This window comes from Gossypium hirsutum, chromosome A12 (genome assembly GCF_007990345.1).
Source record: "Gossypium hirsutum isolate 1008001.06 chromosome A12, Gossypium_hirsutum_v2.1, whole genome shotgun sequence".
Taxonomy (NCBI): Eukaryota; Viridiplantae; Streptophyta; class Magnoliopsida; order Malvales; family Malvaceae; genus Gossypium; species Gossypium hirsutum.
In genome coordinates, this window is record NC_053435.1 from 96,982,425 (window position 1) to 97,054,513 (window position 72,089).

At 32.3% G+C, this 72,089-nt stretch overlaps 4 protein-coding genes, 1 long non-coding RNA gene and 1 other non-coding gene across 7 annotated transcripts; 2 read left to right on the top strand and 4 right to left on the bottom strand.

Annotated features, from left to right (window-relative positions):
- Positions 1-6,644: 6,644 nt before the first annotated feature.
- LOC107939848 (protein NRT1/ PTR FAMILY 4.6) lies at positions 6,645-14,957 on the top strand. The gene is made up of 5 exons (XM_041083194.1): positions 6,645-6,677; positions 11,738-11,843; positions 12,020-12,237; positions 13,351-13,791; positions 13,893-14,957. Exons 1-5 carry the CDS (start codon positions 6,675-6,677, stop codon positions 14,862-14,864), a joined length of 1,740 nt encoding a protein of 579 aa, XP_040939128.1. The 5' UTR covers positions 6,645-6,674; the 3' UTR covers positions 14,865-14,957.
- LOC121211021 (uncharacterized) lies at positions 13,359-15,403 on the bottom strand. Of its 2 annotated transcripts, none has more exons than XR_005906393.1 (3): positions 15,254-15,403; positions 14,204-15,094; positions 13,359-14,057 (listed from the first exon to the last, which is right to left on the bottom strand). It is a non-coding gene; the product is annotated as an uncharacterized lncRNA (long non-coding RNA). The 2 variants fall into 2 exon arrangements; XR_005906392.1 differs by having other exon boundaries at positions 13,368-14,057; positions 15,031-15,094.
- A 388-nt stretch (positions 15,404-15,791) lies between these two features.
- On the top strand, positions 15,792-15,864 carry TRNAA-AGC (transfer RNA alanine (anticodon AGC)). Its single transcript has one exon. It is a non-coding gene; the product is annotated as a tRNA-Ala (tRNA).
- A 627-nt stretch (positions 15,865-16,491) lies between these two features.
- Positions 16,492-18,340, bottom strand: LOC107939849 (mitochondrial outer membrane protein porin 1). Its single transcript, XM_016873231.2, has 5 exons — positions 18,051-18,340; positions 17,870-17,956; positions 17,606-17,667; positions 17,246-17,472; positions 16,492-17,153 (listed from the first exon to the last, which is right to left on the bottom strand). Exons 1-5 carry the CDS (start codon positions 18,091-18,093, stop codon positions 17,072-17,074), a joined length of 501 nt encoding a protein of 166 aa, XP_016728720.1. The 5' UTR covers positions 18,094-18,340; the 3' UTR covers positions 16,492-17,071.
- A 14,170-nt stretch (positions 18,341-32,510) lies between these two features.
- On the bottom strand, positions 32,511-33,400 carry LOC107939851 (inactive protein RESTRICTED TEV MOVEMENT 2). The gene is made up of 2 exons (XM_016873233.2): positions 33,205-33,400; positions 32,511-33,116 (listed from the first exon to the last, which is right to left on the bottom strand). The coding sequence occupies exons 1-2, from the start codon at positions 33,290-33,292 to the stop codon at positions 32,587-32,589; spliced, it is 618 nt and encodes a 205-aa protein (XP_016728722.1). The 5' UTR covers positions 33,293-33,400; the 3' UTR covers positions 32,511-32,586.
- Positions 33,401-41,298: 7,898 nt separating this feature from the next.
- LOC107939846 (isochorismate synthase 2, chloroplastic) lies at positions 41,299-49,543 on the bottom strand. Its single transcript, XM_016873228.2, has 16 exons — positions 49,333-49,543; positions 49,040-49,234; positions 46,639-46,889; positions 46,414-46,531; positions 46,187-46,303; positions 45,942-46,088; positions 45,747-45,821; positions 45,600-45,668; positions 44,428-44,546; positions 44,257-44,314; positions 43,540-43,650; positions 43,192-43,276; positions 42,689-42,786; positions 42,369-42,461; positions 42,015-42,087; positions 41,299-41,565 (listed from the first exon to the last, which is right to left on the bottom strand). Exons 1-15 carry the CDS (start codon positions 49,459-49,461, stop codon positions 42,019-42,021), a joined length of 1,734 nt encoding a protein of 577 aa, XP_016728717.1. The 5' UTR covers positions 49,462-49,543; the 3' UTR covers positions 41,299-41,565; positions 42,015-42,018.
- Between the last annotated feature and the right edge of the window lie 22,546 nt (positions 49,544-72,089).

Genomic DNA, 72,089 nt, shown 5'->3' on the forward strand with positions numbered 1-72,089 from the left:
ATTTGATATTATTGCGAAAAAAATTTGTGGTGACTTCGTAACATATTTGGATAGAAATTTTTAAATAATCTATTTTATTTTTTTCTAAAAAAATATCTACTTATGTATTTTAAAATAAAAATATTTTGATGTAATTGTCCATTGGGTATTAGATCAATTAGTATTGTTGTTTATTGTAAGAATAATGATGACATAAGTTTAAGTTCGCTCAAGTACCTATTATTCTCTAATTTAAAAATTTAAGAAGATTTATTGATAATAATAACAATTGTATAAAATAATAAGGGTTTGAGATGGTTTATCGATAGTAATAATAATTGTATAAAAAACTATGAAAAATTTTATTACTATTTACCAAAGTTTCAAAGACTGAATTGACATTACAACTTAACTTGACAGTAACTTAAAATTGACGATGGTTTTTTTGTAAGTTACCACTCTACTTGCCATTCAATTGTTAAATGAATATTTTATAACTATATTTTTAATGTTAAATAATGCATATAAATTTTAATATTTTATAACTATATCTCACTTGACATTTTGATAACATGTTAAATAATGCCACCTAACATTGATAACATTTTAGTGTGCTATAGAAAAATGACAATACGAGCTAGAAATCAATTAGAGTACATTTAATATTCTTAATCGCATTTATTTACATATTTAAATTTATTTTTACTCACAATTTAAACTAATTTATTCTATTTTAATTGTGTACATATTGTATATATCACCCATCAACCGGGTCTCAATTTAGGCTCCATTTTTCACTGAAAATGACTTCAAGAAAATGATTTGTTTTACTGGAAAAGTTAATATTTTCTATTGTTTGGTACATTTCCTGAAAAATATTTCATAAAAGCTATTTTCAGTGAAACAAACATACATTTGAGATTTTTTCATATTTCTATTATTTAATTGAGTTTATTTTATATTTGACATTGTTCTTTGTAAAACAAACACGACATAAATATATTTGCTATAAATATTTATTATTAAAAATATGAATATTTTAATTATATATATGAATATTGTTTAAATAATGCTTAGCTTCATTTAACGTGTTAATATGTATTCTCATATATGTAATAAATATTTATTATTAAAATATTAATATTAAATATTTTTCAATAATATATGAAGAATATTATTTAAAATTATTATTTTTAAAATTTATTATTAAAATAAAATTGAAATATTAAATAATTTATTAAAATAATAAATTATTAATATAATTTATTATATGATTAGATATAGATAATTAAATATGTATGTGTAATAATATTAGAAATTACAATATTTTATTAATTTTATTTTTTAAAATAAAAATAAAAATTTAGTAATAATATAATAATATTAAACTTGATTTAAGTTGATTTTTATATAAAAATAAATTCACCCAAAAAGGAGCTTTTCTGAAAAATAACTTATATTTTTAAAAATGGTAAGTCATTTGGTAGGATAAATGAAACAAACACAAGAAAACACAGAAAGTATTTTTCGAAATCTATTTTCAATTAAACCAACGGAGTTTTAATCGTAAGATTTTAATCGTACAATTACTAAAAGCTCTTTATTTTACAAAATAATAAATATTATTTTGAGGATGATTTTATTTTTTAATATAAATCTAAAACATAATAACTTAATATCAATTTTAGTATTTCAATCAAAATTATATTTGATGATTAATTCTAACTATTTAAAAATTTATTACATTCATTTTTCAGTAAAATCTAATATTATTATTATTAGATTCAACTCAATTTTTTAAGGTTTGAGAAAACTCCAGAACTACTTGAAGAGCCCCACAATATAGCAACCCTTAACAATCAAACATCTTCCGAAAGATGGATGACTAGTAACGGAAAAATATGATTATACAACCTAAGTAGTAAAAAGATAATTAAAATATAAGCAGAATGAAAAATAATACATATAATTAAATTCAATATAAAAATATATTATTGTCAGATTTTGTATAACAATACTCATATCATACATGCACGCATTAGAATTGTACAAATAAAATTCTTTTACTACTCCCCGAATAACCCTTAGTTACCAGTCCAGAGTTCATAGATGTACATAAAATAAATAAGTGGCGCGCGCATGGCAAAAACGTTGAAACATGCATCCCACCATATGTGGCCACAACGCTGTAGCAAATTCCAATCCACAACGCAACTATTGCCATATCTCCTTCCCTCTTTTTATCATGTTGGGCAAACATGTACCAGACTTATGGCTTAGTTGTCACTGCTATATCATTTCATATTTTATGTAATTTTTTTTGTTAATAATTTGTGTTATATAGATTTTGATATATTTGCATATTTATGTCATGTTTTTTTATTTATTGTGTTTTTAGTTATTTTTTTATTTTTATTTTTATTTTTATATATTACATAATTGTGTGTCATGCTTAATATTGTCAACTCTTCAATAAGCTGCGAAATTGGTTTTAATAAAATTAAAAATAATTAACAACAATACCACTAAGTTAAAATTAGTGAATATTTGGTTTCAAATGTCATAATGATAATGTAAAAAAAATATGTTTAAAATAGGTTTAAGTATAAAAGCATGCCAACACTTTTAAAAAATATAATTTTATCGTTATTTTATGAAAATTGAGAAGTTAAAACCTTTTACTTTAAATTTTGTTAGAAGTTGATCTTCATACTTTACGAAAACTAGTAAGTTAGTCCAATTGTGTAACATTAGTAAACATTTCGCAAACTTCAAATTAGAAGCTTTAACAATTTATATGCAATGAATTAGTAAAATTCATCAGTTAATAAATTAACAAAAATCCACGATTTTAGTTCACATGATTACCAATAATTGGATTAACTTCTTACTTTTCAGTAAAATATGATGATTAAATTCTCGTAAGTTAAAGTGGTGATATTAACTTGTTAATTTTCATAAAGTGTAATAATAAAATTCATAATTAGACTATTAAAGTAAGAAAAAGAAAAAAAATGATTAAAATAATAAATTGTTATGATACATGCATCTTGAATGTTGTGGATGACTCTATACATATAATGACTTTTATGAGATTTATGTATTTATATGACATATTTGTATTATGGAATGAATCACCTCTCCTCCTATAAAATTGCATTGATGTATATGCTATGACACATTTTTTTTATGTATTTATTATTTGGAGTTGTGTATAAAATGAAAATTTTAAAATCGGAATAGTAATTGGAATTAATCAAATTTATCTATTCTTCAACTCAGTCAATTAAACTACAATTAGAGTAAAATCCAAAATTCAAGATCAACCTGATGGAATTCAAATAAAAGCTTAAACCTTTGACTTTCGCTTTGCCTTGGCCTTTGTGGTCTTTTTAAGTTTCATCCTTTGTTGGATCTTACAATTGTTGAAGGCATTTTCAATTATGTTAGCCTCAATGAATGTCCTTTGTTTGAGCAGTTTTTCAATTCCCACATTATGTTTTTTGTTATTATTTTAACATAGGAAACCAAAGTATACTTTATGTGTAGCTGACTTGCCTTTGCAAAGGATGTTGACTGTGAATTTAATATGTAATTGTTGCGTTTTCGAATGGGATTGATTTTTAGATTATATTTTAATTGGTTTTCAATTTGATTAAAGTCTGATTTACATAATATTAAAATTTTGAAAATTTTGTTTATATTTTAAAATTAAGCTTATTTTTATTTTTTGAATTTTAAAGAAATTTTAATATATATATTTTTAAAAATTATAATTTTTATTTTAAACAATTATATATATTTTATGTTTTTATTAAATTATGACAAAAATAAATTTTAAAAAAAATTATACACTCTTAAAAGGTAATGATCAAATTGATAAAAAATTATAATTGCTGAGGGCTGAAAATTATTTTACCTTTAATACCATTAATTTTAACAGCAAAATTAGATGAAGAAATCAAGATTTTCAAATTAAAAAATATAATGATTCAATGTCTCAAAATTAAAATACATAAATTAGAATTTAATTTTGAAAAGAGTAAAAAAAACTCTAATATGTTTTAATCTTTTTTATTTGAATGAAATTATAAAAAGATATTTACAAAAAAATACTTTAAAATTTTATCGAATAATGTTGAAACTCATAATAGAAAACCGAAAATCAAATCAAATTATTACAAACAAAAAAAAACACTACTAAATGGAATCAAAGTCAACTACAACATTAAAACATATTTGAGAGGAAATTAAGTATAGTGGTATTGGTTATCCAAAACCTCAGTTTAAGTGTACTGAGATTGAGGAGATGAAACATTTAATAGAATCAGAATCTAAATAATTTAAAAGGAAAAGAAAAAGTGAAGTGAAGTGAAAGGCAGAATCAAGATCAGCTTTTAAAATAATTGTTTATTGGCTTAATGTTAGGATTATATCCCATCCAAATATATTATTAATCAATGCTTACAAAATATTAATTTTCATATTTTTTTCTTTTTTAAATTTGTATTTTTTTTATCAAATCACTCTAAAATGAATAAAATTATTAATATTTGTTAACTTCACTAACGTAACATATACGTAGATTGCCACATGAATGATATATTCACATTTAATTAATTTTTTTAAAATAATAAAAAAAATATTTTTAATTTTTAAAAATGATTTTTATATTTTGTAAGTTTTAAAATTTTAAAAAATTTATTAAATGCTTACGTGCCTTTCACGTGACAATTCATATGTATGCCATGTCGTAAAGTTGAAAAATGTTAATTTGATAAAAAGATATAAATTAAAGACTTAAAAGAGACGAAAAATTAAATAGATGACTAAAATGATTTTAAAAAAATTATTATACTCAAAAAAATAATAAAATCTTTAAAGAGGTGCGGAAGGGGGGCATGGATCAGTGGGCGGTGGTATGTGACGGAACATCGGCCTACGTCCGGTACGACTCTTCCTTCATCAATAGGCAAAGGAGCTGGGCGTATAGTGACACTGTCCACCCTCTACAGTATGCCCATTCCTGCTCTGGTCAACAAGATATGCTGCTCGATATACTAGTTTAATGCACATGCAATCGCCCTTTAATTTCATTGGCTTTTATTTATTGTTTCCTAAAATGCTCATTCACCTTACATTGTTTCATTATAATGGTTACCATATCAAGGCCAAGGGCAAAAACTTGTGGGAACTCACACCTAACTTCCAAGTTATTTGTTATGGCCGGAAAGCTTCAGCGATGTGTCCCATGAAAAGCATCTATGCATGGGTGGCAATATATGCATGCAAGCAAATGGAAGGAAGTCTGGTCCCAATCCTAAAAGGCTATAAGCCACCCAATTTGGAGATTTGGAAAAGGTACATCGTTATCACGTCCACATAATCGGCTGAGCAAAGGGACTTTCAGGTGGCCTACAAAGGAAACCGGTGATGAAGGTAATGCCATTGGAATCAAATAGTACACCACACTCCTTAGATGGCCTTCTTTGTAGTGACTTGACTTGTGAGAATTGAAGCTGAAAACACTAGTAGCAACATGAAAAACGGACAGCAAATTCACATGTATTAGACGGTGACACGACATGACAAAGAGATTAGCTCTTTTTGTTAGATTAGAAATTCAATCAGCCTAATCCAAGTGATCTGGAACAACTTTTTTATACAAGAAAAAATTTCAACTGTTCATCACTTTATCTGTGTTAGGAAAGTCAAAATATAGGATTTATGAGGATAAAACACATATAGTGGAAGTAGAAAAGGCACTTATCTCTCTTTTATTAGCTTTAAGTCCCAATGGCATTACCACCAGAAAGAGTGAGTGTGGGTGTGGGGCATGTACAGAAAGCAAGGATCTTAACTTTACCCTCATCAACATCATATCACTATAGCTTCATTTAATCTACTCCACTTGTTTCTTTTATTTTTATATCTCATTCTCAGATACTCATCCTTGTTTGGGCATCTATGTATTGCACAGTCTGGACAGGCAATCATCTGACACCACATTCATTTCCAATTTGCAGCTAATATCAACTAGAAAATAATCTCCTTACACATGTTCGCTATCATAATTTCCTTAGACATGAATAGACAAGTTTAAGTAGAACCTGAGAATTAATCCAGTTGGTTCCATGAAAACGTTGGCCTTAATATTTGCAATTCTTTCCTCTTTATGAGCTCCTTTGCGTAAATAATAAATATGACCATCATCATGAAGTTCAAATAATCTTCTTATTCGTGTTGTTTTGATGATAATGGTTAGGCATATCATCTGGGGTAATCGAAGCCCATCTAAAACAGAAAACATAACAGCATTTTTCAATCATCATAACAAGTGTGCAAACAGGTCTTGATTCCTAACGTAATATGCTTCTCATTTTTATCATCATTTCCTGTATGATTCACTATAACCAAGTGATCTTAGATACGAATACACCTCCACTAGTATCTCTCTCTCTCTCTCCCTCCCCTTCAATCTACAACCTACACTGACAATATAGAAGGAAATGAGTAGTCATTATCATTGGGTCTAGACCTTTCTCTAAGGCTTGGACCACATATTTTCTGTCTATATAAATGACTCAAATCTCTACTACCTTTTATTCAAGAAATTCTGTATCAAATTCTTCTCTACCAGAGATATCCCACTTGAGTTTAAAACACTAAATATAATAATAACAATAAACGTTGCTATGGTGATCTTAACATCTTGTTCCTTTTTCTTATTTTATCTTCACGCTTTGTGTTGAAGCAATGGTCAGCATGCAGCAACCAAGACTGTCGAGGGCACTACATGCAGAAGCTGCAAGTTCATCAAGCCAGCAAGCTGTGTTTTCACTTATTTTGTATTTTTAAGTTAATGCAATGTAACTTAGTTGTATTTCAACTATGTTAGGTTTATATTTGATGTAAAACTGATGGTGGTTGAGCTGATTAATCAGCTTTGTTGATTTGTACAAGTTAATTAGCTCAAGTTACTAAGTTTGTTAGTGGTAGTAGGTGAAGTTTAGGTTAACCTACTATTTTGTCAAGTTGTAAGCTTGTTTATGTATTGGCTTTGAGCCATATTCAGTTTTTTGAATGAATTCAACAAGTTTTCATCCATATGCTCTCCATTTTTAGTTTTGCTTCAAAATCTATTTGAGTTTTCTGCTTTGTTTCTGCTACAAGTCACGAGACTTGCTCGACAAGCATTCAGTTGAAGCTTACTGCTGTAGCACTTAGATCCAACAATTGGTATCTAGAGCCATATTCTTAGAGGACCTGTTGTAGTTCAGTATCAAAACCATGGCATCATCAGGTTTTTCACCAGCTTCACCACCTGTCTTCAATGGAGAGGGCTTCAACATTTGGGCAGTTAAGATGAGGACTTACCTGCAGGCATTCGACCTATGAGAAGTTGTTAACTCAGCTGAGCCAGCACCTCTTCGAGCTAATCCAACAGTTGCTCAAATAAGGCAACACACTGATGAAAGAACAAAAAGGCACAAGGCCATGTCATGCATACAAAATTGTGTGACAGATGTGATCTTTATGAGGATCATGGCCTGTGAAACACCAAAGGAGGCTTGGGATAAGCTGAAAGAAGAATTTCAGGGGACTGAGAGAACAAGGCAACAACAGCTGCTCAACTTGAGAAGAGATTTCGAAAATCTCAAAATGAAAGAGGAAGAAACAGTTAAGCAGTACTCAGATCGGATTATGGCTGTTGTAAACAGCATAAGGCTCCTAGAAGAGCAATTCAGTGAAGCTAGAATAGTTGAGAAAGTCATGTCCACTCTACCAGAGAGGTATGAAGCTAAAATTTCATCCCTCGAAGACTCAAGGGACTTGACAACTATCTCCTTAACTGAGCTAATCAATGCCTTGTATGCACAAGAGCAAAGAAGAGCCAGCAGACAAGAGGAGCACCAGGAAGGGGCTTTTCAAGCCAAAGAAGCCTCGAGCATCAAAACTCACAAAGGCAAAAAGTTCTGGAAAAACAGGCCTAAGCCTGATGCTGCTAGGAGCAGTGACCAACTCTGCAGACATTGTAAAAGAGCTGGTCATCCAGAAGATAGATGCTGGTTTAGACCAGATGCAGTATGCCAACACTGCAAGAAAAAAGACCATGTTGAAAAAGTTTGCAAGAATAGAAGCAAACCAAGACAGAATCAATTTCAGCAACAAAAGGTAGAAGCTCGAGTAGCTGAAGAAGCAGTGATCAAGAAGAACATGTTTTTGCTGTGTCATGTGCAGCAAATCAGAAGAAGGGTTCAAAGGGCTGGCTTCTAGACAGTGGGTGCACAAACCACATGTCACCAGATGCAACTATCTTCAAAACCCTGGACAGAACCTGTAAAACCAAGGTAAAAATTGGAAATGGTCAGTTGATTAATGCTGAAAGAAGAAGAGATGTGCTGATTCATACCTCTACAGGTGGCAAAATCATTTCAAATGTACTTTTGGTACCTGAAATCGATAGGAACCTTCTCAGTATAACTCAACTACTTGAGAAAGGTTACTCAGTTGTGTTCAAGGAGAAAGAATGTCAAATTTTTGATCCAAGTGGATCAAACCTCATAACAGTCATCATGACTGATAAATGTTTTGAAGTAGACTGGCCAAATGACTTACATTCAGCCTGCATAGCCTCCACTGATGACTCTAGACTCTGGCATCAGAGGCTTGGACATACAAACTACAAATCTATAGCCCGCATGGTCAATGAAGGTCTGGCAGAAAATTTCATCGATTCAGTGAAGAATGATGAGCTTTGTGAGATATGTCAGCAAGGAAAATTGGCAAGATTGCCATTTCCAACAAGCACAACATGGAGAGCATCAGAGAAGCTCCAGCTTGTGCATACAGATGTGTGTGGACCAATGAAGACTGAGTCTCTCAAAGAAAGCAGGTACTTTATTCTATTTATTGATGACTTTACAAGATACTGCTGGATTTATTTTCTAAAACAGAAATCAGAAGTTCCATCCGTGTTCCTGAAGTATAAAGCTGCTGTTGAAACTGAGTCTGGTTGCAAACTTAGAGCAATGAGGTCAGATAATGGAACTGAGTACACCTCAGCTCAGTTCCAAGCCTACTGTGAAGAAGCAGGTATCAAACACCAGTTGACTAATGTGTATACACCCTAACAGAATGGGGTCAGTGAAAGGAAAAACAGAAGCTTGATGAACATGGCAAGATGTCTTCTGTTTGAGAAGAATTTGCCCAAAACTCTGTGGGCTAAAGCTGTTAACACAGCAGTTTATCTCCAAAACAGGCTCCCAACCAAGGCTCTGGCTAAGAAGACTCCATTTGAAGCCTGGTTTGGGTTTAAGCCATCACTGGCTCATCTCAGAACCTTTGGTTGTCTGTGCTACACTCAAATTCCAGCTGAGAAGAGAAGCAAGCTAGATAAAAGAGCTCAAGCAGGGATCCTGATCGGCTATAGCTTGGTTAAAAAGGGCTACAGAATCCTAGAACCTGCTACAAACAAGATATTGGTTAGCAGGGATGTTGTTTTCAATGAAAAAGGAAACTGGAATTGGGAGAAGGCTGAACCAGAGGCAGTGGCTGAAGATCTAGCATTGGACCAAGTTGAAAATGATGAAAACACACCTGAAATGGATGTAGATGATGTTCCAATCAGAGGCACTCGATCACTGGCTGATGTTTATGAAAGAGCACAAGTGGCTACTGTTGAACCAAGTTGCTTTGAAGAAGCAGAAAGCCAGGAGGACTGGAAGCAAGCAATGATTGAAGAAATCAGGATGATTGAAAAGAATCAGACCTGGAGTCTGGTTGATAGACCAACAAACAGGAAGATTATTGGTGTCAAATGGGTTTATCGAGTCAAGAACAATGCTGATGGTAGCCTAAACAAGTTAAAGGCTAGATTGGTTGTGAAAGGCTTCAGTCAAAGGTATGGATCAGACTACCTGGAAACCTTTGCACCAGTGGCCAGGCTAGACACCATCAGACTGCTAGTTGCCTTAGCAGCATAAAAACAGTGGTTGATACACCAACTTGATGTAAAATCAGCATTTCTGAATGGATTCCTTGAAGAGGAGATTTATGTGGAGCAACCTCAAGGTTTCAAGGTGTCTGGCAAGGAAGAAATGGTGTACAAACTCAACAAAGCCTTGTATGGCTTGAAACAGGCTCCAAGGGCCTGGTATAGCAGAATTGATGGATATCTGACCAGTTTGGGATTCGAGAGAAGTCTAAGTGAGCCAACTCTCTATGTTAAATTGACTAGTACTGAAATTCAGCTCATTGTATCAATATATGTCGATGACTTACTGGTGACAGGAGGAGATCGAGAGATGCTAAGCAGCTTTAAAGCTAAAATGCAACAGCACTTTGAGATGTCAGACTTGGGATTGATGTCTTACTTCTTAGGCATGGAAGTAACTCAAGCTGAAAATGGAATTTGGCTTAGTCAAAAGACCTTTGCTATGAAGGTTCTCAACAAATTCTCAATGGAGAATTGCAAAGCAACCAGCACACCAATTGCTGTTGGAGAAAAACTCTCGAGCCAAGATAAGCATGAAAAGGTCTGTGAAACAACCTATCGAAGTCTAGTTGGATGTTTGTTGTATTTGACTGCTACCAGGCCTGATATAATGTATGCTGTGAGTCTACTCTCAAGGTTCATGCATTGCTCAAATGAAAGTCACTTTAGAGCTGCAAAAAGAGTTCTAAGATACATCAACGGAACTTTGTCTTATGGAATGCAATTTACCAAGGCTGAGAACTTAAAGTTAGTTGGCTATTGTGATAGTGATTGGGCAGGTTCTTTGGATGATATGAAGAGCACAACAGGTTATGCATTCAACCTAGGCTCTGGTATGATTTGCTGGAGTTCAAAGAAACAGGCAGTAGTAGCACAATCTACTGCAGAGGCTGAATATATAGCTGCTGCTGCAGCAGTTAATCAAGCCATATGGCTTAGAAAAATCTTAGCTGATCTTAACCATGAGCAAAAGGAAGCAACAGAGATAATGTGTGACAACCTATCTGCTGTTGCAATTGCAAAGAACCCTGTCTTTCATGGAAGGACCAAGCATTTCAACATCAAACTTCATGCAGTTCGAGAAATGGAGCAAGCTCATGTTATCAAATTAGTTCATTGTAGTTCTGAAGAGCAAACTGCTGACATTTTGACAAAGGCACTCAGTGTTTCCAAGTTTCAACACCTAAGAACTAAGATGGGAGTTTGCAACATACTAACCAAGGAGGAGTGTTGAAGCAATGGTCAGCATGCAGCAACCAAGACTGTCGAGGGCACTACATGCAGAAGCTGCAAGTTCATCAAGCCAGCAAGCTGTGTTTTCACTTATTTTGTATTTTTAAGTTAATGCAATGTAACTTAGTTGTATTTCAACTATGTTAGGTTTATATTTGATGTAAAACTGATGGTGATTGAGCTGATTAATCAGCTTTGTTGATTTGTACAAGTTAATTAGCTCAAGTTACTAAGTTTGTTAGTGGTAGTAGGTGAAGTTTAGGTTAACCTACTGTTTTGTCAAGTTGTAAGCTTGTTTATGTATTGGCTTTGAGCCATATTCAGTTTTTTGAATGAATTCAACAAGTTTTCATCCATATGCTCTCCATTTTTAGTTTTGCTTCAAAATCTATTTGAGTTTTCTGCTTTGTTTCTGCTGCAAGTCACGAGACTTGCTCGACAAGCATTCTGTTGAAGCTTGCTGCTGTAGCACTTAGATCCAACACTTTGCCACTTGTTTCTAATGTAGTTGCTGGTTCATTGTTGCAGGAAGAAGGACAAGAGTTAAACAAATGGGAAGGGTATGTAAATTGGAGGAATAAACCTGCTAAGAGAGACCAACACGGTGGCATGCTAGCAGCCTCCTTTGTCCTAGGTCAGTAGCACCATCATCTGTATTGTTTTTATCCGATTCCAAGGTCTTACAAAAGTACGCAACTTGGTTGTTGCAGCAAAGAACAGTTTAGATATAGTAAATTCAACAATATGAAATAAATTTTTACGATATGTTATATTATCTTATATTGATATTGCAATTAAATTATACCCTAGTGGTGGAGATACTGGAGAATCTAGCTTTCCTGGCTAATGCAAGCAACCTTGTGCTATACCTTTCAAAGTTCATGCACTACTCTCCATCAAGTTCTGCAAACATTGTTACCAATTTCATGGGAACAGCCTTCCTCCTTGCTGTCCTTGGTGGCTTTTTATCAGATGCTTTCTTCACCACCTATCGCCTCTATTTGACAAGTGCTGCAATAGAATTCATGGTAAGAATCTTTAGTAAACTTAAACTCTTCCAACTTTATGTTAATTTTTTCCCCATTTTCTTTGGAAGCTTAGAACAATAAACTAGCCGAATATTGAAATATGAAAATCGACCAGCACAAAAGCTGCCATCAACTGGGGTACAAGTTGGTCAAGAGAGCACTTAATCGGCTTTTTCAAGCTATGTTGCTCCGATTTTTCATTTTTGTTGAGTTACTCAGCATCAAACGCTTGTGTTTGATATATGGGTATGGAGATATGACTTTCAAAGATCCTCACAATACATGTAAAAACTTAAAAAAACCTGACCATATCTGTTTTGGGCAATTAGCCATATCCAAAACTTACACCCAAATTTGGGTAACATAAATTTCAAGTCTCTTTGGTAGGAAGGGTGTAGAACAGAAATCACCACAAAGTATCTGTTTGTTATTTCAAGCACGACGAAACATTTAATGCTTCATTCATCTAGAAGCATGTGTGAACAATGCTGCATGTCCCAATTAGCATTTCAAAGGGATATGTTACTACCCTAGGCCCACCTGATGATGTCCCTACCTACAATTGACACATTATCAATGGGTTCAGAACAATGACTCCATCGCAAGTAAGAGAGGGCAAGCCTAGCCAATAATGATCAATGAAAACAAGGGGTGGGGCAGGGGGAAAAACAAAGATTGAAAGTGTTAATTTGGCCTGTCCTAGCATTGTAAATTTACATTTCATGGAAACTGGGCTTGGTCCCACAAATGAATCTGCTTTTCCTTTAGAGAAATTTTATTGGTGGAAGAAAAAAATTCCACGTCTAATTCCCCATCTGAGTCCACTTCAATTAAATGCAGTCCATGTCCAACCATGTAAAAACTTGATTAAAAGCGGGTGTTATTAATGCAATTAAGGGGGCAAAAGTGTATGTGCCATACAAGCTCCCCCAATCTTCATAAAGTAAATGTAGTGTGACCAAAAGAATATGGTGCCCATTAAAACTCCATTTGCCATTGTTTTTAGATGTGTAATAAGTAATAGGGACTTTTGTTTGTTTGTTTGTTTTCCCGCAGATATTTTTTACTTGGCTTCTACCTGATTTTTTTTAACAAATTCTAATAATCCAACAGGGCTTACTGATACTCACAGTGCAAGCTCACACACCTTCATTGAAACCACCAATTTGTGCTTCAGCAAGCACTGAAATTCAATGCGAGAAAGTCAATCTGCAGAAAGCAGCCATGTTGTTTACTGGACTTTATCTGGTGGCACTAGGTGTTGGTGGAATAAAAGGTTCACTTCCCCCTCATGGAGCTGAGCAATTTGATGATACCACCCCACAAGGGAGGAAGCAGAGATCATCCTTCTTCAATTACTATGTTTTCTCCCTCTCTTGTGGAGCTTTAATTGCAGTAACATTTGTGGTATGGATTGAAGACAACAAAGGGTGGCAATGGGGTTTTGGTGTTGCTACTGCTGCAATACTGGCTTCTATCCCCGTTTTTCTCCTTGGCTCTCCTATTTACAGGACAAAGATTCCAGCAGGAAGTCCCATTACCACAATGTTTAAGGTAGAAACTCAAACGAATATTTAAATTTAAGAGTACAAAAGCACTGCAAGTTGCAAAGCTAGAGCTTGACTAAGTAACCCTTTCTCATTCATGCCCAACAGGTTTTAATTGCAGCAGTTTACAACAATTGCAAGTCTAAGAATCCAAGCAATGCAGTCATGGGCATGGAGACAAGTCCCTCATCCTACACTACTGAAACCGGTGAAGAAGGGAATGCTACCAAGGTGAAGGTCCCAAGTCAGACTCTTACAGAAGACCTGGAGTTCCTAAATAAAGCAGTCACAGAACAAACAGTTAGCCCAATGTTACAGTGTACGGTAAAGCAAGTAGAAGAGGTGAAGGTAGTGCTTAAAATAATCCCAGTTTTTATGTGCACTATAATGCTGAACTGCTGCCTTGCTCAGCTCTCTACCTTTTCTATTCAACAAGCAGCCACCATGAACACCAAGATTGGTTCCTTAAAAGTTCCACCAGCTTCTCTACCTGTCTTCCCTGTCATCTTCATGATGCTCATTGCACCAACCTATAACCATGTCGTGATTCCATTTGCCAGGAAAGTAACCAAGACTGAAATGGGAATCACTCATCTACAGAGAATAGGAACAGGGCTGATTCTATCCATCATTGCAATGGCAGTGGCAGCTATAGTGGAAATGAAGAGGAAAAAGGTAGCAATCGAGTCGGGGCTACTTAATTCTGCGGATCCTCTACCGATCACATTCCTATGGATAGCTCTCCAGTACTTGTTTCTGGGATCTGCTGATCTTTTCACCTTAGCCGGCATGATGGACTTCTTCTTCACCGAGGCCCCGAAAAGCATGAGATCTTTGGCCACTTCCCTCTCTTGGGCTTCACTTTCCATGGGATACTATTTCAGTTCAGTGCTTATATCAATGGTCAACAATATTACCAGCATCTTTCGACACACGCCATGGCTTTTTGGTAGCAATTTGAATCACTACCACCTAGAGAGGTTTTATTGGTTAATGTGCATACTTAGTAGTCTAAATTTCTTCCATTATCTCTTCTGGGCAAACCGTTACAAGTACAGAACAGAAAGCACAGCTGATTAAAATATCTAGAGATCGACTAGTTGTGGTCAACCAAATTCATCAGTTGTACACCCCATTTATATGAATGATTAATGTCTAATACCTTTTCACTTACATTTGAATCAGCTAATAAACGAGTCAAGAAATGGCCGCAAAGTTGGCAGAGTGCACAAATCATCACACTTACCTTGCTTACTGAATGTTCAAGAGCAACACCATCCAAGAAAACAGCTTAATCTTGAAATATTTGCCTGCCTCCAAATAAAAAGAAGGATGTCTAAGTGGCACGAAATTAGCAATATTAACAACTAACGAGAGTATGGGTGTTTAAAGTATAGCATGCAACTTTTACTTGTAAACAGATTGAGATCAAAGTAAATGAAAAGTGTAATATGTAATGGAACAGTGACCTGGAATATGCATGTTAGCTGGACTCTTCAAGGGAGGAAAAGGGCAATGTCAGCCCATCCCCACTTTGATTGATCTGCCGACAATATGTTGAGTACCTGAAACCGGGAAATGTTGGAACGAAATAAATATTCCATTGAAATAAGAGCAATAAATTTGGTAGTGGTCCTGCATTCTCATGTGCTTAATCACAAGTCATCTTTCCTTGGTTCTAGGCAACTCAACAGTTCATCATCATTAATTGAAACATTAAGGCTAGCATGTGCCTACCCTTATACGGACACAAAAAAAACAAATAACAAATGAAGAAATACAACAACATACCTGCAAATTGCAAGGTGAATAACTAACATTGATCAAAATAAGTAACATTTTTCACCAAAAAAAAAAAAAAGAGTAACATTCAGAATTCCAATCATCACTCTCTTTTCAAAAGGTTTGCCTTAAATGACTAGATAACAATCAAACAGACTAGACCTCCTGCTTTTGGATGCAAAGAATTTTATTCTATTTTAATTTTGATTGAAGCCTTGCAACAAAGGGGATGTAGCTCAGATGGTAGAGCGCTCGCTTAGCATGCGAGAGGTACGGGGATCGATACCCCGCATCTCCAAATCATTTTAATTATTTTTTGGATTTCTTGCTTCCATGTTCCGATTCCCAAACCCTCTTTCCTTGCTCAGAATGGGACTTCATTCCTTAAAATATAACTTTGTTATGGTGCCTTACTAGGAGCCAGCTCCAAGCACATTTTAATTTTATTTTATGATTCTTGTAACAGTTGCCTCAAAATATATAATTTTGTTATTGTGTGTTTACTTGCAGGCAGCTGCAAGGGTAATGAGAAAATTTTGAAAATCAAACCAACTGACATGATGATCACTGAATATGTAAATATATGCGAGAGTGGCTGGTATTGCTGATCAGCAACTGTCTATTGTTCATAGTTTTTGCGAGATAGCTTCTCTGTTAATGTCCCTGGGGAGGGGATTACTGCAAATGAAATGATGTGATTGACATGAAAGGAATTGCAGCTGCTCCCCATGTCACTTCTCAGATTGTAATGGAGATGGACTCCTCCAGGCCACCTTTCTGTAACTATATGACTGGGTTCTGCTTAAGACAGGGAATAATGGGTTTTGATGTGTGCCTGTTTAGTTCTTGCTGCCTTTGCTTTTGTAGTTGTGGTTGTCATCCATGACCAAGAACATGATTTGTAAAAAAATAACAAAAAATATGATACCGCGGAACAAAATGTGATCATATGAAGTTATCAAAATTTATACAATATGATTATGACACAAAAATAATACCAAGAATTGCCTGGTCTAGTTCATGAGTTCCTCTTGCTGCAATCTTGTCTTTTCTCATATGCAAATGCAACACTTGTTTTCACTGCAATTGTTTCCACAACATTAGCAGCTGCTTCATGGCTTAACTTCCGATGAACCCTTCATTAACTTAACTTTTTCTGCATTATTTGATATCTTTCACATCATTATTTATCACTAATACAAGGAACCTGTATACATAACAGTAAATACTACGATTTTGTGGCGACCAAATCAACTGAGTATGATGAATTGGGTATTCTTTCTAGTGCTTGATTGCCATTGAAAGTCCAATTCTAGGAATACTATTGTTGTCCCTTACATCGAGCTCCCCTGCAATGGAAACATAGAACCTTTGCCAAATTTCCTGCCGAAGAACAGCACTGACTTTGCCATCAGTATTCATACGAGCCTTCACCAATGTATATGGCAACAGTGCATGCTGGGCTCCAAATGTAAGGGTGGTTGCATCCCTGGAAATCCTATGCTTCAACTCAGCTGCAATTGAGTCATTGTTGGGGGGTTCAGTGGATGATAAACTGAAGCTTTTACACTGTCACAACTATCACTCCTGCATTGTCACAGATGCTAGGTTTTTTATTTCTTCTATTCTAACAATAACAGTTCTATTTTCTTCTCTAAATTTATATACTGCATGCTCACAGGGTCATGGAAGCAATAAGGAAGGCACTATTCAAGCTCAAACCGGCACTGAATTTGTTGAGAGTCCTTGTTGTTATGTCGATCCCCAGGTCTGCTCCAAGAGAGACGACAGTGCTTCCTATTACACCCGAGATGTTAGCAATCGGATCAAATCCATGTGCAGAGTTTGCCTTCAGTCCTATTCCAGCACTAAACCCCACATAATCACGCAAGTATTGCAGTTCTGCCTGTTATTGCAATCACCATTGCCGTAAGAATTAGCACTGTGCATACTTACAATAGATTCTTGTCCATATTTATTGTGCATTACATTGTTCAAGTTTCATATGACAAGAAAATTTAAAGCATATTATTAAGTACCTGGCTTGAATCTGGAACAACAACTCTAAAAACTGTGTTCAATCCAGGCAAAACCTCTTCAACTGTAAAACCATAAAAACTTTGTAAGCCAGGAAATAAATCATCAGCTGAATTTCCTACAAACAAGAAATTCTGCTGCATATGATAGACTCAATTCAACTCAATTGCGCAAGAAGCAACTTGATTAATATATATATATGGCCAAAAGCAGATTCCTGGAAAACAGACTTAAAACATAAAAGAGAATAAGAGGAGAAAAATTACTTTGGCATGAGAAATCAAAACTCCAATCATAACTTTGGTACCGAATCTGTAGTGGTTGAGGTTGAGCATAATCCTTGTACAGAAGATCTAACAAAACATTCAGATGGTAAGCATGAATGAAGAACAGCAAGTGCTTAAGGAAACAATTCTGAATCTGTATTAAACAATGTTATAAAGTAACCTCTAGCTTTCCTGCCTATAGCAAAGTATAAACCAGGATTCATGATAATTTGTTGTTTAAGCTTTTAAACAGCGGATTTCAGCTTGTTTATTAACCAGTTTTAATTTTAATATATATATATTGTTTCACGAAAATTTATTGAGAATGAGAAGAATGAGCCAGAAAGGAAGCTTCAAAAGTAGTGACAAACAAAAGATTCCTGTATGAAACGAAATTTCCAGGAACCAATAATACGGTCCATCGAAAATGCCAGCCTAAATCAGATGTCTCTCATCTTGGATTTGCCTATACTTTTGTGAATTAGTGACAACTTAATTTAATATAGTGAGAAGGATACTATTATTTGCTTCTTTAGTTACTTTTCAGTCTTTTTTTTTTTCAAAGAGACTCTTATAAGAACTGAAAATACCAGCATTAGTGATACTGCCATTTTTTATGTTCATTTGCTTAATTTTTTTTTCAAATTTTGATTTTGTTTGTGAGTAAATATGCAATTGCAGCAACAATATATGAGGATAGAAGTACTACGAATTGAACCATTTAAAAAGAAACACCAAGAAAATAAAGGCGATAAATACTGATGTAGATTTTAAGGGTAGGGAGATACTCCAATTGCTCAAAAACATAATAGAAATAAAATATGACGCAACAATTAAATTGTTTAGAGAGTTTCTTAATAAAAATTAAGTTATGAGGGCATACTGGAGCATATAAAAGGCATAGAAGAGATACAAAAAAATTTTCCTTCACCTTTAACAATGGTTTGAGATCTATTATCTAAGTTAACTGTAGAGGAGGAAGTAAAATGGGAGGTAACTAAGGATAGAAAAAAAAGATTTTGTTACCAAAACTATGATCAGAAGTACCTTAGTCAAAAGATTTACTTGGTTGATCCAAAGCGTGATACTATAAATATTCATTACAACCTAATCCAAACAATGAAACAGATTTGGTTCCTTGTGCATGGGTGGTTGAAAGCGGAAGAAGTCTATGTCCTTGAACTTGGGCTACATGAGCAGTGGGTCGATTATGGCGAGGAGGCTAAGACCCACTTCAGTTTCCTCTTCGATTATCACCTTGTGGCCAGTTTTTTGTACTGCTAGAATAGAGGCTTCTGCCTCAACTTGGGCTTGGTTTGAGGAGATGTGAAATAATCAGTCAGTCACCTCATCAGGAGTTGGAATGGTTGGGCTAGTAACGTTGGAATATTTTCAAATATTTATAGTATCCTAATAACTATAAATGAATGGGTGTAATTAATCAAAAGATAAAACTTTTGGTCATTGGTCAAAAGTTATATCATTTGATTTTTTAAAAAAGAATTATAACTATTCAAAAAATATTATTTGAATAGTTACAAAATTAAATGAATAATTATTATTATTTATTTATTCATAAAAACAACTATTGAAAGATGTCTCTATGAAGAGACATGAAAATTCCTATAAATAGGAATAGGATTTCATTTGGAAATCATATCAACAAATTCTAATATTATTTCTTCTCTTCCTTCATTTTCTAATATTATTAGATTATTCTATAAAGTATTGCTGCAGAAATCCTTTGTAGAAATTGAGTTTTTGTTATACATTACTCAGTGCATAGTGGACTATTCTCGTCAGTGCAAAACGCAAATAGTCATTGGCTTCATTGTATCATCGAGGTTAATTTGCTTGGAACTCGTTTGCACACTGAAGATAAGTGGGGGCGAATATAACCTTAAAGATAGTGGCTTGATACACGCCTTGGAGCCTGTCCTATTTCTTCTTTTTCTTTTCGAGTTCCGATCGTGTGTTCGAGTTTTTTTCTTACCGGAGTTTTGTACTAACAATTTTAAGGTTATATTTCATGATGACTACCACAACACATGAAAGTGGAACACTAAGGGAGTTGGCTTCCAACTTTGTTAAACTTGATCGTTTTGATGGTGGCAATTTTCGACGATGGCAGAAAAAGATGCACTTTTTGTTATCAACTTTGAAGATTGCTTATGTTTTGGATACTCCAAGACCTGAAGAGAATGAAAATGAATCTGTTGCTGCAACCCGAGAAAGACAAAAATGGGACAATGCTGATTACATGTGCACGGGCCACATATTGAATGGTTTATCTGATGGTTTGTTCAACACCTACCAAAACGACGTCACCGCTAAAGAATTATGGGACAAATTGGAGGCAAGATACATGACCGAAGATGTTACAAGTAAGAAATTTCTTGTCAGTCGTTTCAATAATTATCAAATGGTTGATGGTCGTTCTGTTATGGAACAATTTCGTGATATTGAAAAGATGCTGAATCAATTTAAGCAATATGATATGAAAATGGATGAAATGATTGTGGTATCCTCCATAATAGACAAACTTCCTCCATTTTGGAAAGACTTTAAAAGAAGTCTAAAACATAAGAAAGAGAAATATCTCTTGAGGCTTTGGCAAATCATCTTCGTATTGAAGAAGAGTATCGAAAACAAGATCAAAACCTAAATTCTGAAAATGCCAAAGTACATGTTACGGAGGAAGTACAGACTACTAAACCATTCAAGAGAAAGTTCAATCAGACTGATAGAGCACCTAAGTTCAAAAAGAAACAAAAGGGCTCATGCTATCATTGTGGAAAGCCGGGACATTTCAAGAATGAATGTCGATTTTTAAAGAAGAAATCATCTTCTAAGGCTGATAATAACGAAAAGTTCGTTGCAATGATATCTGAAATTAATATGGCACAAGATGATAATACATGGTGGATTGATACCGGAGCAACCAAACATGTGTGCAAAGACAAAAGCATGTTCACAAAGTTCACACAATGTGAAAATGACAATGTCTTGTACATGGGAAATTCTTCCACCGCAACAATTAAAGGCAAAGGGTCTGTTGAACTACAATTCACTTCTGGAAAGGTTTTAACCTTAAATGATGTATATTATGTACCAGAAGTTAGGAAAAATTTAGTGTCTGGAAGTCTGTTGAATAAGTTTGGTTTCAAACTTGTTTTTGAGGCAGATAAGTTTATTTTGTCTAAGGGAGGAATTTTTGTGGGAAAAGGGTATATGTATGAAAGCATGTTCAAACTTAATATTATTAATAAGAATAAAAATACTATTTCTGCTTATATGGTTGAATCATTTTGTTTGTGGCATTATAGATTAGGTCATTTGAATTATAGAAAATTGAATGACATGTATAAATTAGATTTAATTCCTGTTTTTAATAATAATATTGAAAAATGCAATACTTGTATGTTGACTAAAATTACAAGAAATCCTTTCCCTAAGGTTAAAAGGAAAACAAAATTGCTTGATTTGATACATAGTGATTTATGTGACTTGCATAATACTCCTACATTAGGTGGAAAGAAATATTTTGTTACTTTTATTGATGATTGTTCTAGATATTGTTATGTATATTTATTGCATTCAAAAGATGAAGCGCTTGATAAATTTAAAGTTTATAAATCTGAAGTTGAACTTCAGTGTGAATCATTTATCAAGTGCTTAAGATCGGATAGAGGTGGAGAATACTATAATCCAAGTTATTTTGAACTCACTGGAATTGTCCATCAAGTTTCAGCCCCTTACACACCACAACAAAATGGTGTAGCTGAAAGGAAAAATAGAGTCTTGATTGAAATGGTAAATTCAATGTTATCATATTCAGGTCTTGGACAGGGTTTTTGGGGAGAAGCTGTTCTAACAGCTTGTCATATATTGAATAGAGTTCCTAATAAGGAAACTAAAATAACCCCCTATGAACAAAAGGAAACCAAACCTTAATTATTTAAAGGTTTGGGGTTGTAGAGCTATTGTAAAAGTTCCAACACCTAAACGTAAAAAGTTAAGTGAAAGAGGAATTGAATGCATATTTATAGGTTATGCACATAATAGCAAGGCATATAGGTTCATAGTAATTGAACCAAATGATTCAATTTCAATTAATATGGTTATTGAATCAAGAGATGCTATTTTTGATGAAAATAGATTTAATTCTATATCAAGACAATTACAACCACAACAATTGATTCATTCTTCAAATGAGAATGAGATTCCATTGAAACAAATTGATAATAATGATGAATCTTGTCAAGAATTAAGAAGAAGTAAGAGGATTAAAAAGGTCAAAGATTTTGGACCAGATTTCATTATGTTTCTTGTAGAAGGAAAAGGTGAAAGTATATGCAATAAGATACCTTATTGTTATAATACCGAATCTGATCCTATTACATTTGAAGAAGCAGTGAAATCTCAAGACTCTGCTTTTTGGAAAGAAGCAATAAATGATGAAATGGATTCAATAATGGGAAATCAAACTTGGATCTTAGTTGATCTTCCACCAGGTTCCAAACCAATAGGTTGTAAATGGATCTTCAAAAAGAAAATGAAGGTCGATGGAACCATTGATAAATTTAAAGCAAGGTTGGTAGCAAAAGGTTTTACACAAAGACAAGGTATTGATTACTTTGATACCTATGCTCCAGTAGCAAGAATTGCTACAATTAGACTATTAATATCACTTACCTCTATATATAATTTGGTTGTTCACCAAATGGATGTTAAAACTGCATTTTTAAATGGTGAATTGGAAGAGGAAGTGTACATGGAGCAACCAGAAGGATTTGTTGTTCCAGGACAAGAGCATAAGGTATGTAAGCTTGTTAAATCTTTATATGGGCTTAAACAAGCACCAAAACAATGGCACCAAAAGTTTGACAAGGTTGTTTTAGCTAATGGCTATAAAATAAATAAATCTGATAAGTGCATATATAGTAAATTTGATAATGGAAAGGGTGTTATAATTTGCTTATATGTAGATGACATGCTCATTTTTGGCACGGATTTGGAACAAATAGAAAACACAAAGAAATTCTTGTCAAACAACTTTGCTATGAAGGATATGGGTGTAGCAGATGTTATTCTTGGGATTAAAATAACCCGAGATGAAAGCACTATAGCTTTATCACAATCACATTACATTGAAAATGTGCTTAAAAAGTTTGATCTTTTCAACTGTATACCAGCATCTACACCCATGGATCCTCAATTAAAATTAGTATCTAATGCTGGTAGGAAAATTGATCAATTGAAATATGCAAGTCTAATTGGTTGTCTTATGTACATAATGACTTGTACAAGACCAGATATTGCATATGCTATTGGAAAATTGAGTAGATACACAAGTAATCCAAGTAGTTTGCATTGGCAAGCTTTAAATAGAGTACTTAGGTACTTAAAGAAAACTATTAACTATGGATTGTGTTATAATGGATATCCTCCAGTTTTAGAAGGGTATTCGGATGCTAGTTGGATTACAAGTTTGGAAGATCATGCATCTACTAGTGGGTGGATCTTCATTCTTGGTGGAGGAGTCATTTCTTGGGGTTCCAAGAAACAAACATGTATTACTGATTCCACCATGGCAGCAGAATTTATTGCATTAGCCGCTGCATCTAAAGAAGCAGAATGGTTAAGAAATTTGCTTTATGATGTACCTTTATGGCTTAAGCCAATTTCACCTATTTCTATCCGTTGTGATAGTGAGGCTACTCTAGCAAAGGCATATAGCCAAGTATATAATGGAAAGTCTAGACACATTGGATTAAGACATAGTTATGTCCGACAATTAATCTCTGATGGAGTGATCACTATTAATTATGTGAGGTCAAGTGAAAATTTGGCAGATCCTTTGACAAAAAGTCTTGCTAGAGATGCAGTAAAAAGGACCTCAAAAGGGATGGGACTCAAGCCTATTAATTAGAGTCACCCATGATGGAAACTCGACTCAACGCTTGGTATAACGTCAAGTCTTGAGTTCAATGAGACAAAGTACATCATTAGTATGTGACTGTTAGCACTATAAATAAATCCATCCTAAGATTAAAGTGCTAGGTACCCGTAATGATAAGGGAAGGATGAGTAATGTACTCTTAATGGACCCATAACATAAATATGTTAGAGTGTTATAATTACGGGAACACTTTTGATGGGATCTACCTATGTGAGTGGAAGTGTGGCCGCTTCTAGGAGCTTAAGGGCTTGGCTCTGACAGCACTCATGAAAAGAGGACATAGACACATGGCTATAATAGTGTCCCTAGATACTATGCATTGACTGATGTTGAAATCATTGTGTGAGATGTGTTCAGTTAATCAAATGGAATAGTTGGTTCAAAGCTTAGTCTACCATACAATTTCGATTAACTTTAACATGTTTTCACTAAGTGAAGGTTCAATCGTAAGACACCTTTATTTATGCAAATTGATTTCCAAGAATATCAAAATCAAATATTTTGAAAATGGGGGGAGATTGTTGGAATATTTTCAAATATTTATAGTATCCCAATAACTATAAATGAATGGGTGTAATTAATCAAAAGATAAAACTTTTGGTCATTGGTCAAAAGTTATATCATTTGATTTTTTAAAAAAGAATTATAACTATTCAAAAAATATTATTTGAATAGTTACAAAATTAAATGAATAATAATTATTATTTATTTATTCATAAAGACACCTATTGAAAGATGTCTCTATGAAGAGACATGAAAATTCCTATAAATAGGAATAGGATTTCATTTGGAAATCATATCAACAAATTCTAATATTATTTCTTCTCTTCCTTCATTTTCTAATATTATTAGATTATTCTATAAAGTATTGCTGCAGAAATCCTTTGTAGAAATTGAGTTTTTGTTATACATTACTCAGTGCATAGTGGACTATTCTCGTCAGTGCAAAACGCAAATAGTCATTGGCTTCATTGTATCATCGAGGTTAATTTGCTTGGAACTCGTTTGCACACTGAAGATAAGTGGGGGCGAATATAACCTTAAAGATAGTGGCTTGATACACACCTTGGAGCCTGTCCTATTTCTTCTTTTTCTTTTCGAGTTCCGATCGTGTGTTCGAGTTTTTTTCTTACCGGAGTTTTGTACTAACAAGTAAGAATCTGATCTTGGGTCGAGGCTAAATCTGCTCACAATCTAATCGAAGGAAGTACCATGAAAAATTTATCCCATTGCTGCTCCTGATAAGCAACATTTTTAGTAAGAGACAGAACAACATTGAACTCATCCTTCAAAGTTTCAACCTGACCCAAGTAATTGGCCATATCTTGTTGGTTTTGCTACAGATGAATAAGATTTGAGACAACTTTGTAAATCTACCTAATATTATTGAAGTATAAAGTTTTGGCCTTAGTCCAAACTTTGTAAGAAGTTTTGTAGGACTGCAACAAAGAAAGTTGCTTTGGGTTAAATAAATGCCACGATAAACTACATAGTTCAACAGAAGCGACCCAATTTCATCAACTTCATTAACATCAATTTCTAGATGATCCTTGCATCATTGCCCTCTAAACCACAATTCAACATAAGCGACCCAAGATACGTAATTATTATTGCCTTGAAATTTGATTGTAATAATAGTTTGAGAACTTGAGGGATCCATACTGAAAAGAGAAGTTCAATGAAAACAGCAGCCGGGGTCGGAATAGCAAGTGCACAGCACCTCCGGAGTTGGATGAACAATATCAACCTTCGAGAAGACTTTGTTGGAAAAAAATCAGTTTAGAAATCGATTTTGTTGTACAATATTTTTTTTTCTAAAATCGAGTCGTGTTATTTATAGCAATAAATAATTTACCAAATTAGTATCTATGATTTGGGCTAGGCACTTTAGGTTGTGTTCCGGCTATCTGCTAACACAATCTCCTTCATTATTCTTAAACTCTCAGCTTGCTTAGATTTTATGTTTTAAATTCACAAATCGATTAACACAATGAATAAATCTCTCTATAAAACAATGGGTATATATTGGCCTAGCCCATAGCCAATAGTCTTAGTTGAACGAGAAATAATTAAATATTAATATTTTAATAAAAAATATAAAATCCCTATGAGATTGATTAAAGTGGGCAACGAATACCCTTGGTTTGAAGCTCATCACTCATCAAGTGGGCTTATTGGGTTCATTTGTATATTAAGTACAATTATATGTTTCTTTTCGGTCTTTAAACCAACTCAATAACTAATTTTTATTTACAAAATATTATTTATTTAATTAATTAAAATAAGCTTAATTAATTTATTCAATTAAATTATTTTCTCAACTTAATTTTAATTCCATCAAAGTCATGACGATTTTACTATCTAAAATCTACAAGTAAATAAATTTAATTGTCTTATTCAATAATACTGCAGTGACTAATTAATATAATTACTACTTCAAACTTCAATTATTTAATTATAATTAATTAAATAAAATAATTAAAAAAAGTAATTTACTCTCTAAGTCATCTCTTACTCATAGCAAGAAAACGCATTTTGTAGATAGTAATACATGTGATCTATTTCTCTAATTCATCATGTTCATTTATTCATTGTATTGGTTCAAATAAAACCTTCAAGGGTTGCATCGAGATAGCGAAAGAACAAATTAAACAAATATAATTAGGACTCAAATAATTTGTGTAAAAATAGAACGTCGGTAATGACAATATATTGCAAAGAAAAGAGAAATAAAAAGAAAGAACACACAGATTTTTACGTGAAAACCCTTTCGGGAAAAAACCACGGGCAGAGGAGAAGAAAATTCACTATGTTGAATTTGAATAATTACAAGAGGAGTAGACTATGTATATTTATAGGCTTGTAAAACCATATTCTAATAGGAGTGTAGTAAGATTGAAACACATTATTCTAATCAATATCAAATAGATAGAGTTTAATAAAGTTTAAAAAACCTTATTCTAGAATAAAATAAAAGAAGTGTAGTTTAATATGGATTTTACTTTTATTTTATTTTACCATTGTATTTTATTTAAATAAGGTTTTGAGTCACTCAATTCTAACAATTTGTAATTAAGTTTCGACTCTTCGTCTATTAATTACAATATTAATCATGGAGTCAATTCACTAAAAGTACCATTACTGAACTCTCCCCATCATATACCATTACGAAAGCAATTTATCAAGTGCTTGATCAATGACCTGATCATATGTGTGTTACCCTCATAAGATATCTTTAATATATTTAGGTTAAATTTGTTCACCCAATATAATCATATTTTACATCATGGTAATAATTACATCTTTCTTCATGAAAATGTCAATCACTAACACATAGTAATTAAATTATTCGTCTTAGACAAATTGACCTGTGGCCATGTTATTTTTCCATCAATTATGTAATGTCAATGAAATGATATCATCTACCATTTATTAGGATATGAATTCTAGTATTGTAAATAAGTTATGCTGCAAAAGTCATATACCCAACGTGCTAACTTTCGATTCTATACTAATTGAACTCAAGCTTTCAAAACATCAAATGTATATGTCTCAATCTTCTAAGAGTCACCCGCTCTGATACCAAAAATAAAGTATCTTCTTAATTGAACTTGATAAATGACATAATAGTCCTTGAATTGATTTACTTAGTTCCAATTCATCAGACTATGGACATTTAGTTTACCTACTAATATAAGTTGCCTTTGTATTATGATCTAGTCGCAAAATATAACTTAATATTAGTTAAACGTAAAGTAATCAGTGAGTCAATATTTGCTTAAATATTTTACTTTACGTGCAAAAATTATCAAGGATAAATACAAACAATATTAATGTTGTTCATGTGTTGTACTTGTTTAATCATCAGTCTGCTTGCTTTGTTCCTCACTCTTAGCATGACAATGTTGTTCATGTGTTGTACTTGTTTAATTTTGTTCATTGCTTACTTCTTTTTGTTTTTCTTTTTCTTCTTGTAAACTCTTTTTCGTAGTGCTAGGGTTGCCATTTTTGTTTTCTTCTTCTGTTCTCTTGGGAAAAGTTAGAGTGAGTATTTCATCCTCAAAAGATTGACCTACCTTTTTCATATCTAAATTCTCTGGCAATTTTAAAGCTTGCCCGAAATATGTGCATTTCTTATCATTCACTATTCTTTCTTCACTGATTGTTACATAGCCAGGGTATGCAAGTCCAACCTCCATCTCTTCCTTTCTGCAACCTATATGAATTGGATTTTTCAATTTCAATACATAAATATTTTTTGTGACGCAAAAACTTAAACAAACAAGTGGTGCTATTCTCTATTGATGCTAAATGTTTTCTGGGATTTGTATAATTAATTCATCCTATTCCTAATTTTATTTGGCATGAAAGAATGGAGTTTTGATTTATTTATTTAGTTTTCATGTCAAATTGAAAATAATTCATTAAGGATTTTCAAATATGATGCTTTTATCAACAGAATTTTTCTCTGAAATCTAGATAAACTCAAACTTAGGTAGGAGTTACAAATATGCTTGATATGTATAAAAACATGTCCATGGCAAATGAGTATTTCAAGAACAATGTTGGGTTGAACCAATATAGAATTTCTCTTAATTACTACTCTCACCATTTTGCATCACTACTTGAACAAAAAAGCAATTTTTATGCTTATAAGGGGCTTAAAAGCAACAAGGAAAAGAAAAGCTTCTGAACACAAACACATTCATGTTGCACGAATATCACCCATGTTGAACCAAATGATTGCAGAAAAAGAAACATAGAGATGAATGTGTTGATTTGTACCAGGAAGATGAACTAATAAGTAATGTTTCATTAAGTCTTCAATCCAATTCAAATGGGGTACCAACTCTTCAACTGTTCTTGCCCCACGAATATCACCCATAATGAACCAAAATTCCAAATGAAGTACTAATACTGAAACCAAACATTACCAGGGACTAAAACTATACTTTCTTCTTTTTTGTGTATGCTTTTCATTCAAGTTTTCTTGTCATTGTACTACACCTTTATTCCTAACTTAGGACATTGTTTTCTTAGGTTGTATTTCAAGATAAGAAAGATTTTATACTTTTACTGTGCTTCAAGATTTTGCCAAGGGATACCAAGGGGATAAGTAATTTTTTGGGTATTTTATTCCAATAATATAATTTTTTTTAAAAAATTACCAAATTAATACACATTTTATATTATTTGCTAAACTAGTACAAATTTTGTAAAAGGAAAGAGAAATCAATATTTCAAAAACTGACTTTTTTTAATATATTTTTTAAATCCAGTCAAACATCAACTGGTAAAATCAATTTTTTAAAATCTCATTAATACTTTAAAAATACATAATAAAAAAGTGATTTTTTAATTTTTTGTATTATTAGAATAAAAATAAGAAGTTTAATTTTTGTTAGCTAAATTACATATAAGATTTTTGGATATGAATAGGAATATATTTGCATACTTATATTTAAATAAGTAAACCAAATATAAGACACAAAGGAAAGCTTGAGCAAGCTTTGTAACATGCGGTGGTTAGTAGGGGTGAGCAAAATTCAATTCAATTCAAAAAAATCGAAAAAAATTTAAATTTCGAGTTAAACGAATCAAGTTATTCGAGTCAACTCGAAATTTTTTTCGAATTTTGAGTTCGAAGCGAGTTGAGTTTTCGAATTCGAATAACTCGAATAATTCGAATATCAAACTATAATATTTTACATTTTTACCTCAAACTCCCAAACCTTTTTATTTTTTCCTCAAAACTTTTACTCCTTCTCACTTTTGCCCCAAAACTTTTACTCCCCTCCTATCCCAACTCCCCCATCTACCCAAAATCCATTTCCCACCATAATTTTACTCTCCCATTTACTTTTCCTCAAAATTTTACTCCCAAAAAACCTTAAAACTTTTTATTTTTCCCCTAAATTTTTACTCCCTCCCACTTTCCCCCCAAAACTTTTACTTCCTTCCCATCCTAACCCCTATCTACCCCAAACCCGTCCCCCCTATTTTTTTTAATATTTTTCCTCCAAAATTTTACTCCCCCTATTTACTTTCCTTCAAACTTTTACTCACCAAAACTTTTACTTCTCACCCTTGACTCCCAAATAAAAAATCCAAATTATCCAAAAAAATCCCTAAACATAAATAGTAATAATTTTATTTATATCTACTATTTATATTATTAAATTAAATTTCATATTTTATATTATTTATATTATTGAATTGTTTAGTCATATTGAATATTTATATTAAAATTGAGTTATTAATGATGCAATAAAATATTTGTGTTAAAATTTTATATTAGTATCAATTTCACATTTTATCTTTAAAATAACTTTTATTAAAAAAAATCACATTTTTACATTTAATATATTTTTTAATTCCAAAATACATAGTGACAAGAATATGAAGATAATTGAAACAACTAAGCAAGTAAAGAAGCTAACCTGTATATAAAAGATTAATAAATAAATTATGAGGTGATGAAAGGTAATAAAAAATTTGATTACGGTGGACAAATTTTATTACGATTGGTGACAGAGGTTACAAGGACCCAAAATTACTTTTTAAAATTTAACTCAAAAAATATATTTGAATTTATTCGATTTGAATTTCATCTCACTCAGCTCGATTCGAGAAAATTTCAAATCAAATTAGGATGATAAAATATGATTCGTCAACTCAATTAACTCGAAATATTCGATTCGATTGAACGCTTACCCCCAGTAGTCGGTAAGGTGAAGAATTAGTGAAATAGCCTTTAAACTTATGTGAAAAAAAATTAAGCAAATGAATATTTTAGAGAGAATTTTGTGAATCAAAATATAAAAAAGTCTAAAAAAGTCATTTTACAATTTGTGGTAGACTCCTATTTATAAATTTTACAGATAGTAGTTATAAAACCAAACATTCAATGCGCGTAAAACTTTATGGATATGCTTATTACCGTCCGCTATATCTTAATTCTAAATGGTTTAATTATTATTTTGGGTCTTTAATTAATTACAATTTAAGTCCTCAATTTATTTTTTAATTAAAAATTTATAGCGATTGAATTTTACAATTTAGTTACTAGGCCCAACTTAATCACAATTTTGGTCAAATTAATCATTCAAAATTTAATTCACCTACATAATAACTCTGTAAATATCTTTATTTAATATTTATGAACTTGATTTACAAAAACGAGATCCTGTAACTGTATTTTTCAATACCACCGAAAATCAGATCGTTACAAATATTAAGAGGAAACCTTTTAACTTCCCCCATATTTGATCTACCGGGTCAAACTTTTTATAAGATCCCAAAACTAAAGATACATTATAAATAATGACTTTTTTGAAAAATAATTTATCTAAATAAAAAATATTCTGAATGATGATTATTCCTAATATAGCTATTACTAAAGCATAGTTATTCTAAACAAAAAATATTCCATCTCAACAAGAGTAGTTCTCTAATCATAGTTAATATGGATAACAATCATTTTAAACGGAAGATATTGTCAAATAACAATTGCTCTTAATAAAATAATTATTCTAAACAAGAGTTGTTATTCTAGAAAATATATTAAGGGTGTGTTTGTTTCACGAAAAATTACTTACGAAAAATGTGTGTGTGTGTGTTTTTTGCATTTTCTTGTATTCGTTTCATGGAAAACAGTTTGGTCAACAAAAAATGATTTATAATTCAATAAAAAAAGAAAAGCCTTTTTTTTTTATTTTCTTGGAAGAAAACTCCTTTATAAATATTTTTTTATATAAAAATTAACTTAAATCAAACGTAATATTATTATACTAATAATCAAATTTTAATTTTAATTTAAAAATATTAAAATAAAATATTATTAAACATATATATTTAATTATTTATATTTAATAATATGATAAATTATTAATATAATTATTATCTTAATAAATTATTTAATATTACATTTTTATTTTAATAATAATTTTAAAATTTAAATATATTACAATTATAACTGTTTTATAATATAAAATTTAAAATATGTTATAAGTCCATGTACTCTTCAAATTTTGGAATTTAGTCCCCGTACTTTTATTTTCAAGAATTTAGCCTATCTACTTCTTAAATTTGAAAATCAAGTTCTATTGTTAACATTATTAATTTTTTTTGTCAAGTTTGTTGATGTAACATTTTTAAATAAAATTTCTCACATAGTAGTCATGTAATTAAAGAATGATGTTGTAATAAATTTGAATTTAACAAAATATTTTTAACAGTGTTAACAGTTAGATCTAAATTTTGTAATCTAAAATGAAGTACTAAAATCTCAAAAATAGAAGAACAAGGACTAAATCATTATTAGAAAATATTATCTTATCATAAAATAAATTTTGATTGTCAAAATGAAATTGTGTACTACAATATTTTGTAACAAATATATTATGTCGCGTTCGTTTTAAAAAAATAATTTTTAGAAAATACTTTCAGGAAAATTTGCCAAACATAAAAAAATCTCAGCTTCCCAGAAATTATTTTTTAAAATTTATTTTTAGTGAAATAAATCTGGTCAAAAGTAACAACATCAATACTTATTTAAATTAACTTTTACGTAATTTTTTGAAATATAATATTAGAAGAGATAAAATATTAAAATTGTTTATCATGATTTGTTGGGTGCATTTGGAATGGAAAAATGTGAAGATATAAGGGTTTGAAATCTTTTTCAATAGAAATTCATCTTTTGTTTTATTCTTCATAAATGTGGGATGCAAGTGTGCATACATACACATTCAATTCAATCAAATGTTCGACAAATGAAAACCCCAACCGAAAAAGCAATAATGACTGAAACAACGGCCCCCTTATTTTTCTTAAGAAAGTTCATTGCCATTTCTAATGGACTCTCATCTTCTTCCCATTTCTTTAACGTCTCTTTGGGAAAGCTCGCAACTTGGCAAGCTTCCTTACCGATCGCCTCTCCTTTGGGTTGTCGCTCCTCCTGATCATCTTCACGTTTACTTTGATTTTCAGGATGGTCAATGTTGGTTTGTTTTTGAACAGTAGTTTCTCCTAAGCCATTTGCAGCATAATTTCCATGGCTGAGCTCCTGCTGTTTGTCTTGTTCAGCAACCGATAGCTTGGGGAGAGTTACATGAAGAAAATCACCATCGAATTTTGCTTTGATGTTATCCGTGTCTGAATTTTCAGGCACTTCAAAGGATTCCTCGAAGTATACGGATTTGTTCTCATCAACTCTTCTTTCTCCACTGATGATTATATGGCCAGTTGAAGCAAGCTCAAGCCTCAACTCCTCCTTTTTAAAACCTTATTCAACATACCACAACGCATGAACATCAATAATATATATTGTAAAATGCTATATATACATATAGAGAGAGTATTGCATTTGTACCAGGAAGATCAACCAAGAGAAAACTGGCCTTGTCGTCATGAGTCCAATCAGAGGAAGGCACAATCTTTTGACGGAAAAGATTAGCCATTGATCACCACTGGTTCCCAAATAGGCAAATTTGCTGGTTGCTTTACAATGAGGATCTACAATTCTATATATGTCTTTGTTTTGTATAGGTAGGAATGGAGAGATTTGGGTCATAAATGATTATATATAGGTACGTATTTAACCCATGTTGGTAACGTTGGTCTAATTTCTTGTGAATCCATGCGCATCAATTATTCCAAACTTCACTCAGACTTTGCTCTTCTTCATTGTATTACATGTCTTAGCTTCCTGCGCATGATATTCTTGCACTATCCAACAAGGAAAAACATGTTTTTTAGAATTTGTTGCAAAACCATATAATTTTAGACCTTCTTATTCATTTTAGTCGAATAAGTAAGCATAAAGCAAAGCAACTAATTCAATTTTATAATAATGTTTATATATATATATATATATATATATGATTCTTTTTCCCTTTTAATGTTTATTTGTCAAGTTGAGTAATTGGTGTTAATTAAATATGATATATTTTGTCTAAATTATCATTAACATAATAATAAATTGTAATAATATTATGATTTGCATAAATTTTAACATCTAAAATAAACTTTAGATAATAATATAGACCCTCAGTGATAGACTAACCTTTTAAAATTGCAAGTTTGAGTTGAGTGAATTTTTTTCTCAAATTTATTTTAATTAACTTGTCATTCTTAACTTTTAAAAGATCATGCTGAGGTGAAGGTATCATCTGTTATTATTATTTAATTTAAATTGAGTTGTGCAAGGCCCACTTGTACAAAGCCAGGGCAATACTATTGCTACCTTCAAATTAGGATGAGGTAATGTTTTCACTTCACAGTTCACACAGTTTGAGCTGTAGATTTGAGTGCCAACATTGCACTCATGATTTGTTGCTAAACTATAATATATTAAATTCTATCTATTTTTGTCCCTAAATATGAAAATTGTGAATAGCTGATGTTGTAGCGGGAAAATGAATTTTTGAAGAATTATTTATTTATCGATCAACCTTAGGATTTATAATGTAGATAAATAATGGCAAAGCATGGCAGTTACTAGAGAAAAGATAGATAGGTGATTAGGCGTGTCATTTTTTAATTGTTAAATCTTGATTTCTACATTCCACCATCAAATTATATTCAAACAACATCTAATTTTGTTGTTCATATTCTAGCTAAGGAGGGAATCAAAAGCGAAGGAAGTACTTGTTGAATTGAGGAAGCTCCCGCGTCTATTATTCACCAGATGACGGGGTTAGACAAGGTTTATAGATATGAGAATAAAGATTGTTGGATCCTGCCTCTATTTCTAATTTTAAGCTCAATAAAAGCCTTACTGAGGATAAGTCAACCATGCTTGAGTCTTTCGCATTATTGAAGAAAGTTATCTTCACCAAACCTAACATTTGGAAACCACACTAGTTTTACGTAAAAAAAAAATAATTATTCAAAAAAACAGTAAAAATACACAAAAATGCACAAAAAAGATAATTTTTTTTTTAAACTTATGAACCATTTTGAATCGAATAAGTTGCAAAGTTGATACATTTCACAAATATAATTTTGTGAGAAACCATTGTATTAAACGGTAAGATTTAAAATTTTGAAACTCTAAATGATGTATACATTAACTTTAATAAATAAGTGATAATACTCTTCATCCAACCATTATACACTATTTTATGAATGTGTTTATAATAAAATTAAATTAAATTAATTATATGTAAAGTAAATAAATAAATTAATAAATGTAGTTGAAAAATGGTTTATACGTTCTTATCCACCTATATTAGACCAAGGTCAATGAATTCATTTCCCTTATTAATATTTATGGTATCTCACATCCTCGTGATGTGCAATTTAATCTTCCATGATGTAATAATGGATGAAAGTTGTCGTAATTGATGGTATTTTTCTATTGTGACCTATATAGGCAACAATAATGACCATGAATTCGTTACAGTAATTAAGTTGCACAAAAAATATGTGAATTTTATTTTCTTTCAAAAATATTATTAAAAACCTTTATATTTTTTTTCGAAGTCAATAAAGTGTGGTTGGAAGTACTATTTGTGATTGGGTGTTTGATGGTGATCATTGATCCCGGGCCTAAATAATACTCTCATTGTCCTTATACCTAAGTTCTCTAACTCAAAAAGTATTTCACAATTTCACCCTATAAGCCTTTGTATTGTTTTATACAAGTTGATTATGAAGATTATAGCTAATTGCTTCAAAATGGTTTTTCCTTAAAATCATGGCACAAGAACAAGCTAGTTTTATATCGGGAAGGAACATCTCAGATAACATTATAATTACACAAGAGATTATTCACTCTATGAGAGGGAAACATAATAAAAAACGATAGATTGTAACACCCCCACCCGTATTCGTTGCCGGAATAAGGTACGAGAAATTACCGGAGTTTACGAATTAAAATTTTTTTAACTCAATATAACCTCTTTATAGATATCTAACATTTCCTGCAATTTTAAACCAAGACCAATCCACATCAACCAATCCAGTTTAATATATTTTCAAGATATATTCATGCATATTTATAAGATAACCTCATCACATACCAAAGCCAATATTTGTTAGCCATACCAATGGTTGACTTTACAATCTTTTCACATTAACATTTACTTTATTAGCTTATACATGCCATTGATTTCCAAAATAAAGTTTCTTTATATACCGAAATCTTGAGGTTGATAGTGTGATGTATCTCCGACCGAATCCGACCTCTGAGCTCTTAACACTATAAAACAGGGGAAAAGGAAATAGGGTAATCACTTTGTGTTTAGTAAGCTCATGTAACAAGAATTATACTTATCTAATATTTTCAATACAATGCAATAAACATTCAAATATCCATTCAATGCATTATTATCCTAACCTGCATAAACTCAACATTCAAGTTAGTCCAATAATTTCCATGTATCAATAGTATATATCATGATTGATGAGCTCATCAATACCATGATTTCAATTCCCTTGTTATTTTTCCATATTTATCCCGTTGAATTTCTCGGAATTTCGATGGATTTTCAGAGGTACACTTTTAGTGTAAAATTTTCGGGTCCATCATTTTCATATTCATGTGCGCACATTTCCATTTCAGAGAGCACACTTACGCGAACCTCATCCTTACAGCGAGATTACCAGTCTAGGCTAAATCCCTTGTAATATAAACTCATAGAGTATTGTTGGGATTACTAGTCCAGGCTAAATCACTTGCAAGGACAATTACTCTAATGAGCTTGAATTTGAATTACCAGTCTAGGCTAAATTCAGACCCTAATTCGGATTACTCGTCCGGGCTAAATCCATTTTACACATATTCTTTGGGAGGGCTATATCAGGATAGGATCACCCGTCTGGGCTAGATCCTTTTTACCATCAATTCCTTTTCAGAGATCCATTGAAATTTCCTTTCATTCAACCGGGATTTCTTCCCCTTTTTATCAAATATATCAATGTTTCATCAATTTTCATACAATGAACATTCAAATCATATTCACATCAATAACATACATTTCAAGCATTTAAGAATATAATTCAAGTTACACAAACTTACCTCGATACTTGTTCGTATACAAAAATCTACTAATCCTAAACTTTTTCTTTTCCTCGATCTAGCTTCGTATTTGAATTTTCTGGATCTAAATAAATAAATTTAATCATCAATTTAATACATTTCATCTTCATATGTAACATTCTCTACAATTTCACTATTATTTATAGTTCATTCAAAGTTATCTACTTGAGTCATAGTCACTAAATTATTTATATTTTAAGCTATAGAACTCCAAATTAAGATCTGTTAATTTTTCCTGAAACTAGACTCATGTATCTTATTATCATAAAATTTTCATAATTTTTGGTTTAACCAATAAGTATAATTTATTCTTTAAAATCACCCCTATTCTGCTGTCTGATAGCTCCAATCCTTTTTCACTAAAAATTAATTATCTCCTCAGACAAGGTTCGAATGATGTTCCCGTTTGTTTCTCTTGAAAGTAGACTCATTTAGGATTCTAAAAATATAAATTTAAGCCCCTAATTATTTTTATTCAATTTTTTATGATTTTCCAAATTCAAAACAGGGGAACCCAAATTCATTCTAACCTTGTCTCACAAAATTTATTATATCTCATAATTTATAATTCCATTGCTTACACCGTTTCTTCTATGAGAAACTAGACTCAATAAGCTTTAATTCCATATTTTTTTCATCCTTAATTTGATTCCACAATTTATGGTGATTTTTCAAAGTTATTCTACTGTTGCTGTCCAAAACTATTTTAGTGCAAGATGTTTATTACCATTTTCCCCTAAACTTTTAATAAATAATAATTTCGTCCCTACTCAATTAGCCTCTCAATTGAGCTGATTTTTTTCTCAATTAACACTTAATTCGATCACTTTAAACTACTTTATAACCTTTGGGAATCATAATTTCAACATTGGACTTTACTTCCAAACATTTTCACAATTAGGTCCTAAAAATCAATTTCTATTGAAATTACCTAATAAAATCATCTAATAAACAATTTAAAGCTTCAATTTCATGCTATTTCATCATAAACTTACAGTACTCGACCATGGTGACTTTCAATTTCATCCATGAAATCAAAAACTAATGAATTTAATTGTAGGACCTAGTTGTAAAAGTCTTAAAAACACAAAAATAATAAGAAAAAGGTAAGGATTAACTCACTTGGTGCAAAAATTATGAAATACCAGCTTAAAGAACCCCTCCTATGGCTTTTTTTTTCTGATGAGAATGAAGAGAAATCACAAGAAATCTAGATATTTCCATACTAGTCGTAATTTTATTTAGTTAATTATGCAATATTCTAATTTTGTCCTTAAATCATCTATTTTCTCGCTGATTTCATGCCCTTGCCGTCCAGCCCAAATAAATTTTGGGTCTAATTGCCTTTTAAATCCTTTCTCATTAGACACTTAAGTTATTTAATCATCCCAACCACTTTTACACCTTTTCCAATTTAGTCCTTTTAATTTAATTGACTACCCAAATATTAAAATTTTCTAACGAAGTTTTAATACCATATTACTAACATTTCATAAATATTTATAAAAATATTTTTGACTTAGTTTTACGAGATCGAGATCTTGATACCTTGTTTTTACCCAATTTCTTCAATAATTTCTTTTTCTAACTAACCACTAAATTGGTAAAATTTTTCTATTGATATTTTCATACGATTTTCCTATCATATCAATATTCATGCAAAATTATTAAAATAAATGTATCTTTAAATCGGATTTGTGATTACGAAACTACTATTTCGATAACCTTGAATTTAGGCCATTACATGGATGACGGCTAAAATCTATTTGGAGAAAGCATATGATAGAGTCCGATGAGATTTCATTGATATCTCCCTCAAATTAGTTGGTATACCAGATTATCTTAGAAAGATAATCATGTAGGCTATTTCTTATTCCACTATGCAGACTTTGTGGAACGGTATGCTTATGCAAAGGTTTAAACCTGCTAGAGGGATCTGATAGAGGCGTCCTTTGTCTCCATACTTGTTCGTGCTTTGTATGGAATGGTTGGGTCATAGTATTCATTCGGACATTTCTAGTGGTAGATGTTGTCTCATTCGCCTATCTCGTTTTGGACTGAATCTATCTCATCTTTTCTTTGTTTATAACCTTGTAATCTTCTCTAAATCAGATTTGAAACAAGCTCAGGTTCTTATGGAGACTCTAGATAACTTTTGTGCTTTCTCAAGGCATCAAGTCAATGCTTGCAAGACTAATATTTTCTTTTTTAGTGGTGTTGATGAGGACCTAAATGACAAAATTAGTTCTACACTTGGATTTCAAAAGGTACAAAATCTTGGAACCTATTTGGGAGTACCTTTATTTCATGATAAAGTGACGAGTGGTACTTTGAGGTTTGTGATTGATGAGGTGCGTAACAAATTACATAATTGGGATGTCAGACAACTCTCTTTTGTAAGTAGAATTATTTTAGTGCAATATGTTTTTATTTCTATACCTAATTGTTTTATGCAATCCATGATGTTACCCAAAAACATTTGTGCATAAATCAAAATAGTTAGGAAATTTATTTGGAGAGCATCAAATGGAAGGAAGAAGATGACCTTAGTGAACTGGGATTCTGTGTATCAGCCTCGCGCTTGTGGTGGTATTGGATTTCGACACTTGGAGGATCAGAATGCTTCCTTTTTGATGAAGTTGGGTTTCGATTTAGTCTCAAATGACAATGTTTTGTGGGTTCGTGTTCTTCATACGAAGTATGACATGAAGGAGTTGATTTCAAACAGTATGGCAAGAGGGAAGTGTTCTTTCCCTTAGAGAGCTCTAGGTAAGGTTTGGCATTTACTTTGTGAAAATTTAGTGTGGTCTAATTCTAGATGTTGGAGTTATTCTATGTACATTGAGATATGTTCTAAATTCACTTGAAATCCTCTAAATCCCAAAATTGTTCACCTTGTCTACAGATTGAATCATTCATTAAATGGATTAAGAATCTATTCGATATGATAATAAGTGGGTCATCTATATTAAATCTTTTATGACGTTAGGTATTCTTCCATCACCTAAATCCAACAACTATTTGTTAAAATCAAATATTGCATAGGATGTCGTATTCCTAAGTTGCATATTTAGTGTTAAAGTGAACAACCGACAATGATTCCAGATATTTGATTTCAAAATGTTATTGGAAGTGCCCAAAATATTTCAAGATATTTGATTTAAAGATGAGAGATATTTCAAAAAGTGTCCAAAAATGACCTAAAAGTTCGCTGACACAAATCTATCAAAAACCTAAAAAACTGTTTCAGTTCATTAAAGGCACTTTTATCTTCTTTCTTTTTTCCTTTATGCAAATTTTGCCCTATAAATACAAAGTTTATGGTTTAGAATAAGAAAGCCACATATAGCTAACTTAGTATTGTTTTTATTTTTTTTTGTTTTCTTTTACATGAGTTTTCAAAAATAAAAGTAGCCAAAGAGATTTTAACATTTTGATTCTCCAAGTTTATTATATATAACTAATTTATTTTTAATATTTTCTTTATTATTTGGTATTTGCATATCTTCTGTTTCAATTGTAAATATTTAGGTTTGTTGAATATAAAGCTTGTATTTGATAACTTGGAATATTTGTCTTGTCAATTAGAATTTTTAAATTGGTAAATGTTTAATTATTTTAATAATTGTGAGGAATAACATAGTTGTGTATGTTGAAGTACGTAATTTATTGTGAATATGTAATCTAATATGAATGAACAATGTTTGTGTGAATTTGTTGGTTAGAATTGGATCTCTCTAATTCTTAATGCTATTAATAAACTGAATTTTAGGCACTTCGTTACAAAGTTCTTTGCTAATAAGAGAAATAGTTTCAACAAGCTCACTTTGGTTATTGAGAAGATAATATGAAAAATTGATTGTTAGACACTTGTCGGTAACTATAACTAATATATTACGGAATATTGAAATTTATGTTTGCATTGATGATTAAACTTATGAGTCAAAACCGATATTCTATATGTGACTAAATTGTCTTATATTTTATTTTACTCTAGTTTTAAATTTAATTTCAAAATCTCTTTTTTTATCTTTATTTTACTTGTTTTTACTAAATAAATAATAGAATTTCCACTCTACTATCTACAAATATTTATATTATTAAATAAAATTTTATTTTTGTTAGTTCCCACTATCACTCATTAAATTAATGAGGCGATTCCTAAATTACCCATTGTAGACGTGGTTGGAATATTGGCCATATTAGATAAATTTATGGTCTTCTATTCTAACTCGTACTTCTTATTTGCAAATAAGAAGTCCACCCAATCGAGAAATGAGTGCTTACATTATTATCCTCTTTTTTGCTACATTTGCAATTATATTTACATTTTTATGGGTTCATTTTCTGTTTTTTTTATTCGTTATGTCCTTTTTACAATTTTTATTATAGTTGTTTCTACTACTACACAACAAATGTATTATTTTAATCTTCTCAAACCATAAGCTTTTTAAATGTTAATCTAACTTAAAAATAGACATCACTAACTTAATATGTAATACAATTAACACATGCGTATCATGAGTATACACATCGAAAGCGCGGCCCTGAGAATGATATGATAAATGATGCCTTCTTTATTCAACTAGGGAGACGAATCCGACTGGCAACATGTGATAATGACAAAACTTGGGACATGCAATCAGGTTCAATGCTCTCGCTTTTCACGCCCTCTCAGCCGCTTTAAAGCTGCTAATTTTAGATAAAAATATTTTTCACAAGTCAGTCATCCAACAACAAAGTATTACTATTTATTTGGGTTGTGACACTGATGTCTGTTAGCACCAGTCGGTATCATCGTCGACCGGCTTCTTCTCAACGATTTGTGATTCAAAAGTGCACTTAAGTATAACTGAAGGTCTTGGGTACCAACATGGGAAGCACACTTTTAAGTCGCAAAATCTTGAATGATCAATAACGCTTAAAGAAGATAATACCAATCTATGAACACGTGGGTGCACCATAGCATAAGAAAATCAGTGTACCAAGATTGTAAAATATTACGAATGAAAATCAAACTTTTAAGTGCTTTAATTCAATCATTCACACAAATTTTAAAAAACTTGTTAATTGGTAAACAAAAAGAAACCAAATCTCCAGACCTGCTGAATCATATATTTCTACCCTAAATCACTAACCTTGTTAATAGATGATTTCCAAAATCTCAACTTTTGATTGCTTAGGAACCTCCAGTTGAAGCAACTTGGTGCACTGCATGGAGAATCAAAAGCACTCCCACAATGACTTAGAAAGCATACACTACTGAAAAACGTTGAATACTATGTTACCCGGAATTTTAATTTCTATATTTGAATATGAGTATGAAAATATGCTAAATACATGGAAAAAGAATAAACATACTTATAATGCTCACTCTCAAAGTCCAAATGACTCGGATTAACATCCAAATCAGATGTATAAGCATTTGATGTCACATCCATGTGGAAGCAAATATATAAAATTCACAAGGACAAAAATCCGTTTACACTCACCTGACATGTCTTGAGCTCTAGTTCATCCCATTCTGACGAGGGATTGCTGCCTTCTACTATCCCGGTTCCGGCGTATACCAATGCTCCAGAATCCTATCAACTTAAACTGTCAAATATTTTGGTGACAGCATAAAAGCTTTCTTACAATAATTTAAAATGATTAAATTGACTCGCTACAAGTATAATAAGGTGATAATCTCGTTGGAGGTCATTGAAAAAGGAAAGCATTGATGTGGAACTATATGAAGCTTTGATGATACCTCAATGCTCACTCAAAAGTCAAACATGCTTTAGTAGAGGCCATTATTTAATTAGCTCACCTTTTCCACTAATGCTGACCTTATACCAACTGCAAACTCACTTTCTCCTCCTCCAAACCAACCAACTGGTCCAGCATACATCCCTCGGTCAAACATTTCTGAAGGCAGAAAAATTTAAGAAATCAGTATAGCAGCCATAAAATGGTTTTGTTCAGTAAGAGAATGGTAGTTGGCAGTCTAAGTTTATAGACAGATCATTTTCCCTAGATCACTAAACAATGAACATATGGAGCACAAGATGTCAAGCTGTAAAACTTAAGGAGGAACTCAAAATTTCTATAGAACCGACTTTTCAAATTTCCTCAGGTATCCGTGTCCAGTTTATATATTCAAACAGAGATACAAGGTTAGAAATCTCCAAATATTTGAAAAAGCTTTTAAAAGTCGAGTATATCTGTGTTGAGTATATCTGTGCCGATCACATACTCCTATCCCACGCTCATCCCAAGTAACATGGCTGTAGAAGAACAAACAAAAATATTGTATATAATATGTAAGGATACCAGTTTCTGAAATGAAGAGGCGTGCAGCTTCTCTTGGAAGTCCACAAACTGCTGGAGTTGGGTGGAGAGAAGACAAGATTTCAAACTGCACAGGAACGTAGGAACACAAAATATATCACAACAGCGAAGCTATAGAGAAAGCTACCGCCTAGATCTTTGACAAATTAGAAGTCTTTGTATTGAGACTACTACAGCTAACTGCTCATTCTAGAATCAACAACAGTTAAGAGCATGGAACTTTAATAAAACAGTTTATTCAAACTGACATACTAGATCATGCAAAAAAAAATTATTAGTGCTCTGATGGAGTTTTCGTTATTTGACATATGAAACTTATAATGAAATTACCTCATCATCTTCCCTTCTCAGGTTACCAGACAACTGGGCATATAAATGTTGAATTCTTCGAAGTTTTCGTACCGTTTTCTTTGGCTCAACAACAACTCTCTCACATACAGACTGTGAAGCAGAAAAGAGTAGAACAATCACTTTTTTTTCAGGTAAAACAGAGGCTTCGTTTCAAACTCTCTGACATTAAAACTTGATATTCTTTATATTTTATAAACATATTTAAAAATTATATGAATAGCCTTTTGATTTAAAGCATTCCAGGAAACTTAAACAATAAATATACACAGAAGAGGTAAAATAAGTAAGACTTGAACACACAAAGACGAAACATAGCCAACCTTTATAGGACAGAGGGAGCATCCAATAACATGAAACAATTGTTGCTAAATATACCCTTGTGAGTGAACAGCAAGCATATGCCAGAACGATACAACATACTGCGAGTACAGTGGTTTTTTAAGGAAATAGTGGCATCCCATAATAGCATGATTAAACCCTGCCCTTTCATGAGACCACTGAAATAGTGGTAACATGTTTTTATCTTTGACATTAGCTCACGTGTTTAAGTGCAGGAGAGGATGCATGATAGCATTGGACAGTGCATCAACCTAAATGATTCTACGAAAGAACTTTAATTTCATAAAAGTCCTAGTGAAGAAATTTCAGTGCCTAGAAAAGCAAATTGACAAATTGAGATATCGGAAGAAAACTTGCCTCTAATTTGTTTTGTATGTTTTCTCGTACTACGGTAAATTCCAGGTGGTCCTTGGGACTACATGATTCGCAACAAAAACAGGTTATTAATCAGTAACAAAAGAATTTATGTAATAACACATTGAAAAAACGGAAGTTATTCGGTAAAGATTTGAGAGTAACAAAAGGAACCTGGAAAGTAGATCATTCTCTAGTTGAAGATCAAGATCACTGGATTCACCTCTAGCGCGGGTTGCAGCCAGTGCCTCACTACTAATGCTTAGCCATTTTCTGTGAAATAGTCGCTCTGGCTATTCACCAAAGCTCGCATAAGTCAAAGCAAGAAGAAACTGTTGTATATAATATATATTATATGAAGTATTTTCAAATAAAAAATATATATCCTTTTGTGGAATTGAATTTCAAATTTCAATTCAAACTTTGATTGATTTCAAACGTCACAATTATTCATAAATCTTTTAACATGAAAAGTTGTGATAATTCATAAAAGTACTTAGACAGCTATTGGTGCATTATATATAGATTTGGTTTGGAATAGAAAAAAATTAGTCACTTCTCGTTCCAATTGTGAAAAATATTCTTTCTTTAGTGTTTCTTTGATTTCATTTTGATTTAGAACAATTCGTAATACAATAAGAATTGTTCTGTTCGCGTAAAACCATAGTGTCCCAAGAATTGTATTTTCTAAAAATGCCTTGCCTTTATATTTTCAGATCCAATCCACACCTTGAGACACTTTTGATACTCAAAACAATTCAAAACAACCTAAGTTCAGCAAAGAAGGGGGGGGGGAGGTCATAATTTTCCATTTCCCTGCATCATTACTTCATCTACAAGAGAGCCTTACACCAATAAACTTCTAATCAAATACAAATTCTGAATGGCAGTGAAATCAGGTCCATGAACTTCAAAATAGTGACATGGAATGTGAGGACATTGTAAATTATGGTTAATTATCACTTTGCAAAGGGTAGAAACTATCTATTTGATATCATGAATAATAAGGATCATTCCAAAGAGAAATCGAGAAGAGTATGTATATTATAAATATAAATTAAACATGAGATCTAATATCAGCTGCAATGGAGTAGAAAGTGGGAAAAGGGATTTTAAGTATCTTACAGCTATCAAGTTTTACTTCTATCAACTATGCTTAAACTTCAGTCACGTCTCAAAACTATACCAATCAAATATCATGCAAAATTCACATTAGTAGGAAATATATTGAACACAGATTGTTGTCATAGGGGAAGAAGGAAAATTGGAGATAGAAATAAAGAGCATGTGGCAGAGTAGGGAAAAAGAGATGTATATTGCACAATGAAATCTGCTGTCACACTTACTGTATTTCCCACAAATGCGGGTCCATTAGGTGGCTGAAGACAAAACTGATATGCATCTTCTCCTTCAACCTGCAGTAAGTATACAGCTCAATGAAATTTATCTTCCCTTATAACGCTTTATAGAAGAGAAGAAAAGACAAAGAGTACCTGCAGACAAGCCAACCAAGCTATAGGATCGATATTTGTAGCGGTTAAAATCCTGCTGCTACGGGCAAGCACAACCTAGTTTTTCACATCAAAATGATTAACAAAAAAACCTGATGTATAGTGCAGGAGAGTAGAAGGACTATGGTTTAGGGATGGTGTTTCGGAGACTTCATCAGCAGAAGGGATTAAAAATACCTTAACGAGCTGTGAGCTGCTTGTGTTTATTTCCTGCAAAGCTTTCTCTACAGCAAGATCCCAATGTGTCTTATTGGGAACATGAGTTTTACTGAGGATGGGTTCTCCTGAAGCTTCTTTCTTCAACTTCACAACAACTGAAGCAATCTTCATAATTGGAAATTTAATTAATTGCACAGTACTAAACAGATCAAAGAGGCTATAGGTATATAGGATGAGCAAAATAAGTTAAAAAGTTGAGGCACCTGTTGCATTGTGGTTTCAAGTGAATGAATGGCTTCATCCCAAGTCCATGAAAGGGCATTGTCCCATGCAATCGTTATGGCAAGCATTGAACTTCCTTCAAGCTCATCAAACTCAACCTGTCATTTGGTATGTAGCGGTAGGTCGTTTAAATACTAAAGAGACAAAATAAAAAGTTAACTGAATTATTCCCTACAAACTACTTGGTCAACAAAAACAAGGTCTCAACCTGAGGGACCATAAAGTAAAATGAACCAAACGCCTTCCATTCAGGTGATATATTAGCCGTCGCATCAAAACGAATTGCTCCATATGCACGAATCAAAGGGCACTTTGCAGACAGAAACCTTCAATCCAAAGAAAACAAAGAAAACATACGACTAAATTCCAAATTCGTGAGGCATTATTTGCTTTGACCTGACAACTTTATTTAAGAGAAATCTGCACGATCTACCTCTTAATGGACCTCCAATCGTGATATGAGAAAGGATGAAGTTGTTGAAAGAAGACCGCCGAGCCGACACCGGCGGCACCAACAAGATTATGGGTAAAACAGTTGTCGCCATTTCCATTACCTATTTCCATCAAGAGATTGGAACCATTTCCATTGGCTCTGCTTCTTCTACCAGAGAAGAAACAACGTGGAAGATTATCATGTTGAGCATGGAGCCACTCGATTGCTTCGATTTGCTCCTCGATCGGTACCTTTAAACAACACTTACCAATTTCAGTTTTCTTTTGTCTTTACGGTGTTACTTTTGAATAGCCGTTACTTGCGCGGACACACGAGTCCCTCCAACGGATTTAACAATAATCCATTTGAATTTTACGGGTTTTTTAAACAGATAAACATTAATTTTGATTCTATGTATTATTATACATGAAATTTTTATGTAATTTTTTTTATAAATCACTTATGTAATTATCATTATAAAATTTATTTTACATTTACATATTACATAAATATAAATAATTTGATGTATTTAATTATATATATAGTTGAATTAAAATATATATTAAAATTATAATAAAAGTTTAAATTATAGTAAAATTTTAATAATATAATTATACTAAATCAAAATTTATGTATAAAAATATAAATTAAATTAGATGTGGTATTTTTGAAGCTTCCATAGCTAAAAAGGCAAATAAGTAAAAAAGAGTTAATTGATTAAATATGTCGATTTTTTGAAAATTTAGGGAAATAGATCTTTTTTTAAAAGTGTGTATGAAAGTGCGTCAAGGTGGGTGCATTTTCTGTTCAGTTGGTAGGAAAGTACGTCCACCTTTAAATTGCATTTTTTTTTACTTTTTTAACATAATTCCTCTTTCACTCACATTATAATTTTTATTTCATGTTGTTTTAAATTTTTTATTTTTAATTAATATTTTTAACATATAAGCTCCTTTGATTAAATAAATATTGAGTATATCCTTAATTCCATTTCCAGATTCAATTCATCTTCTAAACACATTTTTAGTTTTTATTTCATGTTGTTTCAAAAAAAAATTATTATAATAAATATATTGTTTTCAAATTTTTTTAATTCATCTTTTTTATTAATAAATCTTTTATTTATGAAATCAAATAATTAATACAAATATCATTATTTTTAGTAAATATAATTTTTATGTGTGTAATATTTATTTTTCAATTTATATCATGAGTGTAGTAAATTTTATTATTATATATATTTTTATGTGTATTTAAAATATTTCATATATAAACATAATAATATTTGAAATAATTAATTAAAATATTTCACATATAAAAATATTTGAAATATCATACATATAGTGTAGATGAAAAAAAATAATGATATTTGAAATATTTAAATATCAAAATAATATTTATATTTGAATTAATTATTTCATTCTATAATATTAGAAATCATCATACCTATAATATACGTGGAGAAAATAAATATTTGACATATAAATATTATATATAAAGAAAAATATATATAAAAATTAGTTAATATTTATATTATATATAAAGAAGTTATTAATTTTAAATATTTTTAACATAATGATATATCATATATGTAAAATATACATTTATTATATGATTTTATAAATAAAAAAGCTATTAATTAAAAAAGATGAATTAAAAATAAATAAATTTAAAAAAAATATATTTATTAATTAAAAATAAAAATTTGAAACAATAAAAAATAAAAATTATAAATTATAGATATATTTATTAATTAAAAATTACTGAATCTTTCAATCATTTTATTAGTTTGGTTTTAGGTACACTAATTGCTAAATTATTACTAAATTTATATTTAATTATTTAATTTCAAATGATTATTAAATTAATTAAACTTTTTAAGTTACTCAATTATTAAAAATTGTTGCTAAATGTTTTTTTATTTGCATAAGTTATTTCATGAAATAACTTTAAATGTTACAAATTTACAAATTAAAATTCAAACATTTTTCTTTTCTGATTTTTTACACTGATCATTAGATTACCTTGGATTTAAGATATGTTTTTCTATTCATCGATAAGCATTGATCCATCGTACCGATCGTCAAATTGTCATTAAGAGCTCACTAGTTGAATTTTTTAAAAAAAGTTAACAATTGAATAATATAAATAAAAATTTTCAAATAATTTAATTACCATCTTATAATTTTTTTAAAGTTTAATAACAAAAACATAAGTAATAATTTAGTTTAGTTTAGTGACTTTGGGAGTAAATATTTTCATATTGATGAAGGGACGAGGAAAATGCAAGATGTCATACTAACCATGTGGCAACAGCCATTATCTTGGAGATAATGACAGAAGAAATTAGCAAATCTTGCGCGTTCCTGGATGTTTAATTATGAAGGAAGGGGAAGTTTACCTGAAGTCGAAGCATGCCAGAGGTAAGAGGAGGAGGGTTACATTTCAACTCTCTAATAGCTACATCCAACCTCTCCATTGCCTTTGATGGTGATGGAACCGTTGTTAATGTGCGTGTCTCTATGCTGCCTATAGGGAGTTTGGGGTCTCCTTCGCACCCATTCATCAATGCTACCACTCTCCTAGTCTCATATTTCTGCTCCATTTTTAAACATTCCTTTACTTAATTAAATTATATCATAAATATGATGGTTAGCAGAAAACATAGAAAGAAAACAGACAGTATAGAATTACGTTGTGAAACAGTGGGAGGGAATAGGGGGAACGAGTGTGACTGTGAAGGGAATAAGAAATGTTGCATTTGGTGGTCTCTGAATCCATGAAACGCGTAGTTAGGTAATGTCTCACTACAGCTCCGGCCATTATTTTCGGCGAGTAACAATACTGCACACACTAAAGAAGGAAACAAAAAAAGTTCAAGGTTCAGCAGCAGCCTCAACTTTTGTTAAAAAAACAAGTGGCAACCACTATTATTTATACCACTAATTACCAATGGCCTCATGATATAAAATAAATTATTGATGCATTTATTTGTCTTTCCCTTTTCCAAGGAAAATCACGCCTGCCCATACCGTTACATGGGCAAATTTTAGGGCTTTTTTTTAAAAAAAATAATATAAAATAAATTATTGATGCATTATCTATCTTTCCCTTTTCCAATGAAAATCACACTTGCCCATCTCATTGGTTGGCAACTTTTAAGATTTTTTACCTACATAATACAAAAATTTTAATTATTGAAATGGGATTGTTTTGCCATTATTTACAAAAATAAGTAGAAGTAACAGTGATCCCACAATATTATTTGAGTAATCAGTGGCACCATACTTCTTTAGTTGCAATCATTTACATAATGATATAATTTTTTTTAAATAATCTTTTTTTGTGCTGTCTGAGTAATTTGTGGCACCGATATGTAGTTACCTAAAAAATATGTAGAGTATTTTATATTGTTAAACCCAAAAAATAATATTTTTTAATGATGATGTCAACATATTAGGCAGCACTGAAATAAATTTATTTTTTATTTTTTATTTTTTAAAAGATTAAAAATATATATATATATAAATAAAAAATCGACAAAATTCGTTATTGACCAGTCACATTAGTGACAAGTCGACAGGCCGATGCCGCCTAACAGCATGACAACGTCGGCTTAACAATCTGCCACAAACGTAACTGGTCAGTCACAGATTCTACCCCCACACAATCAATCCATTAAAATAAAAAAAGCTAAAGATTTTCCACAGCGCAAATAAAAAGAAAGGAAGGTAGGTTCCTCACAAAAAAAAAGTATGTTAATTTTCTTTTGTAATATTAGAATTATTTATATTTTAAATTTGTGATATTTATAATAATCATTATTATTAGTTTAGATTTGTGTTAAAAATTTATTTATTGATACATTATTTGATAAGATTAATATTAAGGTATGTTAACTTTGAAAACTATATTTATGTTTGAATTATTAGAATTGTGTATGTATATTTTGTAATGTAGGTTTATTTTATTTTGTAGTGTATGTTTATTAAGATAGTTTTGGTAGTAGAATTATTTTAGTAAATATAACATTGATCATTATATTTTGATCAAATGATTAGACTTAGGTTGAAAGTACTATTAAAATTGGTTTGACTAGTGTATTTTTTTATATTGTAATAATAATTTGTATATTTTAAAATATAACATTGAACATTATATTTTGGTTTGAATAATTAGATTTGTGTTGTGTTAGGATCGACTCAATTAAGCAATAAGTAAAAAAAAATAGCGGAATAAATTGAGAAATTGAACACACAAATTTAACGTAGAAAAACCCCTCCAAGGAGGATAAAAAATCACAGAAAAAAATAATTTTATTATAATGGCAAAAGAACGAAGATTACAAAAGATAGAGATAAAAACTAAACCCCGAAAATCCAAAAACAAAGAATCCTCAAAACATAAACACAAAATTCTCTAAATGATGTTTTTTTTAATGTTGTAAAAGAGCCTATTTATAGGCTAAATTCATAGGTCAAATAATAATAAAATAATATAAACTAATCAGTGTTTGATTGAAACAAATAACCAGAATTTAACTAGAGGATTATTTCTCAAATTTAACTAAAATAGGAGTCATACTTTACAAATCTCCACCTTGACTCATATTTCCACAACCCCATCTTTGTCAAAGCCAGCAATGAGCCTATCTTGAACCATGCAGGGAATTAAATGAGTCGAATCCGTGCTTAGAAACTGGAAGACTTCTAGCCTTCGACTTGTACACTGCCAAATCAAAACTAACCCGGGTTTGATTTTCACGAACACAGTGCACAACTTTTCAAAACCTGCATCCAAAAGAGAACATCTCTTCAACAAACCGGTCATACATTTTCCCTCCTATGACCAAGTTGCCTCTGCTCCAAACGAGTTGACTTCGACTCTGTAACAGACGAGGGACGTTCGATTTCACCAGTCACTATAAAACCTTCCAGAATATAAAGATTTTCGGTTCTTTTACCTTTTAACAAAACGAGAGCTCCACGAGATACTCGATGTTGATTCTGCATCCTTTCAAGTCTAAAATACTCAATGAGATGAGATTCTTTCGTAAATCAGGTACATACCTAACATCTGAGAGTGTCCTAATCGTCTCATCGTGTATCCTAATTTTAACAGTACCAAATACTAATTACCATACTAGATGAATCGTTTCCCATATGCACAACTCTACCTTCAAGTGAACTGTATGTGGAGAACCATTCTCTATTGGGACACATGTGGAAAGAACATCTCGAATCTAGAATCCACTCGGATGTGAGCTTGAAGTTATCGCTCGTTGGCACTAACAAGAAATCATCACCATTTTCATTGGCTAAATTAGCACCAACTACATCTTCCTCGTTACTCTTAGCAGCTCTTTTATTTCGCAGTTTATAACAATCTACTTTGACGTGACCTAACTTTTTACAATAGCGACACATTTTGTCTTGTTTCTTTGATGTTACCAAAACGGAAGCTTGCTTATCTGCCTTGCTATCCAAACCAAACTCATTTTCGAGTTTGTCTCTACTCAATAATGACCTTTCACATCTTCGAACGAGAGTTGGTCTCTGGCATAAATCAAGGTCTCCTAGAAATACTTGTATGAATGGGGTAAAGAGCACAGTAATAGTATAACTTGATCTTTATCGTCAATATAAACCTCAACATTCTTTAAATCATTTAAAAGAGTAATGAATTGATTGATGTGATCTTTAAGAAGCTCACATTCATTCATGCAAAACGTAAATAGACGTTATTTTAACACTAGACGGTTAGCTAGAGACTTAGTTGCATAAAGAGTTTCTAACATTTTTCACAAGGCGTATGAGGTTTTTTCCATCAATACCTCCTGCAATACCGTATTCGCGAGGCATAACTGGATTGTAGACAAGGCCTTTTCATCAAGCTCTTCCTATTCTGATTGATTTAGATTCTTAGGCTTTTTTACCGGTAACAACCTTTTTTAAGCCAGTTTGAACTAGAATTGCCATCATCCGAACTTGCCACAGATTGAAATTTGTCTCACTATCGAACTTCTCAATTTCTAAACCTTGTTGCTGCCATATATAAATGGGCTGATCTATAAAAATTGAACTAGCTCTGATATCACTTGTTAGGATCGACCTGATTAAGCAACAAGTAAAAAAATAGCGGAATAAATTGAGAAATTGAACACCCAAATTTAACGTGGAAAAACCCTTCCAAAGAGGACAAAAAACCACGGGTAAAGATAATTTTACTATAATGGCAAAAGAACGAAGTGTACAAAAGATGGAGATAAAAACTAATCCCCGAAAATAAAGAACCCTCAAAACATAAACACAAAATTCTCTAAATATGTTATAAGTTCTAATATCTAATGGGTGTTTTTTCTAAGGTTATGAAAGAGCATATTTATAGGCTAAATTCATAGGTCAAATAATAATAAAATAATCTAAACTGATTAGTATTTGATTGAAATAAATAAACAGAGTTTAGCTAGAAGATTATTTCTCAAATTTGACTGAAATAGAGTCATAATTAACAAGTTGAAAATAATATTAAGATACCTTTTATATATAAGAAGTTAATTACGAAAATGGGCTACGAAAAAAAAATTCGTTACTTTTATATTGTATATTTGTTAAATCGATGATTAAAATTTTAATTGTTTGTGTAAATATCGAAATGGGTTCTTTAATTACAGCAGAAGATCACATAGCAATGATGATTCATGTGTTAGTAAAAAAAGTTATATTTTTTATTCAAGAGTATGTACGTAAAGTTGCACATAATTTTTTATTTAACTCGAAGATCTTAACTAATGTTATAATTTAATATGATTAGGGTTCATACCACGTGTTAAGGCCGCATGGCCATGGTCCGAGCTACCGGCTAGACAAACTGATTATGCCCTACCGAGATGCCACCAAATTTGGACCAGCAGCATTAATCTGTGTTTTTTAGCTATAATGACCGACTTAATATTAACATTGGTTGAGTAGTGGCGCCCAGAGACGCACACATATCATTTTCCATGTGGGGAATGCACCATCACAATATAGGATGTCGCACTGCAATTAAGGCTCCTCATGGATGCAGTAACCAGTTCAAGAAAAGTAAAAGAACCTACGACGCTCTGCTATGACTTGCTTGAACACCCTCCTTGTGATGGTGGAGCTAAATTTATGGATTTAAAATTTTCATGGTTAAAGGCAAATTTCGAAACATTATTGAGTAATGTGACTGAAAGGTAGAATATGTGCGTTGCACGAGCATATATACTGTAGCTTATAGGGGGTACTTATCCCAAACATTAATAATAATAAAGCCCACTTGATGTACCTACCACTACTATCTAATTTGCAAGTTGTCTGTTCCTACAGTTAGGGATTAGCAGTACTAGCAATGTTGTATCGTGAGCCTTTTTGAGTAACAGATCACAAAACATGAGATATAGGCAGGTGCCTGGTACTGTTACGATCTTGTGCGCTATACAGGATGACATTTCTGGCATCAGTAGGTCACCAAGCACATGTGTTCCCACCTGTAAATAGGTTAAAAAAAATAAAACTTGGATCAAGATTTTTTTATGAAAGTATGTTCTTACGAGTTTGTTTTATTTTTAGATAGTATACTTTTTAGAATATCAAAAAGTCAGAAACACTCATTGTCTACCAACAGATGATTAAGGCACATGCCAAGAAAGGGGTAGTTTATTTTCATAAAATAAAATTATATTAATGTCACTTAATTACTTTATTTATATAATTATGTTATTATAGGTGTAGAAACTTAATTTTGCCCGGGCCCAGAAATAAGTCCAAAAAAAAAACGAAGTCCAAGTTCAGTCCAGAATTACAAATATAATTTGGCCCGATCGAAATGGCCCATTACTTGAAAAGATTTAAGGTCCATCTACAAGCTTGACTCATATGGAAATATAATCTTCAATGATATGCAATCTTAGATATGATACAATCTTAGATATGATATGCAATTTTAGAAGATATGATTTTGTAATCTTAGAGATTTAATTTGTAGATACCTTTTAATCTTAACCGTTGATGTAATTGATCTGTACCGTTGGATTTGAGGAGGTTCAACTATAAATGGAGGCCTCTCCCTTCATTGTAGTCACTGGAGTTTTGGGAAACAATAAAAATTTTGAGAGCTTTCGCTCAAATTTCTCTCCCACTTACGTTCTTATTTTTTACGGTTTGTTCTTATTTTATTCTTTGTTCATCTTCGTTTTTCAACCCTTTTTATTTTGATTTAATCCATGTTTCCCTGATTTTTTTTATATATTTTATTTTTTTAATAATTTTTGTATCATATCAAACGCTTTCATTTTTTAATAATTTTTTTTATTACTCTTAGTAAATTATTTTTAAAAATTTTACTCAAATCATTATTTTAAAAAAATATATATTTCATTTAATTGTCATATTTTATCCAAAAGTTTTTCTAAAATGAGGTAATGTTTTTCGTATTTAGGAATTTGGGAAATAGTGCCCTAACATGCTAGGTTACGATTTCCCGTTTGTCTAAATGCCTAAAGTATCCTTCTAAATAGATTTTGTAAATCACGAGATGATTTCAGTTACGAGAGTTTAAGAATATCGTGTCCTATCATGCTGGATGTGGTGTTTGTATTCTTTTGGAGCTAAGGAATATCGATTTTTCAACTTCAATAATTCTGATTTTAAAAAAGCGATCCTATTTTTAAATCCTTTCAAATTTTTGACATTAAGGCAGAAAACTATTCAATTTGGTACCAATTTTGGGCGTTGCGAGGGTGCTAATCCTTCCTCGTACGTAACCGACTCCCGAACCTGTTTTTTTAATTTTCGTAGACCAAAACGTTTTATAGGGTGATCCAATCACACCTAAAAAGGTTGGTGGCGACTCCCGTTTTCGTTTTTCAAAAGTCCATCCCCATTTTTCAAACATCCCTTTAAAAAATGGTTTCGACAGCTTGGCGACTCCACTGAGAACTTAAGAGAGTCAAGCCAAGAAATTGAGTATTTTCTGTCTTAATGTCGGAAGTTTGGAAAATTTAAAATTGGATCCTTTTTACATGTGTTTGCTACATATGTTTGTTACCTTATTGCTGTACATTGCATTTGCATGACCGTTGTGGTCACACCCTTAAGTGGGAGTGAGAAGCTACGCTTTCGTAAGGTTTTCACCTTCGTATGAGCTAGCGGATTACTTTCGGGATACTGTACCTATGTCTTTGTGAGGTTTTCATCTCCGTATGGCCATAGGGAAATGTGTCCCCCTGAACTGAACTTGGTCTATATAAGCCTATAATGGGTGAAGACCAAAGAATCTGCTGGTTCAGGTACCCTGGCTTTAGAGCTAAAACTCATATAGTGAACTTTAAAGAGTTTAGGAAAGATAGTGATAGCCTTTAGTAAGCTACCCTTGTAAGTACTTGTTTATCATTTTTTTTATGATACTAACCTATATTTATTTTGCTGTCATTGCATGTCATTTGGCATTTAAAGGTGTCGATTCACGGCTCGATTTCTAGATTAGAAAGTTTTGTAATGAGGAATGAATACCTTGATAGAGTGGAGGATAATGCTTCTGTCTGTACCTGGTCAGAGAAAACCCAATTAGAGAAAGGAGATAGTGTCACTGAGGGATATACGTCAGAGTTGTGGGACTTCACCCGTATTAATCGACGTAGAATGAGTTTCAGGAGCTGAGAAACATTTGGGCCCAATGGGATGACGAGGCTAAACAGCTTTTCTATCAAAATTATGGAGACCTTCCTTATTCTTTTCTATCAAAATTATGGAGACCTTCCTTATTTGCTAGACGTCAAAGTAGATAGGCACTTGTTTCGAGCTATGGTACAGTTCTGGAACCCTGCTTATAGTTGCTTTACATTTGGTGATGTTGATCTTACACCTACTTTGGAGAAGTATACGACTTTACTGCGTTGCCCCGAGGATTCAGGGTCACAAGGCTTATGTTAGGCCTGCTAATCTTCCAACTTTTGCAAAGAAGTTGGTGATGATTATTGGGATGAGTGAACAGTGGGCTGTAGCTCATGTATAGCAAAAGGGTGATAGTAAGTGCGTTCCATGAGCCGTTTTGAGGGATTTGATATTGACACATCCAGACGTAAAGAAAAGGGTCGACGTCCTAGCTTTGAGTATTTACGGCATAGTGATTTTTCCAAAGGCATTGGGGCACATAGATGAGGCAATTGCGAATTTGTTCGATCACGTTGGTAAGCAGAATACACCGGTACCAGCAATCCTAGCTGAGACATTTAGATCTTTGAGTGCATGTCGGAGAGCCGGCGAAGGTAGATTCATTGGATGTGCACAGTTGCTGTTGGTTTGGTTCCACAGTCATTTTTGGAAGCTTGATAAGGTTCCTTGCCGAGTATTCTTTGAGGATTATTCTCCCTTAAAAGAAGCAGTAGACATGCCGAGGAGAGATGACATTTCAGAGGAAAGGTGGATAGACATTCTTCAGAATCTTCGAGAGAAAGATGTTATGTGGAAGGCTCCTTGGTTGGTTCCTAGTGAAGTCCTTTACCGCTGTGGCAGTTTTGATTGGGTCTCTTTGCCAGGGATTTGGGGAGTTGTTGGATATACACCATTGCTTGTTCTAAGGCAATATAGAGCGAGGCAGTTCATACCGGTTACACAAGGTCTAGCTCAAAGTGATTTCTCTTATAAAGGAGATCACTATAAGAAGAAGATGCGAGAGATTTCTGAGGCTTGGAAGAAGCCTTTCTGTATGAAGATCTTGACCGAAGGCTCGACATCAATCCTTGAGTATAAAGGGTGGTTTAGTAGGAGAGTCAACGATAATGTCCCTAGGCCAATTTTGGGAGTGGCTCGATCATTAGAGGAGAGCTTACGAGTGATTCCATCAGAGTTGGAAGTTATGAAGCAAGAGTTCGAGATAAAGAATTCGGAGATTGAAAGAGGATTGAGAAGCTCGAAGAGGAAAAAATGTGCTTAAGTCTTGACGTCGATGTTCAAAAGATGGAAGTCGAGAAGGTGAAAAAGGAAAAGAGAAAGATCGAGGAAGATCGAAATAATTTAAAGACGCACTACAAAAAGGCCCAGGTAACGTTGAAAAGGGTCGGATTAGGGAGATCTCCAGAGCAGTGGCAGCAAGAGATTCAGGAAGAAAGAGCCAAAGCCGAGTATTGGGAGAAGAAGTTCCAAGAGATGCAGTCGCATAACCAGGCCCTAGAGAAGGAAAATCAAGGATTAAAAACTAAAGTGGCTGAACTTGGACGATCTCTTCATCATCACTGAAGTCGTAACCTTGCAATCGAGTTAAAGGCAAGCTTGAATTAGATTGAGGAAATGAAACACGATATCGGAAGGTTGGAAGCAGCACTACAGGGCTGTGAGCTACGGATTGAGCAACTCGAGGCAAGAGAAGAACAGTGGAAGGAGAACTTCACCATCTTCAGAATCAAGTTGGAAATAGGGATTATCTCATGGGAGAAGCCTTAGTTCAGATTCGAGAGGTTGCTGAACACTTGCAGGATTTGGCAGTACAAGCTAGAACGCTGAGTATAATGTTTGAGTCATCGTCAGACAGAGGACGAGAGTTAACATTGTTATTAGATAGGGTTAAGACTCTAGGCCTACAGGCAAAAGCGTATTTGTAATCCATTTTATGAAAAGATTTTTATTCCTTAAATAACGTTTTCTAAAATGAAATTGAATCAGAATCGACATCTTTTTGCATTCATGCATTTGCATTTCATAGCATCTCATTGTATCATATGCATTCAAGTTTATAGAAAGCCCTAATTAGTTAAAATTAATAGGGAGAAAGAGAGCAATACACGACAAAGGATCAGAGCAAGGAAACCTTGAGAGCATTCGCCCTTACGAACTGGGAAGCTCTCTGAACAATTGGACTGTGGAGGAACTTCCTGTAGTCTTTAGGAATTTTTCAGAGTAATTCTCGAAACATTCTTGTTACTCTAGAGCCTAGGAGTAATATGATTTCATTTGTGAAATAGGCTTACAATCATCTATTATTTTTTACTAAAGCATAACTTTTATCAATTTGAACGAGTATCGTTTCATTTTTATCAACCAATATTCCGTTAAATTTTGGCAATTCTTATTCTTTCATTCATAGCACATAAATAATCATTCTTAAATTAATTCATTCTTTATATATTCTTTATACTTCACAGATCCTTAGATATCAATGACATGAGCATTGATATTACAAATCCTGATTTCTCTCGTAAGCAAGACATGTGTTTAGAGGAATCACAGGATTTTGAAGATGTCCAGGATTGTGATGTGTCTCTAGATCTTTTGAGGATGGTGAAACAGGAGGAGAAACAAATCATGCCACATGTGAAAGAGGCAGTAGAGAATGTAGCCCTAGAGGAAGGGAAAAAGGTGAAAATTGGCACGCATATTGCTAATGATATAAGGCAAGGACTGATTGAGTTGTTACGTGAGTTCAAGGATATCTTCGCATGGTCCTATCAAGATATGCTAGGGTTAAATACTGATATTGTGGTGCATCGTCTTCCAATAAGACAGGTTTGTAAACCAGTTCAACAGAAGTTGCAAAGAATGAGACCAGATATCGTATTAAAAATAAAGGATGAAGTCAATAAATAGTTCGATGCAGGATTCTTACAAGAGGTGAAGTATTCTGAATGGGTAGCTAACATTGTACCAGTTCCTAAGAAGGATAGAAAGGTATGAATGTGTGTTGATTACAGGGATCTGAACAAAGCTAGCCCAAAAGATAATTTCCCTTTGCCTCACATAGACACTTTGGTAGACAACACAGCGGGATATTCGTTGTTCTCCTTCATGGATGGTTTTTCAGGGTACAATCAGATAAAGATGCATCCTGAAGACATGGACAAAACCACCTTTATAACCTTGTGGGGGACTTTCTGTTACAAGGTAATGCCCTTTGGGCTAAAAAATACAGGGGCAACATACCAAAGGGCTATGGTGACCTTATTTCACGATATGATGCACAAGGAAATTGAGGTGTATGTTGATGATATGATTGCCAAATCTCGAATAGAAGAGGAACATATTGAGGTTTTAAAGAAACTATTCTTGAGATTAAAGAAGTTTCAGTTAAAACTTAATCTGGCAAAATGCACTTTCGGAGCCAGATCGGGGAAGTTACTAGGTTTTGTAGTCAGTGAAAAAGGAATAGAAGTTGATTCAGACAAAGTTAGAGCCATATAAGATTTGCCTTCACCGCGTACTCAGAAAGAAGTTCGGGGTTTTCTTAGAAGGTTGAATTATATTGCTCGGTTTATTTCACAATTAACTGAGAAATGTGACCCTATATTTCACAATAGGTATTTTAATTATGTTACCGTAATCATGTTATTAATTGTATAGTTTGTGTGGATGCCGTATAGTGCGTCAAACGTTGCGCCTGCTATTCTTCCGTCAGCTAGCTCTCACGTACTCATGTGGTGCATTAACGCACCAGTTTGAATTTTTCAACAATGAAATGGTACAATAGAGATCGGGTGTTGCGTCAATTTGGTTGTCATCAAGATATTCAAGACATTCTTATGCATTTGGATAATGACACCTACAAAATTAACAAGAGGGGGAAAGATTCAAAGAATTGGTATTAGAGCATCAAAAATATATTACATTGTAGAACGCCCGATTGAAGAGAAAGCCTCAACTGGAATCATGTTTTTTTTTATTTCACTCCCTCGGTTGACTACTAGGTGTGGTACATGTAGATTGGGTTGCCTTACCTATATGGTGGTGAATTGATGGTAGTCCCTCTATATATGCATCGACAAGGTCCCCATCACAACCAACCTTGTCACCCGCCTCCTCCTTCCCCACCAGAGCCTAAGCCTAAACCTATAATGTCATACACACAATCGATCAGTAGTTCCTATCATCCTGAGTTAAGGATAAACAATTTTGCCCTAGAGTATTCAAGTTATGCACTTCACACAGAGATGCGCGGTTGTAGTTCTTCCTATCAGCAACCGAGGTTACCATTGATGTTTGATATATTTAGCCCATTCCACCCCAGTACTTCACCCCTTTCAAGGAAACCTTTGTGACACTATTTTTCTAGTTTGCTCAGTACACCCCAAGGTTCGTGTATGGGTGATAGGAATGTAGGTTTGAGTGAGTTGAACATTGACTATCGGGAGTACCCACAACAGGAACAAATGCCATCATGACGGTACACCCTACAGATGACTCCATCAAACCATAAATTTTGATGGTTTAAAATCGATATTGGACCAATTGACCCCCTTTATTCCAAGAAAAATACCTATGAGACAAAAAAAAACAAAGTAAGAGAATATGAAGAGATGGGTAAGAGTAAACTATCTAGAAAAGGGAGAAAGATAAAGTGTCATAAGTGTTTCATGGTTGGACACAACTTCAGAAGCTGTCAAACTTCATCTGCTATAAGTATTTTGATGACTAAGAATTTTAATGCAATTGTTGGCTAATTTGAGAACTCCTAACATGTGAATTTTATAGAGTACACCTCCACCAACTCGAGTAGCTCCAACAACTCCTGCTCCAGAAGCTTCTGCTCCACCAGCTCCTTCTTGTCTTGTTCCACCAGTTTATTCTCAAACAGTTGCATCCAAAGCATATGCATCATCACCACCAGGTCCTTCAACACAGCCAACTCCTCCCACCATGCAACATTTTCAACACAGCAAATACTTACAAGACTTCGTAGCAGGAGAAAACAAGTTGTGCAAAGGATTAGGTTATACACCAATGAGAAGACAATGATGCAAATTTTGAAGGTAAGTTACCAATTGTTGAACTGTTATGCTTATTATATTTTAGTGACATTTTTTTTAATTATGTATTTTTTGCATTGCAGCTTGGTATGAGAAGGGAAATCATGGTGATTGTCCCAACCAAGTGCACCAATAAAAGGAAGGGAAGCAACAATAAAGAAACTGTTGGTGGGACTCGGGAAAGTAGGAACACAAAAAAAGATAAGTCCAAAAATGGAGCCAAACACAATTATAAGCCATAGAGATAATTGATGTCAACATAATTTCGTGGATGAGTTATGAACTCTATTTTGTTGTTTATACCTCCTAGTTAGGTTCATTTAGTTAACATACGATGGATAACTTGATGGTTTTATTTTGTTGGACTCTGTTTTGATGGTTGTATTTTGTTGGATAGTTCTATCATGTTGATCATTTATATGATTATTGTATTGGGTGGTTCTATTTTGTTGATGTTGATTTTGGTATCTACATACACTTTTACAACAACATAAAAAGATTTTTCATTCAATTCAATTTATTCATTCTTAACAACGAATGCAACAAATACAAGAACAACATTTCAGCATCCACAGGCAAGATAACCCGTAAACACCATTCATGATACAATTAACAACAACTTTTAAGCAACTATTTTTGTTGTTCCTTCAATTGCATTCTTCGCATTTGATCAATATTGAGCTCATCGTTCTCAAGTCTTAATCTCTTGTTCTCTGTCAATAACGTATTATTTTGAAGCATTATTTCATTGATTGTGCATCCTTGTTCTTCTATAGTTGAATCTATCCTATCATTATTACCTTCAACCCACCAAAAAAATCACAACCCCCGATCTTCATTTCTTACATACAATAAAAAAATCAAAATACTAAAAATCTAAGAATACATCTTAAACCTAAATTGCAACAAAATGTCAGTACACACAAAACCCTTTGTTTCTCACAAACCCAACCATGGCAGACCAAAACAGAAACCCTAAGTTACCTCTTTTGAAGTCCACACACCCATAGAATTTTCGCACTTTGTTCTTTGGAATATTCGCGTTGTAAACGGGAGCTGTTAACCTGCAATGGTAGTCCAAAACCCTTTTCTGCGCACTTGATTTTCTGTTTGTAGAAGAAGACATGGTGGAGATGTGAAGGAGATGGAAAACGAAAGAGAGCACAAAACCTTATTCGCATTGCAAACGAAAGAGATAGGAACCAAAGAAGTGAATGGAAAAAAACAATTGGATGAACAAAAGAGCGAAAAATGAAAGAGATAGAAGAGAAAATTATTGAAGACATGGTGAAGAAAATTTTTTTAAGGAATAATATTATGGTTTAAAATTATTAAGTAATTATATTTAAAACTATCTGGTCAAAAAAATTAAACATGGGTCAAATGGGTCTTGGAAGTGCAACACATAGCGGTGTGTGAGTGGCCAATGCCGCCACTTCAGCAAAATCTTAACGCCGTTAGGCTTAGGTACCAAACTAGTGGACAGGAAAAAAGTTCGAGCACCAATCTAAGACAAAAAAAAAATCGTAAGTACTAATCTAGGAAAAGTAGACAAGTTTAGATACTAATTTTATATTTAACTTTTTTTTAAATAAATAAATATTATCTTATTATGACTTTATAAAAAAATTTATTCTATCATAAATTTTAAAAATCCTACAATAATGGAACATGACAAATACATTTGGTTTATAAATAGTTTATCAAATATTAATATTTAACAGAAAATCAAAATTTTAGAAACCAGCCTGTCAATATATATTAAACTATGGTAAATACATTTGATTAGAAATAACTTATCAGACATTGATTTTTAACTCAAGATTTTTTTTTATTTAATAGATATTGTCTATGTTAAAATTATGGTGACTTTATACCAAAAAATATTCAATCATAAATTTAGAAAACCTTCAATATTGGAATAAGAAAAATACATTTTATTAGAAATAATTTATTATATATTGATTTGTTTTTCTTTTAATAATTGGGGAGGAGAATGGAGTTGTTTGGAATCAAATTCAAACTCTCATTCTTTCAACATAATGTTTTTCCATTAAGCTAAGAAGTTGTTGGTATAATTTACTGATTTTTAGCTCAAAGTTTTTTTTTTTAAAGTTTAATAGATGTTGTCGATTGATGAAATTCAAAATTTGGGAGGCCAGCCATTAATATATATTAGATTATGCTGACTTTGTAAAAAAATGTTCAATCATAATTTTTTTTAAAAGCCACTAGTGATGAAATTTGATAAATACATTTTGGCTACAAATATTTTATAAAATATTAAATTTTTGGTTTAAAGTGTAAATAGTTTTCGAATTTTATAAAAAAATTAAGCTCTTACATTTTTTTTACACTTTATTGGGCACTTGAACTATCAAAATACAGTAAAAAAGGTCAACCATTAAAGTTAATTATTTATTAGTAAGTTTAATTTCAAGTTGGATTAAAATGTAATTAATCAATATTTTTAAAATATATTTTTTTTGTTATATTAATATTATAATTTTCTATATTTTAATATTTTTAATCATTTTTAAAATTATTTTTAAATTTAAAATACATTTATATTTTTTCTAAAATTAAAATATGTTTCTATATTTTTTATTATTTTTATTAATTTTAATAGTTTTTATCATTTTTACCACGTGTCACAATCACAGCATAACACATGGCGACGATACCTCAAAAAAAAGATGGGGTCATTAACTTTAACGGTCAAAAGACTTTTTTTTAAGCACTTTGACAATTCAGATATCCAATTGATTAAAAAAAAACTTAATTACTTTTTTTTTTAAATTCAAAATCTTTGTACACCATTAAACTTAAATTTTATCCATGGATAGAACTTGGGAGACCAACCATTTACATATATATTAGGTTATGCTGACTTTGTACCAAAATAGTCAATCATAGATTTTAAAAAAGCCTTATGCTGAAATTTGATAAACACATTTGGTTAAAAATAATTTATCAACATCATAAGATTGTTTGTTATTATTGTGGAGTTTCTAGACGCATCAGGCTAAAATGCTTCAAGATGTTGAGAGACCTAAAGATGAAACAAGCAAATACAATGGCAATTCTAATTGTTCGTGGCACTTCTCACAAATAGAAGCATAATCTTGTGTGGAGAAGGAAAGATCGAAGATGATTAGTTGTTGTTCATCAATCCTGAAGGCCAATTTAGATCATGTGCATTACTTTGACAATGGATGCTGTAATAGCCTGTTTTTAGTGAAATTGGAACAGTAGTTTCGGGACCACAAATTCAAGGCCAAAAGAAAATTTATTTTAATATTATTTTATAGTTTATAGCATGATAGAAATACCGTAAGAAAATTTCGTTAAGAAATTTTACTGTTTACATGTCTAATTGGATGAAAAGAATCAAATTGCATAAAGTACAAAAGTTGAGTTCTAATAGTTAGAGGTATCAATTAGCTATGGGATTCAAAATTAGAGGTCCTTATATAGCAAATAGACCAGTTAGTGGAGTTAGTATATAAGAATAATTATTTATCATTGAAAATTAGTAAATTATTAAGGGTAATTTTGGAAAGATGATTAAATAAAAGATGATAAATGAATTAAATAATAAAATATCATCATTTCATCATCTTTCCTAAAATTAAAACATGGAAACCCTAGCCACGAAAGTTTTATTCTAGCAAACTTATTTGGCTTAATTAGGTATGTATTCTTGTCCTATTTTTAATGATTTTTATGTTTCTGAGATCGTAATAGCTTAATCTAGCTATCTCGGGGATTAATTTGTAAAACTATTAAAGTATTAGGGTTTTTCTATGGATGAGTATAGTTGAATTATGAAGTTTTATAATAGAAAAGGAAAGGTTGTTGATAGATAAACAACTTTGTAAAGAGAATTATGATGAAATTATGATTTAGGGACTAAATTGAAAAGATGGAAAATTTATGAAAAAAATTTGAATTTCATGAAATACATGGGCTGCTATTGTTATACATAAAAATCAACTAGACTTGGAATAAATATTAAATTGTATGAATTTTATTTTCCGACCTAGGGACAAAATAGTAATTAATTAAAAGTATAGGGGCAAAATAGTATTTTTGCCAAAGATGTGTATTGGACTAAATTGAATAGAATTGTATTAAATTGAGTTAAATTCATTTGTATAGATTCAGATAGACAGAATACGGAGTTAGATCGAGGAAAAGAGAAAGTATCGGATTAGTAACTTTTGTGTATATGAACACTTGTCGAGGTAAGTTCATGTAACTAAATTGTATGTTTATATGTTTAAATGGAATGTTATGTTTATGAAATGTATAACTATCATGTATAAGCATTGATCAGATATCCGAATACATCTGACAAGTACCAAGTTCCGTTTGAACCTAAGAAATTCGATGGATACAAATGGCATTGTCATTAAGGGTTCCCGAATTGGTTGTGGTCCTGCATGTGTTACGGACACACCACAGCTCGCAAGAGCATCCCATTATTTAATTCTTATGAGCATCCCGATATATGGTTATCTTAAGCTTCCCGTTATTTGGCTCTCACGAGCTTCCCGATTAATGGCTCTCATGACTTCCCGTTTATGGCTTGTATGAGCTTCCCGATAATTGGCTCGCAAGAGCTTCCCGTTATACAGCTCTATAAGCTTTCCGATTGCATGCTTGTATTGGTATACCTGTATATGAATTGACGGATTATAGATTTGTACACTTCGTGTGTACTACCCGTGTATCCAACGATATTTTAAATAGTTCAACGGGCAAAGTTTAGATATGAGACAATATGAATTCGAGATGAATTATTACGGGTATATATTTGAAATACATGGATATGATTTATACATGTTATATGGACACATGATGTGGAAAGTTTATGTATATGGAAATTTGATTATTGTTGAGCTCATACATGTTTCTTGATATTCATATGAACTACATGACTAACATGGCTGATAAGGATATGTGTTAGGGCTTTTGGCCAATTTGATTTGAATATGCCTAGAATGCTTACCTTAAATTGATTAAATGGTAAGTTAAATTTCATGTTATATGAACTTACTAAGCATTAAATGCTTACTCTGTTTTATTCCCCCTATTTTATAGTAACTCGGAAGCTCGTTTAAATGCTTACCTTAAATGTGATTAAATGGTAAGTTAAATTTCATGTTATACAAACTTACTAAGCATTAAATGCTTACTCTATTTTATTTCCCCTATTTTATAGTAACTCGGAAGCTCGTTAAGGTTGGAAGCTGGTTGGAGCCAGATCACACTATCTATCGACTCATTTCGGTATATATTGTAAATCAATTTTGGTTATAATGGCATGTATAGGTTAACTTGGCCATTGGTGGCATGTACTTATCTTGTTGAGATTAGCCATTTGAGTGGCTTGTATTGGATTTTTTTATGTGTTTATAAATGGCCTTACCATGCTTGGTATGTGTTTGAAATGGTTGAATGGTGGAAATCATATAGGCATATTAATGTTTGGTTTGAGATAGTATATTTGGTACAAATATGTATATATGTGTATTTCGTCAATTTGGTAAGTATGAATTCTTGGATATAAGTGGTAATATAATATGTATAAGACTTGATTTTGGCTTGATTTAAATGCCTTGTTATGTCTTGTTATTGTGTAAAAATGTTTGATTAGTTGATGGAAAATTTGGGGTGAGAAATGTGGCTTGAAAATGACCTATTTTCATCCTCATGGGTAAAGACATCAGCGTGTGTCTCGGCCATGTGCTTACACGGTATGTGGCTTGGCCTTGTGACCTCTGCACCTTATTAATACAAGTCAGTATGCTCGCATGGCCTACCACACGAGCTTGTGGCTTGGCCATGTGACCCAAGTAAAAGAGCTCATAAGTTTGGACACAGGCTAGGACACGACCGTATGTCCCTATTTCGAATATCCACATGGCCTGGGACACGGGCATGTCTCTTGACCGTGTGAGACAAACGTCTTGGCCACACGGGTATATGTCTCCTGCACTTTTGAAAATTTTGAATGTTTTCCAAAAATTTCTCTGAGTACCCGGTTTAGTCCTAACTTATTTCTAACATGTATTTTGGGCCTCAATGGCTCACATAAGGGACAATATGATGGATTTGGATTTGTTTTTGGTGTGAGTGTTAAATGATATGAAATATCTGTTATTTGATCTGTATATTTCGGTAATGCTCCGTAACCTTATTCCGGCGACGGGTTCAGGTTGGAGGTGTTACAGATGCTTTGATCACATGACTAGTAACAAATCTTATTTATCTAATTTCAAGAAAAATCATGACAGTTGTGTAACCTTCAGAGATGGCAAGAATAGTCAAATTATTGATAAATGAATCTTAAATGTTGACAAAATATCAAGGCTTCAGAAAGTTTTTCTTGTTGAAGGTTTGAAGACCAAATTGATCAATATCATCCAGTTATACTTGTTAATTTCACTTAAAATAAGTGTTTTTGGTAAACGATTGTTGCAATGAGCCTGTAATGGAAGGAGTAAGGACATTAGACAATTGCTACAAGCTAATTCAACTTTTGCAATGTAACAAGGCAAGTAGCTCTGAACTTGTACTGTGACATGAAACACTTGATCATGTTCATTTCAAAGCTTTGCAATGTTTAGTTCATTATGATGCAATGAAGGGGTGTCCCAAATTAGGAGACCCATACTCAAAGAATATGGTGATTTCTTAAAAGGCAAAGAGTAGAGCAAGTCGTGTATATAGTTACAATTGATTCAGAAAACTAGTCTATTGAAGTTAATTTATATGGACTTAATTGGTTTAATGCAAATAAAAAGCTTAGAGGCAAAAAGTATGTACTCGTGTGTAAATGATTACTCAAGATATACATTCTACCCTTTTAATCTTACAATTCTTTTCTTTTTCAAAATATTTTCAAAAAATTCAAGTCTGATGTGTGATAAAAAAAATAATTCATTTATAATAAAAATGATAAAAGAAAACATACATTTTTATCTTTTTGAAAAAAAATATAGTTTCTTTTTTAAAACGAAAATTATACAGTATTGATCCATATAATTTTCATTTAAAAAATAAAATATATTGATCAATTCTTTTTTGTTGGGATGTGCATGTAAATTAGAATTAATTTAAGGGTAAACTATATCAACAGTCACTCAACTTTGATAAAATAACAAAATAGTCACTAAATTTTCAATTCAGTCACTAAACTTTAGAAAAATAACAAAACAGTCACTAACGTTATGAAAAAGTGACAAATCAGTCACCCACTAACATTTTTCGTTGCAAGCCTAATGGAGCAAGTGACATGGCCCGTTAACTAGCTGAGGTGACCAGTTAACTTGCCACATTAGATATGAGGAGTTAAAGGGTCTTAATTTTGAGGGGAAAAGGGACGGGTGGGTAAGCAAAAAGAAGAAGAAGAAGAAGAAGAAGTCACTACTCTTTCTTGTTGCATTCTTGAATCCGCCCTCGCCATTTCATGACCCTACTCTTCCCTGTTATCGTACCAAAATTTATACTAGACTTTATCATTTCAATTTCATCAGCAGTAACCAAATCAAAAATCAAATTTGAAGAATTTGAGTTCTTATTCTCTCTGTTCAGTTGCAAATCAGCCAACAAAAAACCAGGGTCCAAATTCAAGAAATCTGGTGATTTCCCTTTAGAAAACTCATCTATAGTAACAAATTCATTCATTTGAGAGTTGAGAAAATCAGGTTTCCATCTTTTATCTACTAAAATTTCCTTTGTTTTTTTAGAAAATCCACATGCAAATGCAGCAGACACATCCCCTTTTTCCCTTAACCTAACATTAGTATGTCTTTGCCTTTTTGATCAAGCTTAAAACCAACATTTTACACCAAACCCTAACTTTTTTCTTCTTCTTAATCAAACCCTACCAAAACAAAAATGAAACCACAAAAATCAGCACAAACATGGGAACTAAAAATTTTACAATAAACAAACAAAACCCAAATCAAATATAATCCTATACAACCATTAAATTACTATAAAACAATGTAAATTGCAAGTGAACCTGGTAAGAGAGTAATAGTGGATGAAAAGTTTGAAAATTTTACATGTTCCCAAAGTTGAAATAATTGCTAAGGCTCTTTTTCTTCTTCTTCTTCTCCTTCTTTTACTATCCAGCCTAGTTAGGGTTCTTAAATTGGGGCAGTTTACAGGGATGATAGTTCAACTTTCTATTACAGACGAAACGAAAAATGGTTACTGGTGACTAGTTTGTTATTTTTCGTAAATTTTAGTAATTGTTAGTATACTTTACCCTTAATTTAAATATACATTATTTTGATTGAATTTCTTAAAAATGCTAATTTTTAAGAAAAAATATCAGATTAGGCCATTTACTCGAAAAATTACAAGACTAAGCCGATTTTACGAATACGTTTCTAGCTAAAAGCATTCTCAACTGATTTATAAAAAAATGTTTTCAGTTGGAAGCATTTTCAACGTATTTGTAGGAAAACACTTCCAATTGGAAGCACTTTCTACCCCAATATCTTTTTTTTAACTTTTATTTTTTGGTGCCACATCTTGTGAAAATAAAACTTACAAAATAGGTCTTTATATAGACCCATGTCTCATTTCTCTTATTTTCTTAAGCGATGTGGGATATGGGTCTATATAGACTCATAATCTATTTGTAGTTTGTTCCTAGACAATGTGGGATTGCTTACTCTTTTAACTAACAACATAAGATCAAAAGCTACACTTAATTTTTTAAAAATTAAAGACAAAATTTTGTACAACTTGCCGTATGTTAAAGTTTAATGTTGTACAAATTTTTGTCTTTAGTTTTAAAAAATTAAGTGTAGTCTTTAATCTTATGTTGTTAGTTAAAGGAGTAAACAATCTCACATTGTTTAGGAACAAATTGCAAATGGATTATGTATAACAACCCGATTTTGAGCTTAATCGGAACAGTAGTTTCGAGATCATAAATCCAAAGTTATAGAAACTATTTTATTATTTTTTAATATTCTTTTATGTGTTATAGCATGATTATATAGGTGCATGAAAATTTTGGTGAATTAATTTTAGTGATTGTGAGCCCAATTGTGAAAAAGGACTAAATCGCATAAAGTGCAAAAGTCCTATTTTGATAGCTAAGGGTGTTAAATAGCTAGAGAACCAAAATTGGGGGTCTTTAAAGGGCAAATAGACCCTTGGATAAGTGATGGCCGGCCATAGGAGACAAAAGATAGAGAAAGTCAAAGTTAGGTGGAAATTTGGTAAATTATTTGACCAAAATGAAAGAAAATAAAGAGGAAAAGATATCATCTTTTCCTCACCCTCTTCACCACTGAAAATACTAGAAAAATAGGGGTTTGGAAGCTTTAAAAATTGCGGCCACTCTTTACCTTCGCAAGTAAGTAATTTTGATAGTTTTTCTTGATGATTTTTGTATATTTGGACCCCTTGTAGCATGAGCTTTCAAATGAGGGGACTATTTTGAAAAATGGTTGAAAGTTTAGGGTTTTAACATGATAGTAAATATGTTTATTTCTGAAATTTTATGGAAGAAAATGAATCATGGTTGTTAAATAAACAACTTTTGTGAAGTAGTTTTCACGGAAACCCTAACTAAGGACCATTTTGCATACGTTATGAAATAAATGTTACATGTGTGTAATAATGAGAATTGTGGGCTACTTCTAGTATAAAAAGTATTTGTCTAGGCTTGGTTAGTGAGAAAATGTGATAAAAATTGATTTTTGGAAATAAGGGTAAAATAGTCATTTTACAAAAGTTTAGGGGCAAAATGATCATTTTTCCCAATTTTTAAATTGTTGAGTACCTAGATTAATAAAATGATCAAATGTGTGAATTCTCATCATTATAGATCAAGAATTACAAAATTAGACCAGGGAAAAGCAAAGCAAGTGGACTAAGCCGAACTAGTCGTCTACATTTTGTAATTCGAGGTAAGTTGTATGTAAATAATACAACTACATAGTTATTATATGTTTTTGAATTGATATAGCATAAATTGCTTGTTTGTGGAAATGATTATATATGATAAATATTGATATAGTAGAACTCCCATTTGAACCTTAGGAAATAAATCGGATATTCATGCCATGACATTCGGGTTATTTGTGTGCTAGTGTAAGACGTGTCTGGGACATGCATCGACCACATTATGAGAGCCAGTGTAAGACCATGTCTGGGACATGGCATCGGCATTGAGACAAGAGCTAGTGTAAGACATGTCTGGGACATGCATCAGCCTCAAGATTTAAGCCAGTGTAAGAAATGTCCGGGACATGCATCAGCATGTATACAATTGTCAGTGTAAGACCATGTCTGGGACATGGCATCGGCATGGATATGTGAGAGCTAGTGTAAGACCATGTCTGGGACATGGCGTCGGCCTCGATTTCGATAGTCAATGTAAGACCATGTTTGGGACATGGCATCGACTTGATAGATGAGCCAGTGTAAGACTATGTTTGGGACATGGCATCAGCATTATACCCTGTGTTTGAGGCTTAGTGAATATCAGATAGTATTCCAAATAGTTCAATGGTGAGAGTTACAGTTTAAGTTAAACGAGAAAAGTATAACCATGTTGTGAGTGGTGCAGGTACCTATTTGAAATGTATGAGATGTGAGTTCAATAGATGCTATGTAAATTGTATTGGATAGTGATGAGTAAGTTGTGCTTATGCCT

Excerpts from the sequence above, each read along its gene's own strand:
- LOC107939848 (XM_041083194.1), top strand. Across the intron at positions 11,844-12,019 it reads AGCAGCCTCCTTTGTCCTAG|TGGTGGAGATACTGGAGAAT; the intron begins GTCAGTAGCACC and ends ATTATACCCTAG. Across the intron at positions 13,792-13,892 it reads CCATTACCACAATGTTTAAG|GTTTTAATTGCAGCAGTTTA; the intron begins GTAGAAACTCAA and ends CATGCCCAACAG.
- LOC107939849 (XM_016873231.2), bottom strand. The coding sequence starts at position 18,093 with ATGAATCCTGGTTTATACTTTGCTATAGGCAGGAAAGCTAGAG. Across the intron at positions 17,668-17,869 it reads TTTTGATTTCTCATGCCAAA|TTGAAGAGGTTTTGCCTGGA; the intron begins GTAATTTTTCTC and ends ATGGTTTTACAG. Across the intron at positions 17,473-17,605 it reads TTGTTCCAGATTCAAGCCAG|GCAGAACTGCAATACTTGCG; the intron begins GTACTTAATAAT and ends TTGCAATAACAG.
- LOC107939851 (XM_016873233.2), bottom strand. The coding sequence starts at position 33,292 with ATGGCTAATCTTTTCCGTCAAAAGATTGTGCCTTCCTCTGATTGGACT. Across the intron at positions 33,117-33,204 it reads TCTCTTGGTTGATCTTCCTG|GTTTTAAAAAGGAGGAGTTG; the intron begins GTACAAATGCAA and ends ATGTTGAATAAG.
- LOC107939846 (XM_016873228.2), bottom strand. The coding sequence starts at position 49,461 with ATGGCCGGAGCTGTAGTGAGACATTACCTAACTACGCGTTTCATGGAT. Across the intron at positions 49,235-49,332 it reads CCCTCCCACTGTTTCACAAC|AAATATGAGACTAGGAGAGT; the intron begins GTAATTCTATAC and ends AAAATGGAGCAG. Across the intron at positions 42,088-42,368 it reads TAGAGCTCAAGACATGTCAG|TGCACCAAGTTGCTTCAACT; the intron begins GTGAGTGTAAAC and ends TTCTCCATGCAG.